Source organism: Glandiceps talaboti, chromosome 7 (assembly GCF_964340395.1).
Source record: "Glandiceps talaboti chromosome 7, keGlaTala1.1, whole genome shotgun sequence".
In the NCBI taxonomy this organism is placed as follows: domain Eukaryota; kingdom Metazoa; phylum Hemichordata; class Enteropneusta; family Spengelidae; genus Glandiceps; species Glandiceps talaboti.
The window spans coordinates 23,747,287-23,812,493 of record NC_135555.1 but is presented as its reverse complement, the minus strand read 5'-3'; the positions used below and the strand labels follow the sequence as shown (position 1 = coordinate 23,812,493).

The 65,207-nt window shown below is 36.0% G+C and overlaps 4 protein-coding genes and 1 non-coding gene across 5 annotated transcripts in view; all 5 read left to right on the top strand.

Annotated features, from left to right (window-relative positions):
- Nucleotides 1–14,229: 14,229 nt before the first annotated feature.
- Nucleotides 14,230–14,301, top strand: Trnap-ugg (transfer RNA proline (anticodon UGG)). The gene has a single exon. It is a non-coding gene; the product is annotated as a tRNA-Pro (tRNA).
- Nucleotides 14,302–17,955: 3,654 nt separating this feature from the next.
- On the top strand, nt 17,956–35,053 carry LOC144438117 (putative ATP-dependent RNA helicase DDX52). Its single transcript, XM_078127146.1, has 13 exons — nt 17,956–18,048; nt 19,115–19,396; nt 19,836–20,021; nt 20,444–20,524; nt 22,093–22,267; nt 22,894–22,966; nt 27,667–27,870; nt 28,330–28,420; nt 28,933–29,055; nt 29,586–29,812; nt 30,284–30,355; nt 31,786–31,878; nt 34,951–35,053. Exons 1-13 carry the CDS (start codon nt 17,956–17,958, stop codon nt 35,051–35,053), a joined length of 1,803 nt encoding a protein of 600 aa, XP_077983272.1.
- A 6,192-nt stretch (nt 35,054–41,245) lies between these two features.
- On the top strand, nt 41,246–42,642 carry LOC144438116 (transmembrane protein 70, mitochondrial-like). The gene is made up of 2 exons (XM_078127145.1): nt 41,246–41,272; nt 41,819–42,642. Exons 1-2 carry the CDS (start codon nt 41,246–41,248, stop codon nt 42,413–42,415), a joined length of 624 nt encoding a protein of 207 aa, XP_077983271.1. The 3' UTR covers nt 42,416–42,642.
- A 2,847-nt stretch (nt 42,643–45,489) lies between these two features.
- LOC144438324 (transmembrane protein 70, mitochondrial-like) lies at nt 45,490–48,885 on the top strand. The gene is made up of 2 exons (XM_078127392.1): nt 45,490–45,623; nt 48,084–48,885. Exons 1-2 carry the CDS (start codon nt 45,540–45,542, stop codon nt 48,795–48,797), a joined length of 798 nt encoding a protein of 265 aa, XP_077983518.1. The 5' UTR covers nt 45,490–45,539; the 3' UTR covers nt 48,798–48,885.
- A 12,718-nt stretch (nt 48,886–61,603) lies between these two features.
- LOC144437267 (dolichol-phosphate mannosyltransferase subunit 1-like) overlaps nt 61,604–65,207 on the top strand; it is a 10,976-nt gene continuing 7,372 nt past the window's right edge. Inside the window, exons 1-3 of the mRNA XM_078126184.1 lie at nt 61,604–61,715; nt 62,514–62,613; nt 63,447–63,480. Coding sequence (XP_077982310.1) covers nt 61,606–61,715; nt 62,514–62,613; nt 63,447–63,480 — 244 coding nt within the window. The 5' untranslated portion in view covers nt 61,604–61,605. The remainder of the gene's footprint in view (nt 61,716–62,513; nt 62,614–63,446; nt 63,481–65,207) is intronic.

The following is a 65,207-nucleotide window of genomic DNA, read 5'->3' as shown; positions in this document are numbered from 1 at the left end:
ATAGCATTTATTGATATTGTAATATCTTCTTATTCTATTACATTCTGCAGACATGAAAGTCTCTAACTTCTAATGTTCCAATAACATTGATTAACATCAGGTAAAATCACTTTTATTAACTCACGTCTGCCTTGAGATTGATAATCCCATCCAACTGTCTCTGGTCTTCTTGTCCAGCTCCATTATTGTGCCCACCTGGTTGGTTTTTAATTTTTCCTTGCTGAATTTCATCGTAAACATATATAATGAGAGACTGACATCTATGATACAATTCCATTTCAAAAAGACAATTGGACATGCATTAACGAGGAGAAATTTAAATATTAGTGAATTAATTAAAGTTATTGGTGACTAAATGTGCGAAGTGCAAGATAGAAAGTGCCGGCCATTAAATTTATTTTATCTTCTTTTTGAACTGGTAGTGGCAAAATAGAACGCTTTCATTAATTTTGTTCACGTAACTATGTAGTCATGTAATTTTCGCCCAAATTTTCCAACTTTTTTCAACTATTCGATCCTATAGTTTTTGCTTCTCCTAGACAATGGAATTGGCCAAACTGTTGTCCATTGCCCACATAACCCAACCCAACCCAACCCAACCCGTACAAGAGAAAAAATAGCATGATGTCAAAAATGAAGCAAATAAAATCTATCCTAGCATGATGTCAGTTATCCCAACCAAACAGGTAGGCACAACTTTGGGCTTCCTCCGTCTTCGCAAGTCGCATCTTCCATCGAGCCTCAGCAGACATTACAGATAGATGTGCATCCATTTTGAACTTTTTGAGCTGTAGTCGTAGCTGGACGGATTTACAAGTATTTGAATAGGTAATGAGAACCAATCAAAATAAAGAGCAAAAATGAACCCATCACCTGTGATTTTACGTTTTGGCGGGAAACCATTGTCTATATGTGAGATCAGTATTAACGAGCAAGTATTACACATGATATATTGCGTGACAGCCAATCAACGTCTACCTACGGTCAGAATTTTACTCAGCGGGAATTTACAAGTGGTGTTAACAACATCCTTACATAACACACCCGTGGGTGCACACCATATTCTAATCAATTGTTTCTCGCGAAATGCAAATAGTCGGAAAACGGCGCAAGATTTGTGAAAGCGCTCTCACTGCAAAGTCGGGATGAGTCGCCCCCGTTTGAATTACATACCATAGTAATAAAAAGGAATGTGAGAGCCCAACAAATAAAATGAAACAGGACGACTTCACCTACAATGTGGTATAACGAACGTGTATCTATAGGAAGTTTGCGATTTTCCATCTTAATATGTTAATATCACAGTTTTTTATGATCCAGAAGTAAAAATGGACAAGAAGGCGTCGTTAGCATAATTTCATCGATAACTTGAATAACTTTCCTCCGGTTTAAAATCTTAGTATAAATTATAGTCTATACTTTATGTTACTTCCAAATGTATGCAAACTATACGATAAACTATTTTAGAATAACATATTGTCCATGTATATCTTTGATGTCCAGCTTTGTACATTTGTAACAAAATTGTTATGTTAATTAAGATATGTAAACAAAATTTAGGGTGGGTGTCTCGTCATTATATTTCCATAAAGTACGTTTTTCTGCCTTGCACATATCCCAGTTAGAAAAAAATCACCTGTGTTTTTTTTAATATTTAATAATTATTTATGTTAATACGTAACAGTATATTCATGGAAGTATCCCCATTTCCATTGTAATCACTACTTTCGTGGTATACTGTGACACCTCTGACGCGTGACGGCGGCAATTTGAAAGACACACATGCATTCCCTTGTAAAAAAAAAAACAATAAAAGTTGCACGACGTTGCAGACGTAGACAGAGACATTCGAACCTAACTCGACCTTCAAAGTTTTCGTAGTGTTTGACAGGCGAGACAAAACTATTTAAAGAGAGTTGCTTGTCCTTGTTGTCTGTTATTTGTAACTTTACATGTAACCTGCAATGGATCAATTCAACCAGAAGAGGGGTACATAAATATCATTAAAATGAAAATATGTACAATAATATATACTTGAGTTGGCACATAACCCCCCGTGCTTGTTTGAAATACCAAGATTTGATTCAGTACACTTCAAGGACAACTCATACAAATCCACGCCAGATCTAGATTCTCTCAGACTGTACTCGTAGCTCGTCCTGTCTCAGACAATACTAGGCAAGTGCAAGTGTCGTACGCGTGTCTGAGGTCCAATAATTTGATCGTGTATATTGCTTGAAATTTACGGAGGTTTATTAGTGACTCGTGGGATTTTTTTTATTTTATCCAACAAAATTTGTATTTTTTATCCAACAAATTTTTTATTTTCCGGACCATGTGCGCCCTCTTGCGCCTTTACCTTGGCATAAGCCACGTGATAAACGAACGTAACACAGCCGTTGATGTATTGCTCACCAAATTTCAACACCCTCTAGGTCAAGAACACCGAGAAGTAATTTTACTGTTTCTCTATCAGTAACTATACCATTCTGTATACATTTTGATGCATCCATCGATACCCATGCAGTTGACCAGACCCCCCCCCCCAGTTGCTGTTCTATGAATAGAGCTACCGCTAATTCCTCTTTTGTTTTTGCGACGAAACAAACCTTGTTTTCCGAGAATTCTTTTCAAATGACGGAGACTTATAGAACAGTGAAAGGATGATGCCAAAACAACTTGTATTTCACGATAAGTCAGCCCAACATTGAAGTAAAATGCAATCAACAAATCTCTTTGCTCCACATGCATGATTCCTTGTAGAAAATGCCATACATACGGGTGATATGTCTAGCACATGATGGACATTGAGCTAAGAGAGCGCAAAACTTAGATTACACAAATTTTGTTGGATAAAAAATACAAATTTTGTTGGATAAAATGAAAAACTCAAGCGTGTCAGTCACTTCAATCCAAGATCGGGGCTCAGAAGTCAGTCGACACCTGCATCTCAAATACTGACATTCATTGAGACAACACCCTGGGGTGCTTAACACCGTGGGTAACACAGTTTGAAGGCTCCACTCGAACGCTAAAACCCAAACTGCTGTGATACCTATTTTAAGCTAAAAAGTATACCCTTTCTATACCATTTTAATTAATTAGTAAATTAGTCCAAGTACATGTACAGTCGAACTGTTCTAGGGCTTTTTACTCTGCCCACACTCATTCAAAGAGCGTTTACTGCGTGTATACGTCACTTAAAACCGGGGCTCCAGGGAGAAGCTAGATCTAGTGTGACAAGAGCAAAGAGAGGTCGGAAATTTTGAAGTTAGCTACACCTGGTTCCATTGTTGACTTCATGGTTTCTGTTAATTAACGTCAGTTTGGTTCAATCGACTCTTTCTCATACCAAGATCTCATGAAAAGTGCACCCTCTCTGATACCAACAGCACAAAAACCCCAACCCCTTTCGCGAGGACCCTCCCTGTATTACCATCTATGGGAGTTACACCCCCAAGGGGACAACACAGACAACTCAACTCGGGTGATCTAAATCATCGCAGACTTTCCACTGCCAATAAAAAAATCAAATTTTGTTGGATAAAAAATACAAATTTTGTTGGATAAAATAAAAAAAAAATCCCACGTGTCACGAATAAACGTCCGTAGTAATTTACTTTCAGAAGAAAAACGTGTGGGTTTATCGAAATGCTTTGCCTATATTTTCACGTATACATAATGATTCACAACAGCAATTCGTCATCGTGTATGATTTTCTCCTAACTCCTCGTACTTAGCCCAGTACTAGATAGGCTTCCTTCGAACGAGTGACACGTAAAAAAAGCTCACAACATGCAAGTTTTTTCCGCATCCGCATATTTGTTATAAGGACATTTCTTTTTATCGACGGTAATTACTATTTAGGTTTGTTGGCAATTTTATTTCATCGCACTGTACTCGTACGCTCGTACCTGTGCGTTTACAGCACTTGAATCTTGACATACTTTTGATAACTGTTCCGTGTCGGTCCTTGCCAATGTTAGTAAGAATGAAGTAAAGTATATTGAAAATTATTTGACATTTGTAAATAAGATTGATAATACGAAAAGAATTATTCGAATTTCGTCACGGTGAATGTTTTCGGTCAAATCCCATTGAATGTCTGACAAGTTCATACAATGAGCATGATTTACTGGAGGATTCCGTACTGCAAATGGTAACTATATAGCTTTTAATCACACATCTACTAGACAAGTACTAGTATTTATGCCAGCCCCGTGCACCGCGTCAAAAAATAATGAAATCTTAATACGATATTAAAACAAATTCTATGTATTCATCGAATGATATTTAATACGTCAAACAAACAAGCAAGGAAGGGATAGGGTGTAAATACACATGACACATACCTCGTTGATTACCGTGGATGACAAACTACATGTACTATCAGACATGTCATTATGTACTCACGTGCACTCTCTACGAAGTGAAGCACGACTCATCTTACTCACCGCTATCGTGGTAGTGTGATGTCTAGTTCGAAAACGCACAGGTGAATCTTTATCTAAATCGGATATAAACTCTACGGAAAAATAAATTTTACAATCATCTACCTGGGATATATTTTATATTAGATTATTTTTTAACTCTTTTTTCCAACTTTTTTTCAACTTTTTTTTGGGCCGAGTCTGCTGACAGGCGCCGGCCATGGGCACGTCGTGCTCGTACCCGGTGCTGTCACGGCGCGAAAATGAGAATGGCCTGAAGTGATGAGAATGGCCTAAGTGACTAGTATTCTGGACATTACTCTCTGTGTGACATGGAAGTAAGCGGTAAATATAGCTGATACATTTTCTGAACATACTCTAGTCTAGTAGTGCAATGTTTCTTGCACTTCACTTGTAATTACTTGACAATGAACTTTAACTTGCGTAAGACACTGTCTCGGTACTGTCTGTTCCGCCTTGGTTTGATAAACAAATTGGCCACTATTATTGGCAAAAACTTGACCATAAACAAATAAGCTGGATTAAAAAATAACTGAAATAATATAATGACTAGATTGAAAGCAACATTTTCAAAACTAATCATTTGCACTACCCGACATGTTAGGCGTCGGCAAGACGTAATCAAACTCTGTAAACAAGACAGGTATAAAAATCACTGTAAACATTACATTGTACGTGAACTGCTCACGTAATCACGCAGAGTATTTACGGGGGGGGGGGGTTAAATCAGGGGGGCACCTCAATTTGGGACTCAAAGAAGGGGGTGGTCGTTATATTTACAAAGTGAATAAAGGGGGGGGGTGTCACCTTATTTTCAACAACTGAACTGAACGAAATCATGAACCACCCTCCTGTACTTAAATTTCCATACATCAAATGTATGTGCATACAATAAACCATTAACAAAGGCTATAAATATATATTCAAATATAACAAACTCTTTGTCTCTTGATACATCCCAATCAATCATATGATATGGAGTCATAACATTGCACCTTTTTAGCAACAGTTTTGTTAGGAATGACTTCTCATTATTGCAGGCCATTAGTTGCATTGTGTCATCATGTGGTATAAAAACTTGCATGTGTAGCTGTACAGGTAACACATAAGAAATGAAATACCTGGAAATTTACTGGATGGACTGACCAAGGTCTTATTTAACTTAATATCTATAGTCATTTTAAAATCATCACTTAAACCTGGAATGTATTTGTCAGTGTTACGAATCGAATCTCACGCAACATAAGCACTAGCCTCAGACAGCAGCAACTAAAGACACTAAGATATTGTTTTTGAGCTTGAGAATTATTTATCAGGACCAAATTATCACATACAACGCAATAATGTTATAAATAATATAGTTCAACATAATCTATCTTATACTAGTGTTCTTTGGTCTCTACACTGGTCTTCAACGGCGGATGAACAGATGGTTTATGTCGGAATAACGAAATGACATGTACATAAATTGTCCGATACGTCTTTAGGGAGCGTTCAGATTTTACTTCCGGGGGCGGAGGATTTTCAGGGGGGGGGCGCTAAACAAAAAGTTCACACTTTTCTAGGTGGTCATGGAAAAAATCGTGATCGACATGATTATTTAATGCAACATAAATCAACTGCAATTCTGACACTTCTCACAGTAACTTGTCCGCGAGGATGTGCAAGACTTGTTTCATCACAATCACTATCAGTGTTATCATCAGTACATGAATTTTCTGAGCTATCAGTATCACAATTGCCTCCATCACTGCCTAGAACATACATTACAGAAATGTCACTTTCAGTCTCAGAGTCACTATCTGTTTCATTCATGTCCATGATATTAATTTTAATTTCATTAATTTTGCAGCCAGTTTTCTAGATCTAAATTCTGATGTCCCTACTATGTGAGTGGATATTATGTCTAATGTTTCTCTTTTTAATTTTCTCTGTTTTGGTAATTTATGCTCATCAAGATATTTATTTCACTCTTTCACATTCAGTTTTTCAAGAGTTCCACTCAAGAACAACTTCAAAAAGTCACAGTCATTATATTTCTTGTTTTCTCTTTTTTCTGTTGCTCTTTCCGATGTTTGGATCTAATGTTTTTTACTCTCTACAGATTTTTCAGATATCCAATGTAGTTTTTGACAACACTTATGCTGACAATATATTTCTCTGCAAAACGAGATGTAGAAATTTCATCATGTGGTTGTTTGAAGCATACAGCCTTTTATGTTGGCATGGGGTTGGAAGTCATCTACAGTTTGGTTTGCATTTGCGAAATCACCTAATACTGGACATAGAAGTTAAACTTATAATTATATCAGTCAAGGTATAACGAGCAAAAATGTTGATAGTTAAATTATTTCTGTTTTTGACTATTCCTTCCAACAATAAAAATGTTCACATTTAAACTTCCATTGTTGACAAGCTGAGCAACACAAACCGGCATTCGAACTAAAGTTGTTTTCAATACGTATCTAAAAAGTAGAACAGTTGTAATTGTGAAGTATTTAAATTAAGTATACCCGCATTGCCCAATGGAAATGTGGTGTTCTTCCAATTGTGCATGAAATGCTTATCTTCTTTTTTTTCAATATAATGATTTACCCTGTAAATGTTTATACACAGAAACTTTATAAGTTATTTATGAGTAATTTTTTAGCACAACTGAACAGAGGTTTAGAGGTTCAAAGGCTACATCCATGGCACTGAAGCTGTGTTTGTGTGTGTTTGTGTGTGTGTGTGTGTGTGTGTGTGCGTGTGTGTGTGTTATGTAATTGTGTGCATACATACATACATACATACATACATACATACATACATACATACATACATACATACATGTACATACATACATACATATTTATTTATTTATTAAGCCATGTACACAAGTGACATTGACAAGAAAATATACCAAATGAAACACTGATGTTTACAATGTCTTGAAAATATTAAGTATATCACTGAGATATATTAATATTAAGTATATCACTGAGATATTTAGCTGTAACACTTGCTAGAGTATCATATACAAATGAAAAAAACGTACTTAAATAGAGAATGATTATCAAATTTAAGTAACTACGACTGTAAACTAAATAAAATGTCCAACTGTCTACTCAGTTAATATATACATTCTGTGTAGTAAGTTAATATATACATTCTGTGTAGTAAGTTAATATATACAACCTGTATATGATATGATGTATATATTAACTACCTAGATAAGGTGTATATATTAATTGACTAGACAAGATGTATATATACAACCTCGTCTAGTCAGCTAATATAATCAACCTGTCTTGTCAATTAATATATACACCCTATCTAGTTAGTTAATATATACTATAGTTAATATATTGCATATGTTAACTGACTATTCATGGTGTATATATTAACTGATTTTATAGGATGTATATATCAACTGACTAGACAGGTTGTTTATATTAACTCTAGACAGGTTGTATATATTAATTGACTAGACAGGTTGTATATATTAACTGACAAGACAGGATGTATATATAAACTGACTAGACAGGTTGTATATATTAATTGACTAGACAGGTTGTATATATTAACTGACAAGACAGGATGTATATATAAACTGACTAGACAGGTTGTATATATTAACTGACAAGACAGGTTGTATATATTAACTGACTAGACAGGATGTTCATATTAATTGACTAGATATGATGTATATATTAACTACCTAGATAGGGTGTATATATTAACTGACTAGACAGGATGTTCATATTAATTGACTAGATACGGTGTATATATTAACTACCTAGATAGGGTGTATATATTAATTGACTAGACAAGATGTATATATTTACTTACTAGACAGAATGTACATAATAACTGACTAGATTGGGTGTAAATATTAAATGACAAGACAGGTTGTATATATTAACAGACAAGACAAGATGTATACCCTGTCTAGTAAGTTAATATATACACCCTATCTAGTCAGTTAATATATACAACCTGTCTAGTCAGTTAATATATACAACCTGTCTAGTCAGTTAATATATACAACCTGTGAAGTCAGTTAATATATACAACCTGTCTAGACAGTTAATATATACAACCTGTCTAGTCTGTTAATATATACATCCTGTCTAGTCAGTTAATATATAAAACCTGTCTAGTCAGTTAATATATACACCTGGTCTAGTCAGTTAACATATACAACCTATCTTGTTAGTTAATAGAAACAACCTCGTCTTGTCATTTGGTATATACAACCTATCTAGTCAGTGAGTATATACAACCTTGTCTAGTCAGTTGATATATACAACATACCTGTATCTACTCAGGATATACAACCTCGTATAGTCAGTTGATATATACAACCTGTCTAGTAAGTTAATATATACACCCTAAGAAGACAGTTAATATATACAACCTATAAAGTCAGTTAATATACACACCCTGTCGAGTTAGTTAATATATACAACCTGTCTAGTCAGTTAACATATACACCCTGTCTAGTAAGTTAATATATACACCCTATCTAGTCAGTTAATATATTCAACCTGTCTAGTTTGTTAATATATACAACCTGTCTAGTCAGTTAATACATACACCCTGAATAGTTATTTAACATATACAAGTTACAACTTGTCTAGTCAGTTAATGAATAGAACCTTGTCTAGTCAGTTGATATATACAACCTATCTAGTCAGTTAGTATATATAACCACGTCTAGTCAGTTGATATATACAACCTATCTAGTTAGTTAGTATGTATACCCTATAAAGTCAGTTAAAACACACACACACACACACACACACACACACACACACACACACACACACACACACACACACACATACATACATACATACATACATACATACATACATACATACATACATACATACATACATACATACATACATATACACTGTATGTATAGTGTGTTTGTGTATGACATGTTTGTAAGTCTATGGGGGGCATGGAAAAAATCAAGAACTTGCAGGGGGGGGGGCATCAATTTTTCCCAAGCTTTTGTACTTTTGTAGGGGGGGGGGGCATGAAAAAAATACACAAGGAAAAGGGGAAATCCTCCGGGGTCCCCCTGGAAGTAAAATATGGACACTCCCTTACGAATGTTAACGTTCGCTATTCTCAAATTGCACTGTTTTTCACACAAAAGCCTTTACCTTTGACGGCTATACACCCAACATGGAAACTTCTCGTTGCCAGTAGGTAGTAGTTATTTCACACTTACTTCAAAGGTGGATGTGGACATTTTATAGCAGGTGAACAACACACATTGAGTTCCGACGAAGAGCATGTATACACGTGGATAGCTGAACACCGACGCACCATGCCACGTCGACCAAGCGTCACTGCTACCTTGCCTTGCACCACCGTTGTCCTGGCGAAGTCTGACTCCAACCTTCTACACTAACATAAGACGTTGTTCTCTCTAATTAGTTTCTCATTGTCCCAACATTAATATACTCTCTCGACCAATCAAAAGATCTAACGTCTCTCGAGTCATTATAATAATAGCGCATCCAGGTGGACGTCTACACAGTTGTATGTTAATGAATTCAGAGTACAAAATAAACTACTTCGAATACATCAGTGCCAATACTCAAGCTCTACGTAACATCAGTTATTATTATTATATTATTACTATTATTATTATTAGTCATAGAAGAATATTAATGTTGGCACATTCAGATGCTCTTCACGCCAGTATGGTTTAAAATTGAAACAGGAAGACGACAAAGTGACTGAGTCGACACTTGTGTTCTTTGTGACTCAAATGAATTTGATAATGATTATCACTTCCTATTGAAATTGGTTTTTTTTGCCAATGCTAGGTTCAAGTATATTATTTTCAACAATATTTTATTCTCCACCTTCTTATGAAACATTCACTGGGCTGATATAATCTGACCAGGTAGTAGTCTGTAAGGTACGCCGTGACGGGGCGCCCTCACACATCGCCCGACCCGAGTTCTAACCAGGTATAGCTAGTTGATTTACAAACTCTTGCAACCTTTCACAAACACGCTCTACCACTGTAAAAGCTGAAACAAATGAATTGGAACTGTACATTTTTTTAATCGTATTGTGTTTTTGTTCATAGTGACTTGTATTTTGGACCTGTGGCCTTTGAATTAAAATGTAAAAACGCCAGTGTAGTACAAGTGGGTCTTGTGTAGATACCGTAGAATGTACTATGCCCTTAGTGGAGTTTATTTTAGTCTGCTTACTGTGCTGTCGACACACATTGTAATAACAACCTACTCAGAATTAGAAGCTCATAAAATATGCAGAGAATTCAAAAGATACCCGGCCTGAAAACGATGTTGAAAGTCTCACAGGGGCTTGTATTGCAACAGATGATGATGACAGCATCTATGTATGCGACGCCGGGAGTAAGAGTAAGAAGTTTGACTCAAAAGGCACATGTTTATGCACTATTGGAAAGGAAATGCTTGATTTCAAAATCCTGCAAAGAGTTGCAGTAAATCCCTAGGAACTCAAGCTGTTAGTTTTGTTTATGAAAACAAACACAAATAAATAAATACTGACAAACATCAACAATAGAGTAATCACAAATCAGTTTCAACAATAATGAATTTCGCAGTATCAAGAATTAATGAGTGTATGTTTTCCTTATATGCAAAAAAATAGTCACAAATTCCAAAGGTGGCGTTATTCAGGGTTTATCATTCCGAGTATAAATCTTGCGTGAGTTTGAAGACTTCTGCAATTTATTGTAATGGCTTATTGCAGCCACTTGTACAAGTTCTCGTGGTAGGAGCATTCGTCTCTCATGGCAGACAATCGGTTCCCCTTCGTGCATACCCCCCAAATCGCGCCTTGGCCTGGGAAGTCGCCAGCGAACAGAAGAACATATACGCATGTTTTTACAACTTACAATTGTGCGACGTGTCAAAGGTTATGTTGTCATCTTAATCGCTTTTGTACATCACGTAGCGAGAATGTAGCGTATGGAAAGCCACAACTGACTTAAGTGTGCAATTACTATTATTGTATGTGCAAATACTATGTTATTATGTGCATTGAATATTTTATTATGTGCTTACCTTAAGTTATTATGTGCATATTGTATTATTATATGTACAGTTACTATTATACTTGTATTAAAACCAACAATAACATTCACCAAAATTGGTTTTAAAAAAACCCTCAAAAGCTTCTAGACCCCCTAGGACCCCCCATAAGAGGTAGATATGTCCCAGTCTCAAATCAAAGTTCTTTCCTCCACCTCTTACTGTCAAGATGCTGAAACTTTATTTCAAAAATATTTCAACCATATGTAGTTTTTACATGTTAGAGCTGTCTTGTAAAACTTGCAAATTATTGTCTGAAAGTGTCTGTGAATAGCCTACAAATTGGCTTTAGGAGTAAAAATCCTCCAGGGCTTATAGGGGGAAACCCCCTAGACCCCCCCCCCCCACACACACACACTCACACAAGACATATCCCAGTCTCAAAGCTCAGTCTCTTTACAACAGCTTACTGTCAAGATGCTATGAAACTTTATTCACAGGTCAGTGACTTTTTGTCAGCCCAATGGAAAAAAACACTGACCGGATATCTCAAAGAAGGAAAGAAAAAAAAGTTGCAAGCATAGGAGAAGGAGAAAAAAAATAATTCACAGGCCGCAAGCAGGTGGGGAAAAAATAATGACTCTCCACCAATCTTCCAAGCCCCCCCCCCCCCAGGATATCAAATGGTCTACCCCTAAGTATCCAAGCTACAGGAACCAGGATTTTCCCTTAGTTCTATCTCAGCTGATAGCATGTTGCTCAAATAAGTCAAAGATTGATGTAAACTTAGCAGTGCTACTTGTGTAATAATATGGGAAGGTAGTCTCGTTGGATTGGGCCCTCCTCTCGCTAAGTCATCCAAAAGCAAAGACAAAGTCCCTGCGGCATCAAACATTCGAAACTTAACCTCATATATATCATCAAATTCAGGGGAGACAGAAAAACTTGATCAACTCATTTTAGATTGAGCAAAAATTGGGAGAATCCTCCTTGATTCCTTTCTCGAATAACAACCCGCTGAGCACCACTGCAGGCTGCCATTTTGAATAAGAAATCTCGCAAAGGATTTTAGGGGCAAAAGTAATTCGACACAGACACAAAATTAATTCAGCACATACATAAAAGTAATTCGGGACATACACAAAATTAATTCAGGACATACACAAAATTAATTCAGCACATACACAAAATTAATTCTAGACTACATGAAATTAAGACCGGTCATAATTAATCGAAAACATATTTAATTAATTCAAGGAATACGTAAAATCAATTGTACACTACATAAAATTAATTACAGTGCATCAAAAAACATTTAAGTAATTCAAGGAATATATAATATTAATTGCAGCAACCATAAAAACTAATTCAAGGAATTTATTCTTAGACTACATAAAAATAAGTCCAGTACATAAAATTAATCAAAACACATTTAATTAATTCAAGGAGTGCATAATATTAATTGCAGCCATTATAAAAATTAATTCTAGACTACATTAAACTAATTCTAGCACATTGAAATAATTTGGGGGAATACATAATATTAATTACAGCAGTAGTTTTATTTATTTCTACATAATTGTGACCAGAACAGGCCCCCATATAATCAGCTACCGGTCCAAATCGAGGCTTTGAGTCGGTTTTTTATTTCAAAATAACACCGTGCTTGTAAACTTTTTCTTGATACCGGTAAGGAAGCCAGCGAAAATTTGTTGCACGACACATAGGATTAGGAACCCAAACTACTTGGTTCAAATATCCAATCACAGTCATCTTGGAGTCAGTAAATATTGAAGATTACAAGTTACATTTCTCTATTTTTGACTGCCAAATCTGTAATTGTGGGTTCATGTTTTGGTGCATGAAATTTGGCACGTTTGGTCCTTAAATATGGGGAATATGACCTGAAAATTTGAAGTTTGTTCAAGACTTGGATCTGGTATTTTTCTACCACGTTCTAAAAATAGCATAAAATCACAGTCGCTTGTAAACTGTTATTCCTTCCAAAATGGTTTTATTCTTGTCTATGACGGTCCTAATACAGAACAATGACGTTATTATAGGGATTGGCGATATTCTTATAAAATCGGTAGCGATGTTATACCCCCCTACAACACTGTGTTGTATGTGTGTAGGGGGGGGGTATGACATCGCTACCATTTTATAAGAATATCACCAATCCCTATAATAACGTCATTGTTCTGTACATGGAAGTAGAACCCCATAAGGACCGTCATAGACAAGAATAAAACCATTTAGCATGTTTAGGAAAGGAATAACAGTTTACAAGCGACTGTGCATAAAAACAATCACAATGTAAACATTTGGCCGTACTGAGCAAAAACATTTATTTGAATGGCAAAAACCACTATCAAACCAATTTCTAAGTTGTACATTACCGAACCGCTACATTCAAATAAGTAATTTTGATTGTTAACAAGCGAAACCGCTAGTTTAATTTCCTCTCGGACCTTCTACTGTACTGCCCATGTGCCAAGACAGCCGCCATTTTTAATCTCATTAAAATTCTCATCCAAAACGAGGCTGAAAACTTGGGTGATATATGGGAAATGGCTAGCTCCGTTCAGATCGTAGGTAGCAGTACATGAAATATTATGTGACACGATACAATCAAATCACGATATGTTTTCCTTAAAATGGCCACGGCCATAGCAAGTAATATGCGACAACGTGGCCACCGTGGCAATGAATATATAACTAAAGATTAAATCATTTGGTATGGCGGCTTGTTGGTCTAGTGGCATGATTCTCGCTTTGGGTGCGAGAGGTCCCGGGTTCAATTCCCGGACAAGCCCGATATTTTTTATTTCAACGAGTATTGTTTTTCTTTTTATTTATTTCCTTTCATCATTTTAGACATCATAATAAATAATATCATTTTCTTACCAACAAAAATAGTAATTTAAACCAGACAGCGGAAAGGAATTTTCAGAAGGGCAGTGTTTTTTTCCAAAAGTCTTGATGCGCCACCAAACACAAAAGGTTGAAAAGGATCAATCTCATTAAAATCCGATGTAGATGTCGGCTCATCGTTCATTGCTATTTTACCTTCGTTATTTTGCCTGAATTGACCTTCTTGGTACATGTTTACATTTTTTAGCCTGATCGTAGAGGAGGCGATCAGGCTAAAAAATGTAAACATCGGATTTTAATCAGATTGGCCGTAAAAGATATGATAACCAGAAAAGACATTTCCTTCGATAGAGTATGTGCTATCAAGAAGAGAGATATAACATAAATACATGAAAATGCAAAACAAATTTACCAACAGTGTTTTTGCAACTATAAAGTAACACATTACCAATGAAAACTGGGATAGTATGACAGATGAAATGATGATCCTGTCGTACGTAGATCTAGTATAGTGACGATTAGGACGACAGCGATGATTACAATGGTGTTGATAACAATAACAACAGTGAAGGCGTGATTATGATGAGGAGGAGAATAGGACATAGGCACACAGGTGTTGTTAATTATGTCGTCTGGTTTAAATTGTTGGCATTGTTAGACTGTCAGAGCATCTTTCGATGCAGCAATTGTTGTACTAGCAGGTGCTTGACATGGTGCTGTTTTGTTAGTATATGACTAAATTTCAAGATAGATAGATAGATAGATAGATAGATAGATAGATAGATAGATAGATAGATAGATAGATAGATAGATAGATAGATAGATAGATAGATAGATAGATAGATAGATAGATAGATAGATAGATAGATAGATAGATAGATAGATAGATAGATAGATAGATAGATAGATAGATAGATAGATTATTTACAATAGAGGCCACAGGCCCAAAGAGCTTATATAACACAAAATATACAGTTCAGAAAAAATAATGGAAGTACTGTATGAAACTTGGGTTCTCATTTTGAAAGATTAATGAATGAAACATGTCAGCTCATTTAACATTGTGACATTTTATGAGCTTATCAGTAATATATATTTATCATATGAAGGGTTTCGTAAAACTATCTTGGGGGGAATTTCCTTCTCAGTTCATCGTAACGAGGACAGATTGCTAGGAAATGACTCGTTTTCTATAATGACAAGCTGGATGCTTTGGTGTCTTCCTCTCTCAATATTCAAATCATGGGAGGAACAACGAAATCTTGACATTGCAAATCTAAATTTACATGGATAGACACAACTTAAATATTTTTCAGGTTGCAAAATTGACTTGAAAGCTGGGTAAGTTCGCAGTTTTGGGGAAGACGTTATTTCATCATGCCAAGTTTGCATTGCAGTCTTTCATTCTTGGCATGGGTTAATAGTATTAACAAATTAGTGGTTGTGCCAACCTCCTGATTGTACCACACATGTCCAAAACCAAAACGAAATAACAAATTCTTCACATGGTAAACCCAACTCACTATTTTATCTCCCTATTTTCTTCTAACCTTTTTAACATTAAGTAGCATCTGTGGGTATATCTCTTTGGGTCCATTTCACGTATTCTTAACCAATATTATCTCTTGAAATAAAATACATATAGTGGATAACGACCGAATTCGCCAGTGACAGTTTGATCACTAACATTACCACCAACACTGGAAGTGGAGTATTTCTATCTGTGGAGAATACTCGAAACCCCACATTTCACTACGTATACCACACAGAAGAATTGGAGCAACTATGGTATCAAAGAGCTTAAAAGTATCCACATTTGGGAGTCCTCCAAGCTTACAAATCAACACTTGGAGTTGAAACATGGCTTTTTTTCCTTATACATGTACAGAATTGGTTTTGTTTAGTAGGATTCCTGCTTAATCTAGAGGACAGTATTAAACCAAAAATTTGTACCGAGGAACAACATTGATGAATTGATCATTATAAATCCATTGTTCATATATCCCCTCTACGAAATGCTATGGTCTTCGTTTTGCTTGAATTTACACTCGTATCCCAATGCGAACAAAACATTCATGTCGACGAATTTGTCTTTGAATATGTATGGCTAAATCTGAACATTCGGACACATCATCTGCATATTTTATTTTTATTTATTTATTTATTTATTTATTTATTTATTTATTTATTTAATATTTATTTATTTATTTATTTATTCATTCATTCATTCATTCATTCATTCATTCATTCATTCATTCATTCATTCATTCATTCATTCATTCATTTATTTATTTATCTATTTATTTATTTATTTATTTATTTATTAAGCCGTGTACTCAAGAAGTGACATTGGCAAGAAAATATACCGAATGAAACATCATACATTACCCTCAATACCCTCACAGCCACTTTCATTGGTGTAATTTTAATAGGCAATGATGAAATGATGAGAAAAAAAGTATAGGACTGAGCATACAAGCCTTTGACGGGTACTGATTGTATTCTGTAAGACCTTCATTTGTACTAACACATGATTCAAGTTTACTATACACTGAACGAAGAATAGTTAGAAATTTACCGTAAATTCCATACTTTATCAATTTTATCCATAAAAGATAATGCTGATTAGAGTCTTAAGCTTTAGAAAAATCTATTAAAATCTAATAAAAGCTACCCCCCTTTAAAGTACGAGTAAGATATTTGGTTGCCATTGACTGCAATGTGAAAATGTTATCTATGGCACTCAGTGTATCCCTGCTTCAACTTCGCGTATAACATTATTTTCTTTACACCCAGTTTCTAAACGAACGTTATAAGAATTTTGAATTCGTGGAAATCTTTCCCAATGCGGATAGTAGAAAAATACCTCTATAATTATTCACGTCAGAGTCAGATCCCCTTTTGTGTAATGGGCTTACAATTATGGCTTTACACGGTAAGCCTTACACGTCATATTTGTTCTTGTCCTTGTTTCTTACATGAATTCTTTAATATTACTCATTAGTTCAAGCATAACTATAAATATACATATACATGTATTACCTAGCTACCACACTAGTTACACAACATGTCATGTAAATACTTGACCGTTTCACAATCAATGCTTTACTTATATTGCAGTTTGGGGCTAAAGTGAACTTGAAGGTTTCGTTATGGTAATCTCCAGAGATAGTTTATAAAAGAAGTTAATCTAAATTGTTCTACTCTTCAGCATGAACTTGTCAGAATGAATTAATGCACTTTCTATTTCAAACACTACATGTTATCGACACTACAAATCACCACATCTCATTAGACTCCAGTTTCGATTATACATCTGATCTGTGACCCTCCCCCAAATGCCTTCCCCCTGGTAATTTACGTGCACTCCCGTAGATGTAAAATGACAATAGAAGACGGTGTCTTTATTCAGTGTGAATATTGAGCTCAAGAAGTCAAGTCAAATTAATTCAAACCAAATATCTCTAACATGCTCGCTGTACTAAAACTATCACACACCTGATGATGACATTGCTATGCATTTTAGCATTTCATAATTTACATTGTTATGACGCCCTCAACCGTTGGTCTTTCGGTACAGTGACCCTTACTCCAATATGGCGACGTCCAGTAGTGACTTGTTTATGAAACTCGGCATCGGTGTAAAATTTGACACAAGACGCTTTCAGAAAGATGCTGAAAGATTTGGGGTAAGACATTTTGATAGATTTATTTTTTGGACAAACTTGAGGAACATGATGATATATTTTCTTCAGGATTTTACCTTTTGACACAATCGCCCGGTCGTAGTAGTCGCACGTGCGACTTTGATTACATGTAGTCCTGCTTGCATACGGAGTAATTCGGGACTCGATTCTGACAACAAATGTCCTTCGCCCTCCTTTCTCCTGAGGGTTGTGTAAGTAATATAGACCCGTGCACCGTCTGCAAGCAGGACTAATGTACAAGCAGATGTAAACTGTAAAGTGCTTTGGGTTAATTTCTCAATAGAGACTACACCGTACACGTACACAAAACTAGCTGAAATAATTGTAGTCGCGATTAGTTTTAATTTCGGTTGTTTTCCTTCTATTTTATTTGGAGCTTTTTTCGTTCCGTCGTTTAACCGCAAAGCAACGGAACGAAAAAAGCACGAACACAAAATCAAAACAAATGCTACAACTTTTGCAACAGTAACACAGAACATCATTTAGTGTCTGTGCTCGTAATTCTTCATTCATTTTAGCCATGTATTTATTAATTCATATATATTCCTTACTAATACATTCATATATTTATTTACTTATATTCATTCATTCATTCATTCATTCATTTACTTATCCAATTGTTCATTATTCATTATCATCCATCCATCCATTCATGTTTGGATTTCAGTACTTTATATTTATTTGTATTCCGTACATGTGCATTGTTTTGTACATGTACCTGTAAGCTTAGATCATTGGTCCTAATGTGTACATTCTATCTATGAAAAACCAAAACACAATGTGAATCACGTCTTCTAAATATCTCAGTTCAGTTCAGTTGATATTTTCAAGCTTTTCAAGTTGTTTCATGTTACATATTTATTTCCAAGTGATTATTTGTGTTGATGCTACCCAAGCCAACCTATCTCTATTCATGCACCTTAAATGAATCAGAAATATAAAGAATTTCTTTTTTACAGGGCCATGTTTACTTTTCTCAGTAAAAGAAAATTTTGTTGTCTGATTGGTGTATAATTTATGGTATTCTCTCCTCTCTATAAATCTAAAGCTGAAGAGTAAAGTTGAAACACCAGCAACGCTGCAAGAAAACAGACAAAATCTAGACAGTTCAAACCAACTCAGTAATGAAGACATTGAAATCCCAAACAAAAAGAAGACTGGTAAAAGGAAAAGAGGAAAGGACAACGGTGATGAACAAAAGAGTGAAAAAAAGAAGAAAGGAAAAATGGATGTTTTTAATGAGAGTAGTTTGTCTACATCAGTTACAGCCGATGTTAAAGTTAGTAGAAGATTAGATGCAGCAAAAGAGCAACAAATACACATTGAAAAGGTCAGTGTAAATTGTCTGTATTCAGTAAAAAATGTCTATCTTTATTGTAGAATGTCTATATTCAGTGTAAATTGACTGTATTCAGTGTAAAATGTCTAACTCAGTCTATCTGTGTCTCTCCTCTTAAGACACTCCTAAATGGATTTGTCACGCAGCAAAGACAGACAGAGAGAAAGACATTTGTGACAGCTTGATAACTGCTGCATGAGAATTTTGTATTTATCTGTTCTTTTATTCATGTGTCTAAATTAATGTATTTGAAGTGTTGTGTTAGGTGATGTCGCAGTGTTTGTCCTCAGTGTTGCAGTTATTTGTGTTTTGTAGTGCCTCATCAAGCATACTTTACAGTGACACATAGTCAAACGTTTATGACTGTTGATATCACTTACAACGTGTAACTGAAATCGATTGACAAATTTTCTGTTCCTTTGTTTTGTAGATAAGAGAAATAAGAAGAAAACAAAAGATTCATGTGATTGGTACAGACATTCCAGAACCAGTCACTTCCTTTGAACAGTTGCAGGAGAAATATAAACTTCATCCTGTTATTATGAAGAACATTCACAGTGTGGGATATTATAGCCCTACTGCAGTTCAGATGCAGGCTGTACCGTTATTGTTAAATGTAAGTTAAAATACACAGTGTAGGGGAAGGATATCAAATCCCTATGCAGGCTGCACCAGTAAGTTAACATGCAGTGTGTGGGTGGGTGGGTGGGTGGGTGGGGAAGGCTATGTAATACACTGCAGTTCAGATGCAGGCTGTACCTTTTAAGTTAACATACACGGTGTGGGATATCATACCCCTACTGCAGTTCCATTATATAAATGTCAGTTAACATACACACTGTGTGTTGGGGGGATATGAAAACCCTACTGCAGTTCAGATACAGGCTGTACCATTAATGTAAATTAACATGCATATGTGGAATATCATACTCCTACTACAGTTTAGATGCAGGCTGTAAGTGTGAGTGTTATTACAACTATGCTGGGGTCTGGCCATCTGTCTGTCACTTTGATAATTTTGTTCGTTTCCATCATCAGAAAAGAGAAGTATTGGTGTGTGCTCCTACAGGATCTGGAAAGACTGCAGCTTTTATCATTCCTATACTAAATCAGCTGAAGGTGAGTAAGTAAATCTGATAATGGAATTAGGCTATAGTTAGATAGGGTTATACAGTGTAGAACTGATTATGGAATTAGGCTATAGTTAGATAGGGTTATACAGTGTAGAACTGATTATGGAATTAGGCTATAGTTAGATAGGGTTATACAGTGTAGAACTGATTATGGAATTAGACTATAGTTAGATAGGGTTATACAGTGTAGAACTGATTATGGAATTAGGCTATACATGTAGTTAGATAGGGTTATACGGTGTAGAACTGATAATGGAATTAGGCTATAGTTAGATAGGGTTATACAGTGTAGAACTGATTATGGAATTAGGCTATAGTTAGATAGGGTTATACAGTGTAGAACTGATAATGGAATTAGGCTATACATGTAGTTAGATAGGGTTATACGGTGTAGAACTGATAATGGAATTAGGCTATAGTTAGATAGGGTTATACAGTGTAGAGCTGATCATGGAATTAGGCTATACATGTAGTTAGATAGGGTTATACAGTGTAGAACTGATAATGGAATTAGGCTATAGTTAGATAGGGTTATACAGTGTAGAGCTGATCATGGAATTAGGCTATAGGGAGATATGGTTATACAGTGTAGAACTGATAATGGAATTAGGCTATAGGGAGATATGGTTATACAGTGTAGAACTGATAATGGAATCAGGCTATAGGGAGATAGGGTTATACAGTGTAGAACTGATAATGGAATTAGGCTATAGTTAGATAGGGTTATACAGTGTAGAGCTGATCATGGAATTAGGCTATAGGGAGATATGGTTATACAGTGTAGAACTGATCATGGAATTAGGCTATACATGTAGTTAGATAGGGTTATACAGTGTAGAACTGATCATGGAATTGTATGTGTCAACATCTGAGCCTCTAAAGAGATGACATTAACTTCTTTGTTCCAAGGACTTTGTGTATGTCTGTGTATCAGTTGGGGTCGAATGATGTTGTTTATATTTGTAATGACTGGTCTGTGGGAAGCCTGTTCCTTATCTATCTATATTGATCTAGGGGAACATAAAATGTGTATAATATGTGCAATCTTTTGGCAAACCTTTGATATTTCTGCTGTAAGTCATAGGGAGATAGGGTTATACAGTGTACAACTGATAATGAACATAAACTATAGTGAGATGATTACCTTACCAACCATGACCATTGCGCTTTGTGACAACCAAATGTCAGTATATTTTGCTAGGATAACTCTTTTGGGTCAGCAAGTGAATAAACATTCAAATAATATATGTAATATGCCTATCAACCATGACCATGCTCTTAGTAACAGCCAAATTTTGGTTTATTTTGCAAAGATAGCAACATTATTGGGTAGGATAGTGAATACACATTCACAACATACATGTAGATGCAGATATGCCTAGCAGGAAGACCACACCCATAGCAACAGTCAAATGATTGTCTGTGTGAACAGTTGTGCTACGACAACATTGATGCTATTTTCATTTCATATGATGTAAATTGTATTTATCCTGCAAAGCAGAAAAACTAGAATTTTTACGAAATATTACAGATGCTGTCTTGTATGATTTTCAGGGTCCAAGAAAGAAGGGAATCTTTGCAGTTGTTGTTTCTCCAACAAGAGAATTAGCACAACAAACTCACAGAGAATTCTGTCGTCTCGCTGAAGGACTTGGTCTTAGGATTCATATCATTGACAAGGTGTCAAAAGCAATCAAGAAATTGAATTCACAGTCACCATTAAAAATTGGTAAGTTACTGATACAGTCACCATTAAAATTGGTAAGTTTAAAGGTACAGTTGCCATTAAAAATTGGTAAGTTTAAAGGTACAGTTGCCATTAAAAATTGGTAAGTTTAAAGGTACAGTTGCCATTAAAATTTGGTAAGTTTAAAGATACAGTTGCCATTAAAAATTGGTAAGTTTAAAGATACAGTTGCCATTAAAAATTGGTAAGTTTAAAGATACAGTTGCTATTAAAAATTGGTAAGTTTAAAGATACAGTTGCCATTAAAAATTGGTAAGGTTAAAGATACAATTGCCATGAAAAATTGGTAAGTTTAAAGGTACAGTTGACATTAAAATTTGGTAAGTTTAAAGGTACAATCGCCATTAAAATTTGGTAAGTTTAAAGATACAATCGCCATTAAAATTTGGTAAGTTTAAAGATACAATCGCCATTAAAATTTGGTAAGTTTAAAGATACAGTTGCCATTAAAGATATTGAATTCATTGATGGTTAACCTGTTTGTGGATAGTTTCATTGTGTAATAATTGTCCGTTTAGCAGGAAATTGTCGCATTAAAAAAAAAGCATGGTTTGAACAATGGGGATGAGATGGAGTGAAGTGTAACTTTATTTTTTTTATATTTACAGATATATTGGTTACAACACCAAATAAACTTGTGTATATGTTAAAACAGGATCCTCCCGCTATCAAGCTAAATAAGTAAGTAAGTTATCATAAAATGATTTATTCTATGATTGCACTATAAAGTCATTCTATGAGTGTACCTCAGTGGCTTTTCTTTTCCATTGTTGAAAACTGATTAATTTGTCAATTCTAATTTTCATTGATTAATAATTTGGTGATATTGTTGAGTTAGTCTGTCAAATCCCTGTCAGTGCCTAGAGTTACAGGATTGTATTTGTACACATTTCCCGGTAATCAAAACTTGTTAGACACTAATTCATCTTTCCACAAATACTATATGTCTCAACAATAATACCACCTGTTACAGTAATACCACCTGTTACAGTAATACCACCTGTTACAAAACTATATGTAAGTGTTATTAATGTTTTGGACCAAATACAGGTCTTGAAAGAAATTGCCATACAATACAAGACCTTTTTATTTGTTTCTATGACAACAAAATACAACCATTGTAGAACTCATCTAACAATTGTTTCTATGACAACAAAATACAACCATTGTAGAACTTGTCTTACATTTGTTTCTATGACAACAGAATACAACCATTGTAGAACTCGCCTGACTCACCTGTTTCTGTCAGGAGAACAGTTTTCCTGTGTAGGCACAGTAATCTTTCTACCACAACAAAAATGTGTGCTTATAATAATAATATATCATGTCATATAAAATTACAGCTAAAAAGGCTAATAGCCTATGAGCTGATCAATGTCAAATTGTTCAAAACGCAGTCAATCACCAAAACATACATTCAGTAACAAAATGTGTGTAGATTAGTGCATGGTCCGAGTTTTTTGTAGAGTTTAAGATCGTAATTACTTGTAAAGTTCAGATTGATAATATGAAAGTAATGTTTTCTTGGTTAATATCTGTAACCTTATCAAGTTCTTAATCCTGGTCTTGGTAGCGAGTTGACCGGTGTTTGGCGTAGTGGGTAAGGAAAGATAACCAGAGTCGTAGAGTATACTCAAAACACTACATTCTTTATTGCTATATCTGGTACACTGAAGTTACAAGCCAAGTATAATGAGTAACCCAACCCCTAATTAATATTCATGTACCTGCTCATGAATAGTAATGCAATGGAATAGGCAGGGCACATGTCACATACCTCCCCCCTTCTTTTGATGAAAACTGGGTTCTTCATCATAAAGGCAGTAACCTAAATTACATAACACTACTGCTATTCCATGTTGGTTAAGCAGGATAATATAGATCGGAGTGTACACAGGGTAACGCTAATGTTTCACCAAAATACACCCAGTGGTAAGATTGTACTATTGTATCATAGCCTGCTCAACCTCACACATGCTAACTACTCGCAATCTCACATAACTCATGCCATGCCCTGGATAGTGCATCAGCATTCTCATTATCAATTCCCCATTTTATGCCGTATGGTGAACTGATGTGTTACCTGATATACCACCTAACCATGTTCATCATCAGTAGCTGAACGGTTTTCCCCTTCAACCTCACTGTCACCAATGGTGTATTCATCACTGGTGCCAGTACTATGACCAACCTGCGGAACCACCAGGTCCTCTATTGGTGTTGCCATAACACTGGAGGCTAGTTCACTCTCTCTTACTTTAGCCTCCTTTCCATCAATTGCTTTCTGTTGTTGTCTGCTGACAATTAAAGACCATGTCGCATTTTGGCTTCCCTTCAACTTTATAGTTTCATTACCCAGCAAAATATCGTAGGGTATACCTTCCCGCACACCAACTCGTAATGGTCCAGAAAATGCCTCGCATTTAAGTTCAATGATAGCCATTGGTACTATCACTTCATGTGGGCCAAAGTAAACAGGAGTGTATGCATTGGGTATGTATGTCCCATGCTGTGCTACACTGGGCTTCACTATACTTAGATTACAGCCAGTATCTCGTAGGATTTGGAATGACTGCCCTCCGACTTCCCCATCTATTGTGAAAGTGCAAACAAGTCATTTTCATCATCCCCCTGTACGTGTGCTGTATCTACTGCCATGCAGCATCCAACATACTTAGCTTTACCTGCTGTCTCCTCTCCCTGTAATCTCTCTGGGCACACTTTCGCAAAGTGACCTCCCTTCTTGCAGATGTAGCAAGATTTGTCAGATTTACTCTGGTCAGATTTAGCAGCATGACTGGACTTGTGTCCCTCCCCATCACTACCATTCTGACTGTTTTCAGAGTTGCCTTCACTAGGGTCTGACAGACCCCTATAAGGTGTGTTACGAGCTGCAGTGTATGTCTCTGCCTGCCCTAACATTTCCTCAAGTGACTTTGGGCTTCTTTCCCGTAGCCACACTTGCAGATCTCTCGGAGCACATTCAACAAATTGCTCCCTCACTAACAGATCCTTAACACTTTCAGTGGAGGTCTTCTCCATTACCAACCACTGTGTCAGTGTCTCCGCGAGACGGTTACCAAACTCTGTCAGAGTTTCGTCAACTTTTCGCTTCATAGTACGAAATTGCACCCGGTATGCCTCCCCAGTCAATTCATACTTTTTATAAATTGCCGCTTTAATTGCCTCATAATTGTTGAAATCTCCAGGCGGTAGCCTAGAAAATGCGTCCTGTGCTTTCCCTGAAAGCATAGGTCCCAGCTTAATACCCCACTTCTCCTTTGGCCAACCATAAGCGGTTGCCAACCCTTCAAAAGTGCGAAGGAAGGTGTCAATATTGTCACCCTCCTTAAACTGAGGAAGTTTTGCATTCCTTTCTACCACCTCAACTTCAGTTTTAGGTGAAATCGGAATTGATCTTGCTTCCAATTCCAATTTCTTAATTTCAAGCTCATATCGCTTCTGTTCCACTACTAGTTTCATTTCAGCTTCTTTCTCAGCTAAGCTGTTTAGGTGTCTCTCTCTTTCAATCATAAGCTCATGCTCCCTTCTCTCTTTCTCATTCTCCATTCTCTCTTTCTCAGCTAATCGTTTCTCTTTTTCTAACTCATACTGTAGAGACAAAAGGTCTAGTTCAGTTCGAACATCTTTTGTTTCAGCACCAGCGACAACCCCGTCCCCACTCCTGGGTTCAAACTTCCTCTCAAGTTTGATCCCATCCAGGTGATATTGTTGACTCACTGGAGTCAACAAGGGCATTGTCGGCCATGGGATTGAGCCCTCATTAGCTGGTGTGCCTTGTCTTTTGGTTGACATGACTACACAGGGTCAAACCACTTCAAACACAACAGACACACACCACAGGTTATACCAACAATATACTATCTTAACACTATGCTGCCACCACTATTTTACAATGGTATCACCCACTGTAAGTTTTATCCAATCTCCACAGAGTAGATAAATATAGACTCACCCTCAGCAACAGTATCACCCTACTGTCACACCCAGATCTTTACATATATTATTTCACTTAAATGAGGATGTTTTGCTTACACTAATCCCATTAATATGTTGTACCAACATACACCTATAGATAGCAACTCTGTTAACTGCTTATCACTGAGATGTTTTTTCCGCTTAGCTTATGTAACTTTGTGTACTTACTTGGGTTTGGCTTATGGACTCACCGGATACGTCCAATTCAAAGCATTCCAAAGTAAAAATTCATGAAAGGAAAAGAAAAGAAAAATCTCAGAAAATTCAAATAACAATGTTATATGAATAAATACACAGAGTTCTCACGATATAGTTCTTCAGCTCTCCAAAAGTTCACAGTTAGTCCACCTAATCAAGATTAAGTCCTCTCAACTGCAGCCTCTGAGCAAGTCCTTTATCACACGTTGCACCTTGGATAACTATTTCCCTCTGACGATGAAGTCTTCTTTCAATGGTTCCAGATAGCAAACCCCACATGTGTTGTACTATCCCAAAGATTGAACGCCCTTCAATGGTCTTCCACTACTGTTCCACTGTGTCTCAGCTTTAGATGAGTTTCAAATACAGCTTCCGGCTTCTGTGACTTTACCACGTGACACGTGTATAAGCTCACACCAGAATTCCACACAGTACTGTATTAAACTCCACCTCTTGACTGCAGACCAAACTCCACCGAGTTTCTCAGCAAACAGCAGTTAATTTTCAGGATCACCAAGTTCTTTGTTTTCATCCAATTTACAGCACTTCCTTCTGAAGTATCTACTGACTCCGTTGGATTTCTTAGTTTCTGTAGCAAAGTTCAGTTTTGTCCGTAGAGTGTACTCACTCTGGTTTCTTCACAATTCCATGAAAAGTCCGTCTTTCATGAAAAAATCCCAGCGCTGATCACCAATGTAACCTTATCAAGTTCTTAATCCTGGTCTTGGTAGCGAGTTGACCGGTGTTTGGCGTAGTGGGTAAGGAAAGATAACCAGAGTCGTAGAGTATACTCAAAACACTACATTCTTTATTGCTATATCTGGTACACTGAAGTTACAAGCCAAGTATAATGAGTAACCCAACCCCTAATTAATATTCATGTACCTGCTCATGAATAGTAATGCAATGGAATAGGCAGGGCACATGTCACAATATCACTTTGACAAAAAGTAACATTGGGTCTATCCCCCCCCCCATTTATTTTGAAGTTTCATCTTTGAGAGACACAATTCAAATGTGTACACCTGCATTGTTAGAGGTATGGTTACTATTCAGACAGGCTTTTGAGCAAAGCACCCATTTTCAAGGTCATACTTAAATTTGCAGAAAAACTTTGCAATACAACAAACCAGTTGGGACAAAGTCTATGTCTTCTATGAAGGCTCTATTTTTCTATTTTCTAGTGTTCATTGGCTTGTTGTGGATGAATCAGATAAGTTATTTGAAGAAGGCAAACAAGGTTTTCGTGAACAACTCGCAACTATATATCAAGCTTGTGATTCAAGTCAAGTTAGACGTGCTTTGTTCAGTGCTACGTTTGCATATGATGTGGAACAGTGGTGTCGTCTCAATTTAGACAATGTAGCGTCTGTTAACATAGGACAAAGGTAAGTTATGCTCAAGATGTAATGCTGTATTGTCAAAACCCAGTTGTCATGGCAACTGTAATGACATGTAATTGTCATCTGATTCTGTCAAATGTCATTTGAAGAATATATCATAAAGATGATATATCAGAATTTATCATTCACTCACCTCAACCAAACATTCAACTTTCCAATCTTCTGAATTGGTTTATTTTTTTGTTTTTCTGTGTGTGTGTGTGTGTTTGTTTGTTTGTTTATTTATTTGTTTGTGTGTGTATGTGTGTGTGTGTGTGTGTGTGTGTCTGTCTGTCTGTCTGTCTGTCTGTCTGCCTGCCTGTCTCTCTGTGTTGTATGGTATTGGGGATGAGTATGTCTGTCTATTTCTCTGTCTCTTTGTCTGCCTCTGTTTCATGTAATTTGGCATAGTGGTATTCTATATACCATTCACAAGATATTTAGCTAGTGTAATTATTACTACAGGAACTCTGCTGTAGATACTGTAGAGCAAGAAATATTGTATGTTGGACAAGAGTTTGGTAAATTACTGGCAGTGAGAGATATCATAGCAAAAGTAAGTAAATATCTTAAAAACTGGTAAAAATCTATATTATTAATCTAATATATCCATTGTTATACAAATGTATCTTGAAACAGATCATCAATATCAGTAATTATGCAATGTTATCAAATGTTGTCATGCAATTCATATCATGTCCTCAGATGTTGATTTACATCTAATTTATATACTGAAACTGAAACTGACAAAAACACAACACCAGCTTTTCAAATCATTACTTTATTACATGGCACCTTGTAGGGAAAAAATATGTGTAAAAAGTGAGAGAGAGAAAAGCAGTAAAAAGTAAACAATAACAAAAAAATTGTGTATTTGTAAACAAATGCAAACTAAGGCCTTTTTCGAGTCCATGTAATCTGTGTGTGTTCTTCCAAGTATGGAAACACAGAAAATGAAAAATCTCACTCATGACAAGTTACCGGTATATGTGAATGTACCGGTACCATTGATGACAAACTCTAAAATCCTTGACTTATTTTCAGAAATGTATTTGATGTTGTTTGTAGGGTGTTCAGCCCCCAGTTCTTGTATTTGTACAGTCTAAAGATAGAGCTAAGGAGTTATTTAATGAACTACTGTATGATGGCATTAATGTGGATGTTATCCATGCTGACAGGACTCAGTTACAGGTAAGAATCTGCATGTTGTGAGGGAGCCTGGTCACATTCTCATTCATTTACAATCAAGCTAAGGAGTTATCCACAGAGAGGCAATCAATTACAAGTTAGGGAGTTATCTACATGATAGTAAGACAATCAAGCTAGAGAACTGTCCATATGACAGAGTTGCTTGGGAATTATCCATATAATCAAGGTAGGGAGTTCTCTACATGATATATAGAGAGAGAGTGAAACTAGAGAATTAGCCACATGATAGGGTTACAATCAAGCTAGGGAGTTATCCACCTTGTGGATTTGCAATCAAGCTAGGGAGATATCCATATAGTAAATTTGCAATCAAGCTCGAGAGTAATCCACCTAGTGAATGTGCAATAAAGCTAGGGAATTGTGTCTGGTATCTTCTAAGCCAACTTAGATACCAACTAAGCCAACAGACATGTAGACATATTGAAGTCAACCTGTAGACAGGCTATAAGGGTAAGCTCTTCACAACTTCTCTCATACTTGTCTGACTTCTTCACACTTGATTTTACTTGCAGAGAGACAATCTTATTGATTGTTTCCGTGCTGGTAAGATCTGGCTGTTGATATGTACAGAGTTGATGGGTCGTGGTATAGACTTCAAAGGTGTTAATCTAGTCATCAATTATGACTTCCCTACGTCAGCTATCAGTTACATACACAGAATAGGACGTACTGGAAGGGCTGGAAGACCAGGCAAAGCTATCACGTTTTTTACACGTGATGATTTGGCAAATCTTAGAAGGTAAATGATTATATGCTAACATTGTAAACTGAAAAGTGACTAAAGTCTGAATCTTGTATTTTAAAGTGGTTACTGTATGTTTCAATCCTGAGTCATCACGGGTTACATGAGATCATTCTTTTGTTCTAGATATAAACTGTTTTCTATAGCTCTGCCAGATAACAGTACTAGTTTTTCACACCAAGATTTTAATGTTAATGTAATAATCCAACAGATATGTGAATGAGTTAGTGGTGGTGCAGTTTACAAGTCACACAGGGTGTTTACTATGACTCAGTTACCATATCCGTTATTTATATCAAGATGTATCACTGTAGAATATCAACTTTGTAGTATTGTAGTGGAAATGACAAGGGTAAGGTTTTATTTGTGTCTGTGTGGTTTTTTGTAATTTGGATCAAGGACCAATGCAAAATTACAGCTGTGTGACTGCTTTCCAGTTTTAATTTTGATTATTTTGTTTGTTTACAGCATTGCTAGTGTAATGAGAGGAGCAGGGTGTCCTGTACCTGAATATATGCTGCAACTACAAAAACCAAACCGGTTAGTTAACAGCTTCTTATATCACCACTTTTATCTAATACTTTATTACAAATATATTGAAGTAAACCCTACAATATATAAATGTAAGTTATCACAAAGATACAGAATAGGACAATTATTAGCCCCGAAGGGCAACATAGGGTTTCATCCCGCCGTCCCTGCGTATATGCATCCATCCGTCCATCTATGCACTCTCCAACATGCATCAGCCTATTCCAACCAAACTTGGCACAACGGTGACACACCACTGCACTAAGTATAATAAGTAACCTTTATTCAAATAACAATCGTGGTGCTGCTGCTCTGAGAATACTTTGTAGATATTTTTCATACATTGTTACATGATTGTGTTGGCAACTTTAATGTCTACTGAGGAATATGTGTATCAACTCAAGAATACTTGTTAGCAACACATGAAGTTTTACACAGGAGTGCATTGATGAGTTCCTCGATTTGTGCAATTCACGTGAAGTTGATCGTTCAAAGTCTTGAGTGGATCGACTGTAATGGTCAAAAAACACTGCAAGGATTATTTTGATATTTGATATGAATATTACTTTCAGTCTGTAGTTGGGAAATTGTTCAAGACAAAATATACAAAAGATGCCCAGTAATATGACCACACCCATAGCAACATATTGCAATGGTATAACAATAGGGATGTATAGATAAGTTAATAGACATTCAAAAAATAAACACACAGATACCTAGTAACAGACCACGTCACGTCATTGCAACAGCCCAAATATTGGTGTGTATTGCAAAGATAACATAGTGATGGATAGGTAAGTGGATGAACATTAAGCAAATGAACACATGTATGTCCAGCCACAAGACCACACCCATAGCAACAGTGAAATAATAGTTTGCTAGAATATTACAAATATAACAATAGCATGTGGATAGGCAAATATCTAAAGCAAAAATAATAGCATGTATATATGCCTAGCAACAAGACCATACCCATAGCAACAACTAAATAATGGTTTATTTTGCAAAGATAATGTGTTCAATGATGATGTTTGTAGATTGACATTTTAAAAAAAAATACCTGCCCAGCAACCAACCATGTATGCATCAATAGCAAAAATACACAGTGGCCCATATTACATGTAAGATAACAGTTATGAGTTGTAGTTAGACATTGAGATATAAACACAAATGTGTATAGCAACCATGGACACATCCATAGCAATAACAAAGCAACATGTCTTGTGGAAAAATTACAGCTGTGAGGTGTATGAATCGACTTTCCAAAACAGAACGATGTCCTACCAATCCAACTCTCTGAAAAGTCAAATCTTTCATTGTTTATATTGTACCATTTGTGCTACAACACCATTAGCTTGCTCTATTTTGTAGTATATCACAGAAAATATTAGTGCCTGATCTTGACTATCAACATATTTTGCCTTTATCAATATTTACAGGAAAACAAGAAAGATGTTAGAGAGCAAGGAAGTGAAAAGAAGTAGAATACGAACTACTCCTAGAGATATTCTTGAAAAGTACAAGAAGAAAAAGTAAGTAATAAAAGTAAAGATTGAAAACTAAGGATTGATAAAATGTTTTTCTTTTGCTCTCACTCTTTTTTTCATTCTCTATTGAAAGGACACTGCACAGTGCCAGGCTTTTCATTTGATTGGTCATGCAACTTCATATCAATATATTTCCATGACATTGTCATACATTAATTTTGTTGAAAAGTGTTGTTTCAAAGCCTAAGAAAGAATTGGTATCAGTGACGTTCTTCATTGGTGAATTTGTCAGCAAATGTTGTTTCACAGCCCTATAGTGTAAGTATTTAGATTAGAATATAGAATATGCATGAGTATAAATACCAGTACATACGAAGTTGTTGTGTAGCACTTGACCACATTGACCACTACTGCTCAGTAGTCATGCTACTCAAATTTACAACTGCCGACATCAGACCGTGGACAAACAGAACCTGTTACAAACAGGGAAAGTAAACATATGAATTGGATTAATAACACTTGACATGGCAGGTTTGAAGTACAGAGACTTGTATTACACACCTTGGTTTGATAAGAACAATTGTTTGGCCTCTTTATGTGTACAGGAAATGTCAGGGGAACTTGACATTTGTTTGTGAACATGAACTATTATGTCAAGTGGCCATAAAACTGTTCTAATGATCAAATGATGCAATGTAATACAAGTCTCTGTACTTCCGACAGGCTGTACCAATTGTTATAATCCAATTCATTTGTTTACTTTCCTTGTTTGTAATAGGTTCCATTGTCCATGGTCTGATGTCTGCAGTTGTATTTTTTTTTTTTTATTTATTTTTAATGAGGGCAAAAATAGTTGACGAAACAACTAATCGAGTTTTGTCCTCAGAGAAAAAAACAACAACAACAAAGCAAAGCAAAACAAAACAAAACAAAACAAAACAAAAACATACATATCACACAAATCCGGAGAAGTATTTAACTAAATTCGGAAACAATGACAAATCTTAAAAGAAAGAACAAAATGGTATACATCAACTAATACTGGCTAAGAAGATGGCTTTTGAAATTAGCTTTGAACGTAGTCCGACTTCGAGTGTCTCTTATATGGGAAGGGATAGAGTTCCAAATTTTGGCCCCAGTGAACTTTGTGCTAAATTGACCGTAATTATTGTTGTATTTTGGGATGCTTAAATCATTTCGCTTCTGTTGCCTGGTGTCATAACAATGACCTATCTTGGAAAAGAAATTTGAGAAGTATGGTGGAACATTGCCATTGATCACATCGTGAACAAAAATTCCTATTTGGTAATCACGTTGCTTGTATACATCTAGCATTAGGAGGCGTTTAAATAAGGGGGGAGAGTGGGTGTTGTAACTACTGAAGGTAATTATGCGAGCAATTTTCTTTTGGATGATTAGTATATTTTTGAGGTAAGACTGATATGTACAGCCCCATACTTCAAGTCCATATGACAGATGGGGAAGAACAAGTGTATTATATATCATCAAAAGAATATGCTGAGGAACTGTATAACGAAGTCTGTACAAAATACCAGTTAGCTTACTCATTTTTTTCTTCACTTCTAAAATGTGGCAATTCCATAACATTTTACTATCCAAATATACTCCAACATAAGAGGTATTACTGACAAAGTTAATAGCCATATCTTTCAACTGAACTGAACCTTGTGCATTATGAGGTTTGTGTCTACCACCAATGAGTAATGCGTGTGATTTAGCAGAATTTACTGTTAATTTGTTCGCATCACACCAGTTTGTAACATTTGCAAGGGCTGAGTTTATATTGCTGGTGTTTGTTGATGAAGAACACTTCTCAGGTGAATGAAACAGGTTCGAATCATCGGCGTAAAGCCTAAAATTGAAAATATCTGAAGAGTTTGGTAAATCATTTATGTAAATGATTTTAAAGGCCCGCCTCCCCTATATAAACGGTGAAGGCCCTTTGTGGTCATTTTGCTAAACAATAGGCAAGTGGTAACAACCTAGCGATACATGTAGCTCCTGCTAAACTGCAGTTTTGCACATTTCGACCATTGACATCTACCGTACTGTAACCAAGTCATTATGAATATATGACATGTAATAACCGTATTCGTTATTCAATAAGAATGGAATGGAAATTACTTTTGGTCAGACGTCAGAAAAGCTACGCCGACTTTGCCGTTAATAACGCTACGCAGCTGTCAATCAACATGTAGTACACACAGATGAACTAATCTGAAAACCACGATAGTGTGCTATATACATGTACATGATTACAAAAAGTAATTTGTCATTGATGTCAATTCTAGCCGTCTTCTTTGCTTGAAACCAAGTTATGAGCACATCGAGTACAGGTATTCTCTGTGTCTTGCACAACGACCAATCCCAATCAGAATGGGCGAAAAACACCTCAACCGCCTCTCTCTGATCTTCGGTGACGATAATTGACATCTTACTCATCCTGACTGCAAGTTCAGACTAACTGTTCTAAACTTTTACTGCACAGTTTATAACACATTACAAAGTTGTAGCATCATTTCTATACACAACCACCCTTGGTGTACACGATTCATTGCTATGAAGTGTTGATAGATACTTAGAACTTCTGTCAGTGTCACGTCTGTACGATCGTGGCGTTGACTATCATAAAATTTCAATGATATTCTTCGTGGCCTATAAAGTAGGAAATATGCAATATGTCGAAAGAAGAACAGTTGCCCTACGATTATCCATTTATGAGCATTGTTCTAATTTACAACACAGTATTTGTAAAATACAAACTACCTCGAAGTATATAAACTACGAGTATATATTGTCCTGATTTTGTATCATACAGTAATTGTTAGTATCACATTTCTTTTGAAAATGCTTTCAATTCTGAATACAACAACAAGATTCGCATTGAATATGTAACACTAAAATGTTCACAGTGTAGCAAAAACTTCAACTAAGTAAAGGAGTCTGAAGTTCAGTATGGTATTGGGTATTTTTATTCGTGATCACCTGTATTGATCTTTCTTCAACTGTAAAATTTAACAACTTGATCAGTTGAGTCACACTTCCAAGTTGTAGATATACTTTATAGTTACCATTATATAAATGTTTATTTTGTAGGAAGTTTATAAAGAAAGCACTAGAAGAAAAATCCACCCAAGAAAGTAGAAGTAGAAAAGATAAGAAGAAAAGAAAGAGGAAGACAAAAATGATTGAAGATTAGACGAACAGTACTGTTATGTGCTCCAGACTACATGTACTATGAGTCTTGTTAAAGTTTGTCTTTGAATAATTCAAAGAATTGTCCAAGACTGTGAAATACTACATTTTGGAATTTATTTATTAACATTGAATGTCACATGACATATTGTGTTGGCAAAGAAATACTGAAGTGTAACACATTTTATGGATAATGTATAAAAATCCTATAACGATGGCTAATATACCTTTCATTATGTCAGATATAGTGTGTGATGGACTACGTATTCTTACCCTGGGTCTCAGTGTACTTAATTTCACCGTGTATGATGGTTGTATAAAGTATTAGTAACCACTGAGAGTACACAAAGAGAGTGATTAAAATACAGAATGGTCAAAAACTCATAAATCTTTTTAAAATTTGGAAAAAAAGTGACAATTTTGCCCTTTTTATCCCATATTTTGAGTACCACAGAACCAGTGACATAAACATCGGTTGTTGTGACAGAGGACAACCAGGGGTATGTAATCCATATATTCTGTTCAATGACAACCAGGGGTATATAATCCATATGTTCTGTTCAAAAACAATAAATTTGCTTGCTCATGATACAATGTGTAATTTGAAATCTATTACAATCATGTTACCAAGTTACTGTCATACAAAATTTGAATATTTGAATAAAAATAACACATTTATAAACAGACGTATTTGTCAATTATTACATATATTATTATTTAGTTGATATAAAAATGCAGCAAAAATTCCTAACAGAACATATCAGCTCTGCATTTGTTTCCTTTATCAGATATCAGGAATGCATTACATTTAGTGTCTTGAAATGTTCAACATTGCATTACATTTAGTGTCTTGATATGTTCAACATTGCATTACATTTAGTGTCTTGAAATGTTCAACAATGCATTACATTCAGTGTCTTGAAATGTTCAACATTGCATTACATTTAGTGTCTTGATATGTTCAACATTGCATTACATTTAGTGTCTTGATATGTTCAACATTGCATTACATTCAGTGTCTTGATATGTTCAACATTGCATTACATTTAGTGTCTTGAAATGTTCAACATTGCATTACATTTAGTGTCTTGAAATGTTCAACATTGCATTACATTTAGTGTCTTGAAATGTTCAACATTGCATTACATTTAGTGTCTTGAAATGTTCAACATTGCATTACATTTAGTGTCTTGAAATGTTCAACATTGCATTACATTTAGTGTCTTGAAATGTTCAACATTACATTACATTTAGTGTCTTGAAATGTTCAACATTGCATTACATTTAGTGTCTTGAAATGTTGAACATTGCATTACATTTAGTGTCTTGAAATGTTCAACATTGCATTACATTTAGTGTCTTGAAATGTTCAACATTGCATTACATTTAGTGTCTTGAAATGTTCAACATTGCATTACATTTAGTGTCTTGAAATGTTCAACATTGCATTACATTTAGTGTCTTGAAATGTTCAACATTGCATTACATTTAGTGTCTTGAAATGTTCAACATTGCATTACATTTAGTGTCTTGAAATGTTCAACATTGCATTACATTTAGTGTCTTGAAATGTTCAACATTGCATTACATTTAGTGTCTTGAAATGTTCAACATTGCATTACATTCAGTGTCTTGAAATGTCTAACATTGCATTACGTTTAGTGTCTTGAAATGTTTAACATTGCATTACATTTAGTGTCTTGAAATGTCTAACATTGCATTACATTTAGTGTCTTGAAATGTTCAACATTGCATTACATTTAGTGTCTTGAAATGTTCACCATTGCATTACATTTAGTGTCTTGAAATGTTCAACATTGCATTACATTTAGTGTCTTGGAATGTTCAACATTGCATTACATTTAGTGTCTTGAAATGTTTAACATTGCATTACATTTAGTGTCTTGAAATATTCAACATTGCATTACATTTAGTGTCTTGAAATGTTCAACATTGCATTACATTTAGTGTCTTGAAATGTTCAACATTGCATTACATTTAGTGTCTTGAAATGTTCAACATTGCATTACATTTAGTGTCTTGAAATGTTCAACATTGCATTACATTTAGTGTCTTGAAATGTTCAACATTGCATTACATTTAGTGTCTTGAAATGTTCAACATTGCATTACATTTAGTGTCTTGAAATGTTCAACATTGCATTACATTCAGTGTCTTGAAATGTTTAACATTGCATTACATTTAGTGTCTTGAAATGTTCAACATTGCATTACATTTAGTGTCTTGAAATGTTCAACATTGCATTACATTTAGTGTCTTGAAATGTTCAACATTGCATTACATTTAGTGTCTTGAAATGTTCAACATTGCATTACATTTAGTGTCTTGAAATGTTCAACGTTGCATTACATTCAGTGTCTTGAAATGTTTAACAATAACACTGTACCTAAACATGTACTTGCACAATAACACTGTATATACTTGCACGATAATATGTGTGCATCAGCCTGTAGTCAAACCCAAGCCTCTTGCATGGTAGGGGAGATTCTACCACTGAGCCACTGATGCTCATGTTTGATATGTCGGAAATTAAATGGTATCACCCACAACAGGGACCAGATATATGTAAACTGAATGCCTCTCGTAAGGGCAAAACCATAGATTTCTAAGCCTACACACATTGTTGGAAAGCAAAATTCTAAGCTGTCGCTATTATACATGATGTACTCCTTAATTGGAAAATTAATTCATGAAATTTGAAGCTTGTATACTTACGATATTACCTAGTTATTGAAAAACTGGGCAGATTTCTCATCAAAACTAAAAGCTATGTCAACAATTTTCACAGGACATGTGTGCATATCATTATGGTTTATATATATATACCAAATTATGTGACATTTGAAGGTTGCATTCTTAAGATATTGCCTGAACATCAGAATCAGAATCAGAATTACTTTATTCACCCCACCAGGGGAAATTAAAACGATAATTCTTGCAGGTAAAACAGAAATAAAAGCAATACAAAAGATAGCATTACATATATTACACAAACATACTAAAAACAACAGCACAGTACCAAACAGAACAACAATGATTGCTGTTAAGAACTGAGATAGCGGATGGGATGAAAGACGACTTAAAACGATTGGTTTTAGCTGCTGGAGCACGGTATCTACCACTCCTTGAAGTACGACGGTCGTAGAATTCTGCATATAGTGGATGGGAAGGGTCTTTCAGAACACTGTGAGCCTTCGACGTTATGAGTTTGTTATAGATAGAATCTATACTTTCACTTTGTTTACTGATAATTTGGCTACCCTTTTTGATAATCTTGTTTAGTCTTCCCATCTCATGTCGGGACAGATTACCTCCCCAACAAACAATACCAAAGGTGAGAGCACTGCAAACTACTGCATTTAAAAAAAAAATCAAAAAAAAAAATCATTAATTATGCAAATTATGCATTAAAACTAAAACCCTACACCAATAGGCTTTACAAGATATGTGTGCTTTGTTATTGTTAATGTATATCCCAAATTATATGGAATTTGAGGTGTGCATTCTTAATACATCTTAATTACTGAAAAGCATCACAATTTGAAGGTCGCATTTCGCGCATGTAGAATGTGTAATGCAACGCCACCAACGTTGATGCTTACTCAACCCTAAAGTATTGTGTGGACTTCCCACAGTTTTTGAATGCATGTGTTTTTATTAATAATAATATCACTATTACAAGGACACAATGCATACTCAAAATGTACACTTTAAAGTACAAATGGTTTTAATATAAATTTATATACGTATGTATATAAAAAAAATTATAGCTCGACCAACCCAAGGACAGATGAAAATTGAAAATTTAGCATGGCTTGTATTTCGTAAACAACAGCACTTATATAAAACAGAGAGTTCTGACAATGTCATTTTCGGTACGTAAATTTCAAATTTTGTTATTTTATATACTTTGGCGGCCGTGGCAGTCAAAGCCTTCAAGTATATGGAAACTTCAGTACTGATTTTCACTTTCCTATATATGGCCACTATTGACGGTATTGTCATACCAATGTAACGACACAACAATATAGTGACCATTTCATACGTAGGAAAATATTGTAATACTTCATACACAAGTTCTCTTCTTCCACTATTGATTGAGACAGCCATGTTTCGAAAGAATTACTTGACCTCCTTCAGTGTCTAACTGGATCTGATAGAATGATCCAACTTTGCTGGAGGTGTTCTAATTCTTGCTGCATAGAAACATTGTTGATAATTGATTTGCAATTACCCTGTCGTTCATGTCTGTCAGTGTTTATTTGTTGGTGTCGTGTGTTTGTTTGTTTTTCGTAAACATCATAATTAACTAAGCCTGACCCATGTGGTTTAAAGTGGTCATATGGATGAGTTGGGTATTTATTTGGGATTGTTAATTTATAAAACAATTTTATCATGGCTTGCTACTTGAAAAATCAATGAAACAACATTGGCAAAGTCTGTGTTTGAAACTCACTACATTGCAAAAAGCTATTTTAAAAATGTGTTAAAAATTTGTTATTGTACATACAATAACAACGATTTTACCATTAATCTTTTGTACATTATTACTAATGGTTACAAACAAGGACTTGGCATAATTATGTTGTTTCACATTGATTTTTCAAGTAGCCTGAGTATTAGCCATGATAAAATTGTTGACTCAGATGTATATTTTCTTTCCAAAGTATTCCAGTCCAATGAGACTGGTTCTTTTCAGCTACCACTACCAGTTGAAAGTGTACAGTATAGCCCAAAGAGAAAAGTCACGTGACCATCCGTAAAGCCTGCCCTCTATGCCAGACACTCGCGCAAATTTACATGGCTGCCGTCGTCTGAAAACGTGGGTTTCATCGAATCTCTGAGTCTGACCAGGATTACTACTTTGTGAAGGTGCTAGACAGCTAGCTAACTCAAGGAAATGTTTTGCATACAATTCTTGTCCGTTGGAAGGGGGCAAGTACTTCAAAAGTTACGTACTTCAGGAGATCTTCGAATGACAATATACCGATGTTTGGCGAAGAATGGTGCAAGATCCTTGTCAGTAGAGTCGAAACTACGTACATTACCGTTCTCAAATTCTACAACTTGGGTGAGTTATGATGTTGCAGTACGTAAAGGCAATGTGTACTACATGCAAAACATCGGTATGGATTCCATTCAATCCAATTTAGTTCTGGAAATGAAAATATTCTCCGAATTTTGACATTGATGTTGTACAAAGTACATTGTATATTATTACTATAGTAGTACTACTACTACTACTAGTACTTAGTAGTAGTAGTACTAGTAGTATTACGTATGTTACTAGTCCTGGTTGCAAGACGGTGCACGGGCCTATATTACTGACACAACCCTAAGGCCAAAAAAATATATATATCTGGTTCTGGTCAGGGTAAACTTTCTAAAGTGGTGCGACGACGCGATTTTTTTTCTTTTTCCTAATTTTTTATTTTTATTTTTTTGCAAATAAGTAAATACACATTTTTTGACGCTTTACATACTCTGTTCTATCATATTTATCTCTTGAAAAACTTCCTTTTTCTTCGAAGCAGTTTAGGCTTTGTATTTAAGCAGTCTTGGCATGTAGGGTAGATTTCAGCTGCTTGTTCTCCTGATATCAGGAATAAATTAGGAACGGGAAAGCAAAAATTATTGAAAAAAAAGGATTGACTCGAGGGTATTCAGGGCACGCGCACGCTTACCAGAACCACATATATATTTTTTTGGGCCTATGGGACAATCGTCAGAATCAAGTCCCGGATTACTCTGTATGGAAGCAGGACTATATGTATGTATATATATGACCCCCACCCACACACACACACACACCGTGGTGGTGGGGGAGGCCAAAGAAATTGAAATTAGGGTCTGAAAGGGGGGTGGGGGCAAAATATTTTACTAATGATTTGGTTCAAATCATACTTCATTAGTTATTAATTAGCATTAGCAATAAGTTCTTAAATAATAGTTGGCAATCGACTTCAGCGTCCATACACAATAAGATATTTCTTTACATAGTAATGAGACAGATTACTGTGAGATATACCATATAATAATGTGTATGTGTTTTATGCCTCTAAAATGGCCTCCTAGAATCCTACATGTCCTTATTTACAAAAGAGGGCACACTTTGGGAGAAGACACTTCCTCCTTTCTAACAATCATAGGGATGTTGTTTCTCTCCAAAATCAAGATGGAAGGGGAAAATCCTACTGACAAAGTATTGCCAAGTATAGGTTAGAGTTCAACTCCGATGTGAGACCTCTCCTTAAATTTATTATAAAGAAATCTCTTATTGTGTGTGGATGCTGAAGTCGATTGCCCACTTTTATTTTAATGGAGTGTACCATACAACTGTACAGCTTTGTAATGCATGAAGTAAAAAGATTTAACTGTGTAGCCTTTATGACAATTCTTGTGTTTATGCAGGGGGTTGGGGGTTGGGCAGGGCAGGGCATGAAATCTTTTGAATGTGTGAGGGGGAGACTGTGAAAAAAATGTTGACCAAATTATATTTTCCTTAGCCTCTTGTAGAAGTTCTTTTATCTTTTCTCTATTAACATTTTGATAATATCCTACCACAAGTCATCACAAAATATCCAATTTAGGTCAGGGACAATAATTATTTTGGGTTATTTTTTTTTTTAAATACAAATTCAAAGTGTCACCAGATAATAACAAGATTGATCGTACCAAATAGTTATCATCAACCTCTTTCTGTACCTACTACATGTATTAACTATTTCTTACCATCTTCTTTTGACAGATTGCACCAGGCCATAAAATGTACAGAATTTCCCAGGAACCAACCAGAAATTTCTCCTGTAGTAGCAGTTTGGGCTGTAGCCAAAGTCCAAGTGAAAATTATGGTTCACTTGTGTACCAGGGTACAGCAACGTCATTGGTGAAAGGAGTCAAGTTCTTTTCATTATCAACCAGTTTGCTTACTCTAGGATTGTTGCCTGTCTTATTTAACCACAATGGAAGTCTTGCCTTGAATTACATCGGTGGAATTTTTGCTACTATCATTTTCATCACACCTGTGCTGTTACACACAATCTCCAGGACATATGTGACAAGACTGTACTACAATAGTAAAAAAGACACGTATTCAGCCTTCACTTTTACTTTGTTCCTGAGAGACCGACTCACTAAGTTCACTCCCAATGATGTGCAAGTACCTGGTATAACTAATCTATTCACAACGTTTACAGTCAATGGAAAGGCCTTATTGGTTGATCCTTCAGCATTTTCTAACCCAAATGACTATAATCACTTGATGGGATATGATAAACATGAACAGTTAAATCCAGAGGAAATTATTAAGAAAATAGAAGAAAGTCGTAAAGAAAATCAAAAATAATGCGATGCTGCGTGGTGATGTTTTACATGTATTTAGAACCCGTAGTAACATTACCACCGTGGCAATCAAGGTTTTAGTTTATTGTAAGATAGATACAAACTATACATAACTATTGATGTCCGATGTTTTAGATTACACACAAGTTGGTGATAGTGTTACCTCTGTCTAATCACCTTGTAATCAAGATAATATATGGCCACTTGAGAAAAACTAAGTATCAGAAACACCACCCTACTGAGCATTTATCTTTTTTTTTTATTTGTCGGGGTTGGATTGTTTTGTGGATGAATCGCAGGGGGGGGGGGGGTGCTGCTTAGTACAGAGAACTTATTCGTTCACAACCGTCATTTCACCATCTCTATAATCATCATCAAGCTGTGATAACATACCATTGAAGCTGCAGAAGAAGACTAAAATACAAGACTTGTACTGCTCATAATAATTTTACCAAAGTGTTCTTTTACGCCAGTCTTCTTGAGTTGCGGTAGATCCAATTGGTATGAATGTGTAAGGAATAGACGTCAGATACACGGAAAAGATACGTCATATTTTGAGATCTACCTGAGATACCGAAGGAGCTATATATTAATTTGATATTGTAAAAAGGATTTCACATCTACTATAAAAGTTTCCACGTTTCGGAACCGATTCAATTTTGGTGATTTTTTAGATCACTAGACTAGAGTCACTGTGGTTTGAGGTATGGAGGCAATTCCTTACCTGCACTAAGAGGTTATGCAATGGGAAATATTCAGATACTCTTTATTATCATTGAGTAGATATTAAGATGCACGGTTTGCAAGGATGCAGAACAAACACATTATAAACACGAAAAGCTGATTGTGGGGATATGATAGACTAAGATACGTCGTGCCGCTCTGCCCTCACCGGCCTCCTCTCTCTCGGAGGGATTGACCGATCATGTGTGAGGGTGCCCCATCACAGCATACCTTACAGACGGGGGGGAGGGAGGGGGGGGGGGGGGTACGCTTGTCTGTTGACGTCTCTGATATGTGTCTACGATAGTTCTGCGAGATCAGCAACATAGACAGTTCAGGGACAAGGACAGAGATTCGGAGCGAGAGCTAGAGATACTTCACTCAGATACATAAAGTCATGTGACAAAAATAAGGACACGTACACCTTTTAGGAAATATTCACAATTTGATGATTAAAGTGGCATAAGCTGAGTTTACAATCTTTTTACTGAAATGCAAATACTAACAAAAAATCCAACTTCATTTAAAGTAGACACTAGTAGAGAATGTTAATGTCGATGCATGCCTTCTATGATGTTACAGTTTGTGTTCTGACATTTTTAGAACTGTTTAGTGCTTAGCAAGGAGTTCCTGTACATTTTTGATACTTACAATAAATTATGTCATCGGATAAGCATATCAGGTTTGAGTTCAATCAATTACAAGCGATGGGTAAGTATACATCGATCAGTAAGTAGAATACTGTGAGTACCTTTTACACGTAATATGCAGAAAAAAATTACACCCCAAAAACATGTCAACTCAGCTTGTACTCCGTTACATGTAATAACGTCATGATGAACACATTGGTATTGTAATTCACTCGTGAAACACTCATATTGACATAACATGTAGCAAGACCTACATGTAGTACCTGACATGTGTCGTGTAAAAAGATGTAAAAGCTGTAATAGAAAAATCAGTTGCCATCTGTACTTGCTATGAAAATAACACATAACTTCACTACATCTCTGTTACAACATCAAGATATGGGCTTGTTAGTTTCTAACTTGTTCACTATTAACACTGGATAGATACTTCGACAGTGCTGTGTAGCCATGCTGATATTACGACTCATTTTCAGTGCATTGAATAACTTAAAAAAGAAACGTGAGCATCTTTCCTTGAGTTTTCATTTCTCCCGTATATCATATATGTTATAAAAACAATAGGTGATGTGATATTTTCCTCGCGTTATTGCATGATCAAAACCAAACACGATAACCATAGTCATAATGATATCCCTGTCACAATATGTATACAGGTCTAATAAAGTGTGAAAGTGCCACTACTACCGTAACATTTACCCTATAACTGCTACCTCAATATCAATCATGAGAAAATGCAGCACACTACACGGGGTTGGAATAAAACAAAACGAATAATAGTGTGGAACCACACATCATATAATACTTGGTACCTAGTGTGGAACCACACATCATATCTGTACCACTTGGTACTTAGTGTGGAACCACACATCATATCTGTACCACTTGGTACTTAGTGTGGAACCACACATCATATCTGTACCACTTGGTACTTAGTGTGGAACCACACATCATATCTGTACTACTTGATACCTAGTGTGGAACCACACATCAGTTCGGCTTCAGCTTGGGCATCAAAAATTAATCCTTGTGCACGCACTGAATTGTAATATTAAGCCCTCACTGGCATGTATTATTTAATTCAATATAGCCTTGCACAGGTATCACAAGCACACATTTTTTATATGAATACTAATTTTTATTGGCCTTTGAATGGACCAGAAACACAACACAAACTATCACAGAAATTACAACACTACTTACATCATAAAAAGTATACTAAATATCCTGTAAACATTTCTTTCTTTTCCCCCATAAATCTTTGATAAATCTCGTTGTCAGCTTAGAAACCCTCCCTCCCCTCCTGACTTTGTTTATTTCCCACAAAAAGTGACTAAAAAGAACGTAAAATATAAAATTTAAACTGTCAGAGTGGAATGTGTTAATTTTATAGACATTCCTCAACTCTAAGTATTACAGAGAATCTTTAAACATCACCAGTTGTGATCTACATCCAAAAAGAAAATGGTATACATCATCAATTTCTCCATGGTAGGTCTTACATTCCCCAAATCCTGTGTAATTTGTCCAACTATGTAAGTTTATTTCCTTCAATCAAGATCTAAAATAATGAAATGGTCAATAGGGTCATTTGGTATACCGCCCCCAACGTTGACTATGAACGGAAATGGCTATTTTTCAAAATGTCTGCGCCCATAGATTGTCGTGTTCTGAATTTCTGTTAAAATAAATTCCCGGAATATTTAACACCACTGGTTTTCTAGTCACAGATGCATATATATTTGGATTCCTATCAATATGGTGCTGTCACGTGTCTCCAATTTACAACCATTGTTGTCACGTATTCCGTTACTAACGACAAAACGATGTATTTTGTGCACGGTAAGTTCTGCAAACGCGCGCCCGGGTGCATTATGCGAGTGTGCGCCTAACTGTCACAGTCACTTGTTGTGAGCACAGGGGCGTGTAATATTTCATAGATTGTTGTTTTCTTATTGCTTAGAATGCCGTTTTCTTAGGAAAATATCGTACGAATCTTGCTGCTACAAATGTATCAATCTCCATACTACGAAGAAATATTAAATAACATTATTATATTATATATTCCCCTTACATGATGTAGGAATATATAATCAAAAGGTTGTTATATTTAGTCTGTAGACCTGGAAAACAACAGTCTATGAAATATTACACACCCCTGTGGTTGTGAGCTATATGGTCATGATACAAAATATTCATGACTACCTGATAACGTCATTATTTATTTTGTAGTATGACCATGGAAGTATAACCCATATACTTCCATGGTATGACCAAGCTCACAAGTGACTGAAATAGATCCATGTCATTGTGTAGGCATGCTTGCATACGGAGTAAGTCGTTCGTCCCTTCCTTCTCGTCATATCAGTAATTTGGACCTGTGCTCTGTCTGCAAGCATGGAGGTAGAAAGAACTGAGTTCGCAACATTTACTTTCTCAGCCTTTAAAGTTACCAAGACTAGAATAGGCTGCCCAGTTTATGGTTTCATTGCCTCATTGGTCTGCAGGTCTAAAACATTTACACGTAGCTGCACATTTCTGGACCCAAAATATATGTTTTTGTTACTACCACTTTTTAAAAAAGACATCATTGTTGGATGAGTTTAAGGCTCTTAGATGGCGCGAGATAATGGTGGGATGTGTTGACTGTGGTACGAGTGTATGGGACAAGTTGGTTTTGAGACAAATTGACCACCATCCATCCTAGACCATGGTCTATGGTTCAGGTTATTGGATGTTTGTTATCGAAAGCACCAAACACATCTATAATAGTCAGAGAAGGATCAAACTTGAGTTTGGAGTCAGATGTAATATGTTGAATGACCAGATAACTGGTATATGATCAACAGAGAGGGGGAAGGCACTTACATGTAGTCGTGCTGGATGGATGACTTGAAGGCATCAACAGATCCTTGCTTTAACTATGATATCTTCAAGAATGTTCCAGTCCATTATTGTTCGTTGGAAGGATGAGTTTTTGAAGACATCTACATTTGTATATTACAGTTTGTAGCTGCAATAATTTATCGTTTGTTTTGATTGAGCTATTCATCCTATTAACATTCATCTTCCAACATATACATGTACATGTCCAACATTTGCAATAATTTCCTTCAAAAGTCAGAATTCCTTTGGCATTGCTATAAATGCACATTATTCAAATTACCACCTACTAATTAGTAGACATGGATGCAAGATCTCATTATCATTCACAACCTAGAAGTCAAGTTTCAGGGACAAAAGTCGCATTCATTTCTTGAGCTGTACAGTTCAAAAAATTGATTGGAAATCATGTGACAAGTTGCCTTTGAATGTTTGGGTTAATTAAACTGATTTATTGACAACTTTCCATATTTTACAAGGAGAAAATCAATGCCGACGCCAAAATTTGTCAATATTGGTGTTTGATAGCAAGTTTGAGACCATACATAACAAATATATCTGACTTTGTCCTCAAGTCAGAACCACCTCTGATTAATCTATATATACACATGTAGTCTGTTTACAGATAAACATGGTGTAAACAGACTAAACACACCATTTCACATATCTCTGTCAAAAATGTCAACATCCCTATTTCTGTCTATTGTACTTTCAAAATATATCCTTCTAGTAAAACTATGTATTGACTGACAAGTGCTTATCAACAACAAATACTATGCTCACTAGGCCACAGACAAGTATAATCTGTCTTCTTAATTGTCTGTGACTAGGCGGACATCTACATATCTGTTTATACCTTTCTGTTTTCTTTTGTTTTAGTGAAACATTGTCTACTAATAATACTCTGTAATCCATTACCAAAGAATTTTAAGTAACAAAATGTTGAAATGTATATCCAGAAAGGTTACATCACAAGACATGTATAGATATATATATATGTTGTTTGTTGCATCAGTGATCATGTCAACCAATCAGGGAGCATCCACTTTGACACTTCATTGTATCAGGTGTTTTCCAAACTAGTATGTAGATGTCATGTATGAAACATTCATACATTCCAATAGTTTCAGAACGCAACTGTCACAGAATTAAATTATATATAAACTCCTTGTCAATTTACATCAATGAGAACACCACTGACATTATATGACACCGTGGGGAGATTGAATATCCAACACAAATTGAATTCATAGTTTTAAAAAGTAAAAATTGTATGTAGTGAGATGAAATTGTTATACCATGATATGCATCAACAACAAAGTCGTAGGTCAGTGAAGAATATCTGGAACATTTTATTTGTTATTAAATTTTTTTTATTTTATTTAATTATTCATTTGTTTATTTGTTTATTTATTTCAGACATCACCACCATTCAAAGTGGGGCCAATTGAATCATTTCCACATGCCTCACAAGTCAGATGGGTATCCAAGAAAAATGACCAACCGAACCAAAGTACAAAGAACAGCACACAGACACAGCGCAGTGCACCAAACAAATACAGTGCACAGAACCAATGGCAATATGACGCTTCATATGAAGATGTAATGAAAATGGCAAAAGGACTTCAAAGATCACAAACCCGTAGACAACGAAAAGACAAAGATGTTCTTGTGTATGAAGCTGGTGCTAACAGATATCTGTGGGGAGCTACTGCTACCTTCTATGGAACAGCAGCAGTATCACTAGTGTACTTGCCATTTAATGTTTGGAAAATTTGGTCATCTGAAATCCCTCTATCATCTCCTGATTTTAACATTACTTTGATAGTTTCTGTCTTAATAAACTTATTCGTTATTTTCCAACCATTAATATTTCGGCAGTATACAAAGCGATATGTCATACGTAGTTATTTTAATGAAGCAACTGATACCTTCACTTTCATCATGCAATCACCATTTCTCTTCCTCGAGAAAGTCAAGATCAAGTCTGGGGAGGCGGAACCAGCCGGCAAGAGTATCTTCACTAATTGGTGTACTACCTTCTATTCAAATGGAAAACCATACTTAATGATTTCTGATCGATTTATAGTGCCATATTATTACAATCGTCTCTTTGGTTATGACACATACTGAATAGAGGATGACCTCACGTCATGTATCACCGTCATCGACTTTGATGCATCATTGTGTTTTGTATCCATCAGGAAGAGCATTGTCCACAGCAGAACAGTAACATTGACACGCTTTGTGTACATGTATGTGTCTTGGAACTTGAGTGTTTTGTTAAACTGTAGTTTGAAATCATAGATTAGAATGCAAATACCAATAGTATAAATCTATGTACATTTTGTATCAAAGACACTTCAACATCAGAACTAGAGAATATGATTTACACCTACCTGTCTGCCAAAAAAAGACCAGTCAAACACTCATTTACTATTGCAGAAGTTCTAGCAGACAGACAGAGACAGACAAACAGACAGACAGACACTTTATCATACTTAATAAAGTATTGAACCTCTTTCAGTGACATATTTTTAAGGGTTGGAGATGAGCAAAAGGGTCATATGATGTTCTGAGAAAAGTGAAATAAATTAGATTTACCAAATGAATGAAAATGTAATGATTATTGCATGTTATGGATTTTTTGATAAAATAGCTATTGCCATAGATCAGGGTTATGATTTGATTTCATGTTATTGATGGAATCTTGAATTGTGACTGTCTTCACTACAAGAGTGTGAAAATATTTACTTTAATCACAGTAAAAAAATGACACACTTTGCAAGACTTTCCAAGGGAATTAGTGTTTATTGTCATGTGTAGTAAATTCTAGTAATAATGACTGTTACAATAAGGGGTTTTATGTCTCGTTGCAGGTCTCACAAGATATGCAAATATGCCTGGCAACAACAGTTGTCAAACGTGATTGTGGTCAAGCTTTTGTCATGGCCATATGCGATGACGTTGAGGACAATATTGTTGCTAAGCATTTGACACTTCCAGCTTGAGCACCCTCACATGTGGTTGCTATGGATACAATGGCTTAAGTGGGATCTAATGAGATCCGCCATGAGATGAATAGTAGCGTATAGTCATTATGAGAAATTTACAATTTTCTGTGGGTTTTCACCACATGGCCCATATAATTATGTAGATGAGTAAAACATCATATTTCTCATAATTATATGAGCTTCTATGACTTTCAGCATTGTTGCCAGATCCATTGTGTTTGGAGATTTCAATGCAGGAACAGTTGTTCTCAAAGTCTAGCTTAAAAAGTAAAATTTCAGTTTCAATGCTTACAGTGTCATGGCTTTGTTTAAATACTGGTCTGATCTGATGGGGGTAAATAGTAAAGATACATGACATAGACCGAATTAAAAACTAAGTTTCCAGTAACCTGACTGACCCTACTTTATAAAGTTGCCAAACCTAGACATTTTAACCTTCTTTTTCTGGCAAGTAGTTTGACCCTGTAGTATTGAGCTTTCAATCTGTCACGTTCAACAATCCTCATCAGAATGATCTGTACAATCAACAGAACATCTCATGGCAGATCACATGAAATCCATAAGACCGCACCCACTAGTTTTTTTCAGATTCAGATTATATTTGCATTTCAAGGCCTCTGGCCCATATGCAAACGGAGTTACATTTTTAAAAGAGAAGAGAAGAGAAGAGAAGAGAAGAGCAGAGCAGAGAAGAGAAAGAGAAATACTATTACTATACACGTGACACAATCAGCGATCCCAAACAAAGAATGCATGTATGCATACACTAAACCACTCAAACTTTAACTATTCCACATTTCTTAACGGTTCTGTAAAGCCTTATAAACATACATATGCAAAGTTCTTATAATAGCTTCATCTTTTGACCATATTATAAACAAGCAGTAAAACTTATGATTTGGATGCTTGAATAACTCATGGAATGTACTTGACCCATGAATTATGATATTTAGGAAAGAAGAAAATAGTATTCATCTTCCACCATATTTGTGTGACAGACTTTGTAAACTCTGTACATTCTACACCTTCATGTCTACCTACTAGACATTTTGAGATATAAGATTTTGGCCAAAATTCACATTTTTACACCTCATTTGCATATCACTGATGAAATCATTATGGGCTCAATATTTCTTCATCTATACACCCACAGATCAGCCCCATTGAATTTCAGCCCAATCTGCTGAGCAGTTTTGGAATTAAAGTTTTTTGACCAAAAATCACACATTGGTGGTAAGATCATTTTGATTTGGGAAATTTTTAGACACCCACGGTAATACACCCACCAAATATCAGGGCAATCGGGCCAGCAGTTTTTTACTTTAATAAGTTGCAATTGTTTACACACATCCACATCCACACACACACACACACACACACACACACACACACACACACACACACACACACATCCACATCCACATCCACAGACAGACAGACAGACAACACAGAACTTTCAACTTCAACTGTTTATGTGTCATGTTTTTCTTTGTGTTACTGAAATATGCACTTACTAAGTAATATTTATTCACCACAAATGCCCAAGGATTGAGTTTAAGGTGGGGGGGGGGGGGGAGATGAGGAATAGTAGCCATATATGTATACAAGCATGTATATATATGTGTAGAGAGTACCACATTGTTGGATTCTATATATAGTGCCAACTAATATAGGGTTATTGTAATGACGACAGCACTTTACGTAAAATGTGATATAAAATATTTCACATATTGGGTGTGTGTTCAATAATGTGAATGGCATTTATTTACTATTTTTATGGTAAGAAATATTAACAGAAGGCGTTTTCGTAATTCATACTGTAATACAGTTGAAATTTGATATAAAGCGATGTACGAAAAACAGCAAAAATGTCTTTTTTTATGGAAGATATTCAGTTTACATCCAAATAATGCGTGGTGCAAGCTTGGTTATAGACAACGATGGAATTTTGCCCGCGACACAGTGTCTTTCAGATACACGTACATTTAAATGCAGTTGTAAATATTAACTATTTATTCGTTAACCTTTGATGTCATATGATTGCAGTTGGTCTATTAACTACTAAACGTCGACATCATCGTCGACAGTGGTGACTAGCACAGATTATCAACAGTTCTAATCAACCTGTATACACGAACATCGTGATAAAACAAACCTGCCTACACGGACATTGCCAAGTTATTCCAAAAGACGGTGTTAAACTGCAGATCACAACAGTTGTCGTCATCAAGATGAAATTGACATTATTATACATTTCATGTGTCTGTTTGGTCTTCTTCCTCCATGGGAGCAATGGTACAGGTCAGTACAAAATAGACGGAAGTGTGACTGCCGATGTTGCTTAGTACCATTGTCAGCCACAGTCCATTCCTATATATTATCTATGTTAGTAAGTTGCTATAATTCAAAATGGGATACCCGTATTCTTTAATTTCCTTAGCGGACATAAACCTATTTTTTTTTGTAAATGGTACATTCTATTCAATTTAACACAGGTAAACGTGTATATTTACATGAAAAAATGACATCAAATTATCAAAGACGGACACCAAACAGTCTACTGATGGAGCTAACCACGTTATGATTCTAAAAGTTCACAGTTTATCTTCTTTGTGGTAAATTACCATCAGTATTATTAACAATACAAGTCCATTGGTATTTTCAAAACAATCGACGCCACTTGTGTAGTAACAATCTTCCTTTTCAATAAGATCTTTTATTAGCAAGTGACGTCACTGCTGTGTCACTATGACCGCGGAAGGGTGGGATAACATGGCCACAACCGTTAAGTGCTAAGGTACAAGGTCACAAGATCATTTATAACTGTCAAGGACATAATTCTTGAATATAGTAACATAAACACAAAATTCCATATATATATATATATATAACTCGGTGAGTATCAATCTGCTAATATATATATATATAATGTAGTTGTCTAAAGATCGCTCGAAGCGTGAAACTCTGAGTAACGACTTATTACATCCTTATTCCTTATCTCAAAAACACAGGCCCTAATCATCATCGTTGTTGTTGTTGTTGTTGCTGCTGTTGTTGTTGTTGTTGTTGTTGTTGTTGTTGTTGTTGTTGTTGTTGTTGTTGTTGTTGTTGTTGGAGATATAGAAGTTTTCATAACTCATGCAAGTCGTTCTGTTATGGTAACAGTGACGAGGCTAATAAACAGTGATTCAAGAATTTATTTTAGGGATAAAAGTTCACTAGTCATCTAATACGCATGCTCAGATGAAGTATTTGTTGTAAATTAATTAGTTGATCAACATTCAGTGTAAACTACTAGCAATACCAAGTTCCGCCCTCTACGTTCAATTTGTCTTATTTTGCACGACGCCAAATTCTCTTAGGAAAAATGTATTTGTATGTATATTTGATATTTTTTTTTGCAGTGTACATGGATCAAAACTGTGGTGATACAATACAGCATATTGGTGATAGGATGTATTCACAATATTCCAAATATTATAGAAATAATATGGACTGTAGAACCACTCTGAAATCCACTTTTGACTACCAAAGGATTTCAATTGACGTAAGGATATTATTTACATGTGTCAATATTTTGATTGTTATGAGAAAACAATGTCACTCTTTTAAGTGACGATGAGATAGTCTTGTGTTTCTAGTGAGTTTCGATATTCCAAAATATAATACCTGTCTTTGTTCAAATGTGTTTTTATTTATGTATTTATTTATTTATGTATTTATTTATTTATTTATTTATTCATTCATTCATTCATTCATTCATTCATTCATTTATTTATTTATTTATTTATTTATTTATTTATTTATTTATTTATTTATTTATTTATTTATGTATTTATGTATTTTTTATTTTTTTTATTTTTTTATTTTTTATTTATGAATGTATTTATTTATTTATTCGTTTTTCATATACAGAGTAACATTCCGGTGGACAACACCAAGATGTACACATCTACTACGTGTTAGAAAGGGCAGTAATTGCCCTTTGTAAATATTCAAAACTGACAGTTTACAATATTATCACTTGGCTCTGTAGTAATATTCAGAGTTAGCATAATGATTCATTTATTGTATGAATTCCATTTTATTTCTTTTGTTTATTTTCTTAGTTTGATTGGATCGATCTTGAGTCGACTATCGGTGGATGTGTTGACTATTTAGAGCTGTACGATGGGCCCGATACATCATCTCCTTTTATCACACGACTGTGTGGCCGATATAAACCAGGGGACATCCTCTCATCTGGTCCATATATCACTTTACGTTTAAAAACAGACTTAACGAGAACTTACAAAGGATTCAATCTAGTCTTCACTTCATTCCATAAACTGAGTAAGTTTTGACATAATTAAAAACACTAAATAACAGAATTAACAACTTTTCTAAAACATGGCCCTCCCTAGCCTACCTGTAGACATGAACGACTATCGCTACTACACTATTCAGCTATCCTAACCGACATTTTGATTTTTTTTTAAATTTTCCCTCCGTTAGAACAATAGCGAAAAATGAAAATGTCAGTTAGGATAGCGGAATATAGTAGCGATAATTGTTCAAGTCTACAGATAAGCTAACCCCCCCCCCCCCACCTGTTACAATATTTCAAAAACATGAGTTGGAAAAGGAGAGACGTCCCAGAATCAATGGTTTAAGGACTTAATCCCACCGCTGCCACCACATTCAAAGTTTTAAAGGCAATAGTTATTTACCACGTGCTACCACCACCAGAGTGAATTGTTATGAAGGCACTGCATTAATCAATGCGTTTGGACCTCAGTATTGGTTGAGCTGAAAGCTAGAACTCCAAACCACTAGATGGGCATGCACAGCGTGCACGGTGTCTGGACCCGGGTCAACGATAACATCTCCACGGGTGACAACATTATCCCTAATATCTTACCCAACTGTTCCCGTTTTACACTCTGCTGAGATCCATTCCCATCCTCACATCACATCGCAACTGATAATTAATTGGCTACATGGTTGTCAGCAGTGATTTCATTGATACAGTCTGATATTTTAATACGATACGTAACCCTAACCCAAATCAATGTGACGATGTGGCAGCAGTAGGATGTTGAACTGATGGCAGCGGTGCAATCACAAAATAATGTAGAGCTATAATTAGACAACACAATGTGGCAAAGAACAGATTTGTAATAAATGGCCCTAAATACCCCCGCCACCTGTAATTACAGAAGGCTTCCTTATTCACAAGCAAATGCCCCATCTACGTATCTGTGTATCAGAAAATCATATATGCTATGTACAAATCATTGGCATAGATGCCTATGCTCAACTATTCGTAACCTTACATGCAGAGATTTCTATAAACTTGCATTGTGGGTAAAATACGGTTACAAATAACATTACATCGATATCCATCATCTTCGCACAGTAAATCTAGCCACTGTCTTGAACTTCATAACGTACATGAAGCATTACCTCAATCATTGGGGTTTATATTATAATAATGCACATATATTTATTATGATTCTAAAGTTATTTTTCTCCTGTGTGTAGCATCTGGTCCGACATGTAACGAAACAAGTCAGTTTACATGTGACAATGATCGTTGCATTGCTTCCTCCTTGAAATGTGATGGACGGGATAACTGTGGTGACAAATCTGACGAGTATGGCTGTTCAGGTATTACTCGATAATACTCTCTATATGACATTCAAACAGTTTTCAGGCCAAATATATATATAAGCAAACTTTATTTGTTTGTTGCTTTCAATTGCCGATTATATTCGTATTAGTGCACACACGTGCACACACAGAGAGAAATTGAAATGACACGCGCATGCATACATACATACATACATACATACATACATACATACATACATACATACATACATACATACGCACACACACACACACACAGAGAGAGAGAGAGAGAGAGAGAGAGAGAGAGAGAGAGAGAGAGAGAGAGAGAGAGAGAGAGAGAGAGAGAGAGGGGGGGGGCGCTCGCTCCAAAACAACAAGTCACGCGACGCTTTTCAGATATATTTTGCCATTACTACTACTACTACTACTACTACTACAACTACTACTACTACTACTACAACTACTACTACTACTACTACTACTACTACTACTACTACTACTACTACTACTACCAACTACATTTCTGTATCTTTATAGCTTATAATGATTTTTACGTCAACTGATACTAATTGATATTTTCATTTTAATAATACAGGTAACTGGGCCAGTGTGTGGGCTATTGTTGGTATCGTTATTGCAGTCTTATTGGTTAGTACGTGTGGGATAATGCTAGTCTGTGCCTGCTGTGGTTACTGCTTCGCTGCTTGTCAGAAAACCAAACGCCGTACAACCGTGACGACAGGATCAGCCTCCTTGACCACCAACACCAACACCAACACCTCAGAACACCAGATGGCAAGTGTTCCTACTGACACCGCGTCCTTTCCACAACCTCCTCAATACGTATATACTATACCCCCTCCATCCTATAACGAAGCTTTCTCATACGAGTATGATGACACGTTACCACCTAAACCAGACAACTTCACGTGAATCTGCAGTTCTTTACCGCGACTGTCCATGTATTGCCAAGTATTGCTACACTAAAATTGACAGTCATTGATACATAAATCAATAAGGTACATGTTCATTACAAGTCGTGTATTTGTCTAAATTCGTTGCTCACTCCAAGTTATTCATGTATGATTTAATATCTGTAAACAGTCAATTGTTTTCTTCTATATCTTGTGATGTCATCAAATGGTGATGTTTACTTTCAAAATACTCGGTGACATTAGAATATGTATAAAACTTACCAATATAAATTTGGTAAATATGAGATTGTTACAATCTATTCGATTTTGTCATATTATGCATCAATGAAATATACAAACACTGTATATACATATAAATTCGTTTTTCATTTCATTTCAAGTCTATCACCGTTTTTATTATTACTGCTATATTCATATTATTCTCAGGTTTATAAGAAAACTGTTACAGACCACCAGTTCGATTAGATTAGATAAAACTTGGTGATACAATTATAAACATGTCAGATATTAGCAAAATCAATAAATACAAGAAGGACGATAAATACATTACACACACACACACACACACACACACACACACACACACACACACACACACACACGACTTATTCAAATGGGAAGAGTATATGCTGTTAAACCAATATAACATTAAAAGTTTGTTCCAAACACTAACTTTAAAATTACGTACTTCAGTCTTTGTCAACAGGTTGACCCACCATTCGGAACACGTGACCTTATGGACAAGTGAACTTAAGTGTCTCGAATTGTGTATTGCCCTACAAGATTTTAGTCTGCTTAACATTTATGTTATATATAGTTTGCATCGTCTGTATTGCCCTACAAGACTTGGTCTTGTCAACGTAAGTGTTTGTAGCTTTTAGGGACCGGTCAGTTTCTCCAGCCCCGGGGGGGGGGGGCGATGGTTTCTTAAATCGGGTCGACAAAAAGTCACTGAACCCCCCCCCCCTATCTGTAAAACCAAAAACAGGCTGACCCCCCTATCACTTAATTCTAAAACATGATGACACCCCCCCCCCATATATGTAATATTCACATGACAGGTATTTTTTGACCGTGACTCAGTGTGGACTGCTTGACTGTCTTGCATCTACTTTATAAGATCCCGGGTTAGCACTATCATAATTATAATTATTGACTACACAGGGTAAATGTATTCAAACAGGAGTTTAATAGCATCTTGACAGTGAAAGGTAGGGGGGGGGAGCTTGAGAAGGGAATATGTACATCTCTTATGGGGGTCCTTGGAGGTCTCCCCCTTGAAGCCCAGGAGGTTTTTAACTCCAAAATTTTGAGACTATTCAGACATTTTCAGAAAATAATTTCCAAGCTTTACAAGACAGCACAAATATTAAAAAAAGCAACTACAAAGGTACACCTCGTGTGTACGGGGGGGGTCCTAGGGGTGTTCCCCTAGAAGCCCTGGATGTTTTTTACTCTAAATGTCAATTTTGAGACTATTCAGACCCTTTCAGACTATAATTTCCAAGCTTTACAAGCGGCGCCAACATGTAAAAAGCAACTACATAGGGTTGAAATACTTTTGAAATAGACTTTGATACCATCTTGACAGTAAGAGGGGAAGAGCTTGAGACTGGGATATGTCCACCTCATGTGGGGGGTCCGAGGGTGTCACTCTCTAGAACCTTGGAGGGTTTTTACTCTTAAAGCCAATATTTAGGCTATTCAGACCCTTTCAAGCAATAACTTAATCCATGCTTTACAAGACAGCACCATCAAGTATCAGAACTATTCTTTATAACTTACATAGGGTTGAAATATGTTCTTAAAAAGCTAAATGGCATCATTATACACAATCATGTAGTAAAGGTCAGCACATCTAATGGTAGTATCATTGGTAGGAGAGATTTGGAGATTAAGGTAACTTTAGACTATCGCGGCAAACATTTCACATCTTTAAAAGACAATATCATCTCAAATTAGAATTGAATGAAAATATTTAAGAAAAGTTTAATACCATTATGACAGTAAAAAGGTTGTTGGTGCATCTGATTGTTGGTTGAATGCATGAGTGACCTCTGGAGGTGAGGGAGTCCTTGGGGTTTCCCCCTGGCAGATCTGCAATTTTTCTTCTATTTAGGCAACGTTTAGGTTGTTCATAGCCTTTGAGGTTAAATGTAAGCTTAAATTAGTTTCCCATATCACATAAAAATGGGCCCGTAACATTGGTATAGGGGCATTAATAATGCATGTATAGTAAAGTCACCGGTATGTTAGAGAACTTTAGGTGGTCATACATAGTGTACAATAGAAACTGGAATCTGATGAGATGTGGTGATTTGTAGTGTCAAAATCATGTAGTGTCCAAAATAGAAAGTGTATTAATCCCTACTGACAAGTTCATACTGACGAGTAGAACAATTATATTAACTTCTTTTATAAGCTATCTATGAAGATTACCATTACGAAACCTTCAAGTTCACTTTTGCCCAAAAGTGCAATATAAGTGAAGCATTGACATGTACATATTTTGTAACTAGTGTGGTAGCTAGGTAATACATGTATATGTATATGTATAGTTATGTTTGAACTAATAAGTAATATTAAAGAATTCATGTAAACAACAGGGAGAAGAACAAATATTGACATGTACCACATTTCAGACAAGGCTACATGCCATTGTAGAAAAGGATTTTTTTCTTCCATCATAATCCAAAACACAATGACAGCATGACCCCCCCCCCTCTCTGCCAATTTCGAAAACATGGTCACCCCTTACAAACTGACCGGTCCCCTTATTGCCCTATAAGACTTAGTCTCCTCAACATATATGTTTATGGTTTGTATTACCCTACAAGACTTAGTCTTGCCAATATTAGTTTGTATCATATCCTACAATACTTACATTTATTACTTGTCAGTATTGATTTTTATTCTTATCATCCACGTTATGTTAGCCCGGATTTCCATGTTTACTATTGCTATTATTAATATTTTCATTAACAGAGTAATAAAATTTTAATCTGCAGTTTTCGAGGAAACAGAAAAATATGCAAAAACTGTAGAACGTGTGTGTAAACCTACATCTGTGTGTAGACACCGTGCAAACTTACAACTTTTCCCCCCATGTCTGTACTTATATAATAATCCTTAATACCAACGGTTTGTACCAGTGGAGGTGATCGTACCAAATTATTTGCCGAAAGGAGAGGCGTACCGCTTATTGTGTGCTTTTTAATATAATGGTTTACAATATAGTGGTTATTAAATGCATTTAACAGCCTTTGTAACACTAAGGGCCAATGTTCTAGGGGAGTGTTTAGAATCGCTGGCGGAAATGATTACAAACTTACAACAATAATCTGCATGAAAATTGCAATTTAGGGAGGGTGGTTTGATGGACGGATGGTCGGACGGATGGATGAAGATACCGGGGTAGATAGACAGACAGGCATACAGAGAAAAACAAACAAACAGACGGACAGACGGACAGACAGACAGACAGACAGACAGACAGACAGACAGACAGACAGACAGACAGACAGACAGACAGACAGACAGACAGACATGCTTACTCCGAATCGGGGCTTGGAAGGGGGGGGTATGGAATTTTTTACTTTGACGCATTGTGATTTTGGCATCCCACCGCTGTCACCATTGCCGCCGTATTGTTTCAGAAAATACCAGTCAAATCGTTGCTGACAACCATGCAGTGAATCAATTTAAGTTGGTGTATGTAATGAAAGGAGATAGTGGGTCTCACAAGAATGGAGGGGAGGGGGACTTGCACTTGTGGTAAGATATATTGGGATCACATGGTGAAGTTGGGTTGTTGACCTTGGCGGTGCCCCGGCAATACCAATAGTGTGCTCAGCTAGTCTTTGGGAGTTCTTGCCTGATTCTGGGCAGAAATAGCCTCCTCCATGATAGCTAGTGGGGAGAGTGTAAGCACTTTTTAAAAAGTAAGGACACGAAGAAGGCCATTTAATGGCATAAAATTGCAAACCATACGCATTATCGAAAGCCATAGAGTACTTGAAAATTGTCTTCAATACCTCAATTTTACTCGAGTCAATACATTATTATACATCTGTATGGCTATATTATATATACTTTAACTTACCTATTCAGAGATATTTTGGCAGACACATACATTTGCATGGCTATTAACTGCCTCGTAATTAAATGTATGGTATAGGTAAATGAAGTGTACAATTTTGCAAAGTACAAGGTAAACCGACTGCTCATGAGGTTTGATTGTTCAGAAAAGTCTCCAGAGAGAGAGAGAGAGAGAGAGAGAGAGAGAGAGAGAGAGAGAGAGAGAGAGAGAGAGAGAGAGAGAGAGAGAGAGAGAGAGAGAGAGAGAGAGAGAGAGAGAGAGAGAGAGAGAGAGAGAGAGAGAGAGAGAGAGAGAGATAGACAGATACAGATACAGATACAGGCAGACAGACAGGCAGACAGACAGACAGGCAGACAGACAGACAGACAGACAGACAGACAGACAGACAGACAGACAGACAGAGGAAGGCATACAGAAATACATTCGCATGGCTATCACCCAACTCACCTTTAGAAGGTATTGCGACGAAGCCGCGAGAATTTTTTTTAATTTACTCGGTAAACGACCGCTCCGGGTTTAATTTGGTTAAAAGCATGAGCAAAATATTTCGTCCCCCCCCCCCTTTCAGACCATCAGAATTGTCATGGCCCCTCTTTGAACCCTCAATTTTTTCTATGCCCCCCCCCCCATTTCTCGCCAAATAACCATGGCCAACCTAAACTTCTATTCCTGTAATCATTTTCTGGCTATATATGTGTGGCACAAATGACATGTTTGGAAAGAAATACATGTACATAAAGGCAAAGGGGAAAATCTCCGACGCGCATGTTGTCAAGTGAAGCGAGCAGGGACAAGAAACAAAGCTCTTTTTTCTGGCCTTATTTTTATCACTACACTTTTTCCTTATATCATTATATAAGCCGCTATGCCAAGACTTACAAAGCTCTTTACACAGGTTGTCCTGTATTGTTTTTAGGTAGAGTTAAAATTGCAAATACAAGACCAAATGTTGCTCTCACTTAGTCACTATATCTATTAAGCATATCTGTTTATATGTAGTTTCCCCCAATATATGAATAAAACATGGGAGATAGATATGGTGACTTAAGAGTCGCACTCCCAGAACAACAAAATCGAAAGCAAACGACAATACACGGAAGAAACAGAGGTCAATAAAGCAATCGATCCGTATGCTAACAACAAATTGTAATCGGACACCTCAATATTTCGGATGTTTGCTTGAGGATGGTTGTGATCACTCATTGTAATAATTTTTATGAGGAGCGCCATCTACGACGATAAAGACGATACTAGCATTAACCTTTGACCTTATGCCCAAGATGTCGTCTGCGCGAAAGAAAGATAAGTACTCGGTGTTGCTTCCAACTTACAACGAAAGAGAAAACCTGCCGCTAATTGTTTGGTTGATAGTCAGGTCTTTTACACAAAGGTAGGTCTTTTAATTAACACCTTTGTACTCAACATAGTGATCGTTGTCCCTTAACCTGCCAAGACCTTGAATGGTTTGCCTTGCCACGCACTTCCGGTTTAAGTTTTTGACGATCAATCATTCGATTATTGACTGTTTAATAGTGGGTGTACCGTAGAATACACAAGCCAAATAGGCATCCAGAGGGGTTGCCTTTCAATAGTTTTTATGAATGCACAGTATTGATGTCCATCATTACAGATGAACAGTTATTTTTGGCTCTGTGAAAGTCGCACTTCTAAGTTCTAGATTTAGTCGCAGATCATAGTCTTTTGAGACGTAAAGTGACATGACACAAGTTGAGTTTATAAATCTTTTGTCATAAGTGAAAATACTTCACATAAAACTTTGACTAAACTATTCTAGTGTAATGATAATGTGAATGTATACCATCTATGACATTACAACTGTCTTTTGACAGTGTTACTGTTAGAATAGAACAGATAACTGCATAGTGATTTCCTCAATATTTGTCACATATACAACAGTGATATATATAATTCGCCATAATTCAATTACATCATTGGATCATTCACAAGTTATATCCTAATACCAGGTGTGAGTTCACTCAATTACAAGTGGTGGTTAAGTATGCTTCAGTAAGTACCTGTTAAACATATGTGCAAACAATATGCTCCAAATGTTTTTTTTTTAGCTTGTGCTCCTTTATATACTTCCTGGCCCCAATACCACCTAATTGTTACTGTCCTTCTGTTACCTGCTGACCTTTTCCTAAAATTCAATATTTTGATATTGCAGTGGTCATGATTATGAAATCATAGTCATTGACGATGGAAGTCCAGATGGGACCTTGGAAGTGGCCCAGGAATTGGAAAGGATCTATGGAAGCAACAGAATAGTGAGTATAAATTATGACATGAGGGGTCAAAGTGTCATGGCTACGTGGGTGATGAAACAATCACTGATGATAGAATGAGATTCTGGTTTAGCCAGTAACAGGCACTACTCAGAGGGGCTATTACTTAGATTGGGTACTGTTCATATGTCTGTCTGTGCATTCATGCATGTGTGTTCACCCTTTTATATCTGGCATGCACCAACTGATTTCAACCAAACCTGGCACAAAAGTAGCAATAACATAACATCGGAGACACATTTGCACACAACTTTGTTTTGTGACTGAATCATATATGCCCAAGTGGCAGTCATATTTGTGTAAAATTTCACAATTTACATCATAAGTTAGGAGGTGTAACACATAGAGACACCATCCAAGTACCTACAAGTGCATAATCTTGTTTTGTTCACCTTGTAGTTATTTATGTACAAACAAATACCCCTGTTAGATTGGAAATGGTAGCTGTTCAAAGTAGAATTTTCATAGTAGAATTTTACAAGTTGGAGCAGGAGAAAATAAAAGAACCCTGTAGGCAGCATTAGTTCTTAAGGAGTCACTGAGTCCCCCTTCCCACCCTCATTTGTTTTCTTTCTGATTTGTTTTGTCTTAGCACGATTCTTGAAAATAGCAAATAGTGCAAGTCAGTTTTCAAAAATATCTGAATTTCCCTGAATGCATTTACCAAGTTCTGAATTGCTAGGGTCTTTTGTAGCATTTCCATTTTAGCATGTAATGACATCACATGCTTGTGTTATGCATTGTTGTCTAGTAACTTTGTCAAAATGTCACATCAGTTAATGAATATCATGATTTTGTTATTTTTTATTTTTTAGGTACTTAGACCAAGACCAAGGAAACTTGGATTAGGTAAGGTATAAATCTCACTTCAGCATGGTTGGACCTTAATAGGTTTTCTGTTTTGATTTATATGTTCTGTGTGAACAGCTACAGAAATGATCATATTTACCAAAGGATATGTTATCATTATAAGTTAATGGCAGTCTTTAAATTGCTGTATTAAATATCTCTATAATTTGCTGTTGCTGGCAATGTACTTACATTGCAATAATGTAGTATAAACACTGTAAACAAAGGTAGATATATGTATGATTATTGAGGGCAGTCTTTACAATATCAGTATTATTGGTGCGATATTAAATTCTACATATTTTTATATTTATTGTGTACCATGCGTTACAGGTATACAATAGGTGTGTGTATGTAACAACTGAACTGTGCTATAGGCATGGGAAACGTCTGTCCATCTGTGTGTGTGTGTGTATGTGTGTGTGTGTGTGTGTGTGTGTGTGCGTGTGTGTATGTGTGTGTGTGTGTGTGTGTGTGTGTGTGTGTGTGTGTGTGTTTGTAAACAACTTAAAAGCTAAATGCCACTATATTTTGGAAAAATAACAACAAATGAATATTAAAAGTAAAAAAATATGTGTAACTATGCCTAGCTACAAGACCACACCCTTAGCATAAGTCAAATGATTGTGTATATTGCAAAGTTAACAGGAATGGGTAGGGCAATCAACGTTCAAAAACTGTATGCAAATATGTCTAGTAGCAAGACCACACCCATAGCGACAGTCAAATCGGGACATATATTGGCAACAGTAAACGACAATCAGTGGTCAAGTGCATAAACTTTAAGAAATGTTTGCAAATATGCCTAGCAGCAAGACAACACCCCTAGCGACAGTCAAATCAGGACACATATTGGTAACAGTAAACGACAATCAGTGGTCAAGTGCATAAACTTTAAGAAATGTTTGCAAATATGCCTAGCAGCAAGACCACACCCCTAGCGACAGTCAAATCAGGACATATATTGGCAACAGTAAACGGAAATCAGTGGGCAAGTGCATAAACTTTAAGAAATGTTTGCAAATATGCCTAGCAGCAAGACCACACCCCTAGCGACAGTCAAATCAGGACATATATTGGCAACAGTAAACGACAATCAGTGGTCAAGTGCATAAACTTTAAGAAATGTTTGCAAATATGCCTAGCAGCAAGACCACACCCCTAGCGACAGTCAAATCAGGACATATATTGGCAACAGTAAACGGAAATCAGTGGACAAGTGAATAAACTTTTTAAAATGTATGTAATTATATCTAGCAACAAGACTAAACCCAAAGCAAGAGTCAAATGATTGTTTGTATTGCAAATATAAAACCAGGATGGGTAGTCATGTGGATAGAGATTTAAGAAATGATTGCATGTTTGCCTATCAACAAGACTACACCCATATCAACAGCCAAATGATTGTGTATATTGCAGAGTTAGCAGCAGAGTTGGTTAGGCATGTGGATGAATGTCCGAAACATGAACATGTAATATTTGTATACATAGCAACAAGACTATGCCCATATTAAGAGCCAAATAATGGTGTATATGACAAAGATAACAACAGGGATGGATAGTCAAGAAAAAAGAGAGCATTGTAAATATGCATAACAACAAGACCATGGCCATAGGAACAGTGAAATGATGATGCATATTGCAAAGATAACAACAGAGATTATTAGGCAAGTGGATAAACATTGAAAAATTAACATATAGTCACCCAGTGTGTAAGATACCAACCA

Excerpts from the sequence above, each read along its gene's own strand:
- LOC144438117 (XM_078127146.1), top strand. The coding sequence starts at position 17,956 with ATGGCGACGTCCAGTAGTGACTTGTTTATGAAACTCGGCATCGGTGTA. Across the intron at positions 27,871-28,329 it reads TCTGTTAACATAGGACAAAG|GAACTCTGCTGTAGATACTG; the intron begins GTAAGTTATGCT and ends TTATTACTACAG. Across the intron at positions 29,813-30,283 it reads GATTTGGCAAATCTTAGAAG|CATTGCTAGTGTAATGAGAG; the intron begins GTAAATGATTAT and ends GTTTGTTTACAG.
- LOC144438324 (XM_078127392.1), top strand. The coding sequence starts at position 45,540 with ATGGTGCTGTCACGTGTCTCCAATTTACAACCATTGTTGTCACGTATT. Across the intron at positions 45,624-48,083 it reads AACGATGTATTTTGTGCACG|ACATCACCACCATTCAAAGT; the intron begins GTAAGTTCTGCA and ends TATTTATTTCAG.
- LOC144438116 (XM_078127145.1), top strand. The coding sequence starts at position 41,246 with ATGGAAGGGGAAAATCCTACTGACAAA. Across the intron at positions 41,273-41,818 it reads GGGAAAATCCTACTGACAAA|ATTGCACCAGGCCATAAAAT; the intron begins GTATTGCCAAGT and ends TTCTTTTGACAG.